At 38.9% G+C, this 72,089-nt stretch overlaps 1 protein-coding gene and 3 long non-coding RNA genes across 4 annotated transcripts; 1 reads left to right on the forward strand and 3 right to left on the reverse strand.

Moving 5' to 3' along the window:
• Positions 1-3,926: 3,926 nt before the first annotated feature.
• On the reverse strand, positions 3,927-7,799 carry LOC140017016 (uncharacterized). Its single transcript, XR_011823309.1, has 2 exons — positions 7,601-7,799; positions 3,927-4,110 (listed from the first exon to the last, which is right to left on the reverse strand). It is a non-coding gene; the product is annotated as an uncharacterized lncRNA (long non-coding RNA).
• A 2,933-nt stretch (positions 7,800-10,732) lies between these two features.
• Positions 10,733-14,605, reverse strand: LOC140016964 (uncharacterized). The gene is made up of 2 exons (XR_011823247.1): positions 14,407-14,605; positions 10,733-10,916 (listed from the first exon to the last, which is right to left on the reverse strand). It is a non-coding gene; the product is annotated as an uncharacterized lncRNA (long non-coding RNA).
• A 2,933-nt stretch (positions 14,606-17,538) lies between these two features.
• Positions 17,539-21,411, reverse strand: LOC140016966 (uncharacterized). Its single transcript, XR_011823249.1, has 2 exons — positions 21,213-21,411; positions 17,539-17,722 (listed from the first exon to the last, which is right to left on the reverse strand). It is a non-coding gene; the product is annotated as an uncharacterized lncRNA (long non-coding RNA).
• A 6,275-nt stretch (positions 21,412-27,686) lies between these two features.
• On the forward strand, positions 27,687-44,641 carry LOC140016485 (uncharacterized). Its single transcript, XM_072070013.1, has 2 exons — positions 27,687-29,239; positions 44,623-44,641. The coding sequence occupies exons 1-2, from the start codon at positions 27,687-27,689 to the stop codon at positions 44,639-44,641; spliced, it is 1,572 nt and encodes a 523-aa protein (XP_071926114.1).
• The last annotated feature ends 27,448 nt before the right edge of the window (positions 44,642-72,089 follow it).

Raw genomic sequence — 72,089 nt, forward strand, 5'->3', positions numbered from 1 at the left:
TGTATGTTGCATCTAATTCATGATTTGGTTTTAGATTGTCTGCATTTTAGTTGTTACCTTTTTATTTATCTTTTATTTGCTAATTATTTGTCATATTAATTTTGTTCACGTTTTAGTTTTAGTTTTAGTTTTAAGTTTTAACGTAAAATTTGTGAAAAAAAAAGAGGAAATTGATGAAAAATGGAAAATTGTGTTTTGTTGATTCTAGTTTATTTAGTTTCTACCCAATGTTAATTAAATTACTTTTTTTGTTGTTTTTGTTGTTTGTTATCTATTTTTATTATCAGTTTTATTCAATTAATTTCAAAAAGAAAAAAAAAGAAAAAATCAAAAAAAATCAAAAAAAATCACAATTCTATTTCTGCCGGTTCCATTTCCACTTCTCAACCTAGCATTTTTCATTGTTATTGCCGACTCCACTCCACTCCCAATACCTCAATATATACATCCCACTACGCTATACCATTTCCAATTGACCCCAATATCATACTTCCATTTTTCTTTTCTGCCGTGAGTTGCGAGTGGAGTGCAAGAGAGAGCCGAGCTTCCATTCCTTTTCCTTTCTGTCCGTAAGCTAATGTCCGTAAGCTAAAAAAATAGAGAGAAAGACCTGTTGTTATCCTTTCTTCCATCCGTGAGCTGGTGTAGTCTGAGAATCAAACTTCCTCCATTCTAGTCGCAAGCTTGAGCAAGGGAGAGGAAGAGTTGCGGACTGCATTTCTGGACTGCCGAGAGGAGAGAAATATTTCCGCTGCTGATCGCGTGATTTGAGCCTTAAGCTGAGGTAATTTCTGGACTTAGACTAGTTGATTATTAGTTGATGAAGCTGTTTAGGGGCATGCATGTGAGGGTTGTGCGGTTGGAAGAAGAATTAAGTCACAAGAAAACTGGTTTTGAAAGAATTGGAAATGCCGTGAGTTTGAACTAGAAATTTCAGCTTTAACTTGTTACTTTGTGATGATCTGAGCTTAGTTGTGTGGTTAGTTAGTTAATAGCTGAATGATTATTCTTTGCATGAGGTTAATCAACCTTGTTTAAGCAAGAATAGTGAAGAAATATAGAATCTGTTTACATGCATGTTAACCGAGAGAGAGTTTGGATGAATTTCTGGTAAGATGGTGATTTTGATGACATTCGAACTTGGTTTTGGATCTAATCTGATAGATAACTTGTTATTTGGTGTTGCATGTGAACCTTATGGCCAAGATTTTGATTGCATGGCTGGAAATTTCTACTAGAAGTTGCTGGACTGCTTAATCAATTTTCCAGTTTGCCGATGGAGTTGTTTTGGGAGTTGTATGGATATTTTAGTGTGAATTTACTGGAAAGTGCTTGATCCTCACTTGGTTGTGTGTTTAGCTAACTAAATACTGGATGATTAAGCCCTGCATGAGATTAATTGGCTATGTGTAAACCAGAAATTTGAGTGAAACAAAAATCTGCTGCACGCATGTCATCTGCGAATAGTTGAATTAATTCTGGAATTTTGGGATCAATGTTGCTGGTGTCCGACCCTGTTTTGAACTGGAATTGATAATGACTTCATTTATTAGTCTTGCATGTTAGTTTTTGGGTACATAATTTAGTGTTTCAGCCGAGGAAATTCGGTTTAAAGATGGACTAAAGCTGCTGGAATTTTTCCAGTGTAGCCGAGTGAAGAGGAAAAGAATTTTCCAGTTTGCTTTTGCGAATTCTGGATTCTTATTCATGTTTGGGGGGCAAATTCCTTGCATTTGGTCTGTAAATGACAAATTGGTAGAACTGATTCGAGTGTTTGCATGCAAAGATGGCTGAGCTAAGATAAAAGGAGTAAAAAGCTGCTGCATCTCTTTGTCTTTTTGTTTTCTTTTCCATGGCTGTTTAAGGGACCCTTACGTTTAAATTGCTTGTTAAATCTGGTTTTAAGGAGAAGGAATGGAATGATTTGATGTTAAGTTTACGTTTGAGTCCTTAAAACACTTGAGCTATGATTAAACACCATGCTAAAAAATATTTGATCACGGTTGTGATTAAGAAGCTTGAGCTTGAGAAGGAAGTGCAGCAGTCTTCGGTTGCTAAAGTATGTGAAGTAATTGCAGAAACTTGTTTCATGGCTATTGCATAGAACTTGCATGTTTTTTCCTTCTAAGTTTTCTACCTGTTGAGGCGATGGTAATGACATAGTTTGCAGCTTAGTTAAAGCTATGTATGCGAGCTCGAGATCTGATTTTTTTTGGAAAATAAGATGTGAGTTTGAGTTGGGTTTCGTTTGAGCAAACATGAGAGAAAATATTGCAGAAACTCACTTTGAATTTGATTTACCTGCTTGTTTGGTTGTTAGATTCATGCTTTAATGTGTTGGTTAGAAGATTTTTCGATCAAAATGGTGTTAAGGTTGAGAAAATGAAAATCACGGTTGTCTTCTGGGTTGCCGAAAGCTTTCAGCAGAAATTTCTGCTGCAGAATGTTGTTTCTCATGTTGATTTTCACGTAGCTTGCATGAAAACTGCATGAATTAATCTCTAAAAATTGCACTTTGATCCCCTAAGTTCCCCTTTGTTGCACTGTGACCCAATTATGCTTTAATTTCTTGCAATTGAGTCCTAAAGTATTTGCAATCTGAATCATGACTTGACTTTTTCATCATTCTTGAACCTTTAAAGTTCTTAAATGTTCTAATTGGGCTCACATGATTGATTAATGTTTGCAATTGGATCCCTTTTACATGATAATTCGCTTCGGTATGTTTTTACGTGAATTGTGGACAAATTTCAATGGATAATTCCCAATGTCATGAAAGCTTAATAATCTTGGAAGAATTCATAGTCTTGGTTTCATTTGATTCAGTTTTTCTTAGATAATTTTGTTATTTAATCATAATAAATAATTTCTGTGATAGTTTTTCTCTTTTTGTGATTTTTGCATTTGATTGTGATGGATTCCACCGTAAGCATTTCAATTTAGCACTCCACTTTAAATTCTTGAGACCTTTTATTTGAGACCGAGTTTTGCTTGCACGTGCATGATCTATTCCATATTTAATTTTCGTTCCATGCTTAATTTCCACTTTTGTGTTTAATGGTTGTTTCATGTGATTATTTGATAATTAAAGTGGTACCTTGACATTTTTATTATTTTGGAGGGTAATTTAATAATTTCACTTCATTAGAGCATCGATTCAAGGGAGGTACATTCTATCCCTTATTTGCACTTCATTTGACCCTACGTGCTCCTACGTGTTATGTGAATATGCATGTCTATTTTGCTTTCCTAGCCTTCCTTTAATTTAATTTCTTTTATTTATGTCATTTACTTTTGCTTTTTATTTAAGTTATTCTTTATGGGGTATGTGTACACCTCTTGGCTTGTAATAGATAGGGCTTGAAGGAACATTCAATGAAGACCTATCGAAGACGTGTGCCTAGCTAGCAAATGTAATAGTTAGGGCTTCAATTGCCTATGTGTTATGTGTTACTTGCTTCAATTAGGTTCTTGCATCTAGTTGAGCATGCTAAGTGTTATGTGCTATGTGTTTATAAGTGTTTGGCATGTCTACTCGCTTTCCATAGCCATGAATGAATGTGATGGACGGATGTACGTTTCCACTAGTCCAACGCTAGTCGGAATTCATAGAATGTGCTAGTCCAACGCTAGACCCTTAGGGACTTCCCCTCGTTAGTACATATTTGCGTGTTCATCACATGTCATGCATTTTTCTTAACTTAGCATTTGGCATGCTCCTTGAAACCCTTTTTCCCTTCATTTAGGATTTTTGCATTTCATACTAGTTATAGGGTTCATTTGCTTGAGAGTCCCCTTAAATATGGGATATAGACGAGTGTGTGTAGCGCCCCCACTTCTCCCTAAGGCGAACCAAAGGGTATCCGCGGGACGCCTGCCCAGCTCTCGCCAGGACTCACTACAATCCATCATTCAAAAGCTCGAAATACTTTAAGTAACTTCAATACATAATTAAAGTACTCCAAATATCTCACACTTACAATTATGCAGCTTCCAAGCTTAAATACAACCCAACGGAAAAGGGTACAATAGCCATCCGTTATAATATAACTTAAAGTTTTCAAAAGAAAACAATCTAGTACTACTCACGAGCACCCTTGGTCTCGAACCCTGTAAAAGAAAACCACAACGTGGGATGAGCTACACAGCCCAGTGAGGTTCCAAGACACTCTAACAGTTCAAATAAATCAAGTAAGTTGGGCATATCATATGCATGATTCAAGGTCACACACTGGCATGTTATCATGAGGTGATAATCATTGTACGAGTAATTTGAGATATTTATCATGGTATGAGACATTTATCATGAGACAGGTATCATGATATAAGTACATTGGTCAGGTAACAGGTATGGAGCATATCACAGGCATAGTTCAGGATTTCATGTTGACATTTTAGCATGAAACAATTATCATGATACAAGGTAAACATATACGGTAGGATACGGTGTTCCAGTGGAACTCTGTCGGTCATCTGCACCTTATGACTTCTGATCCCCACGGTACGGTCTGGCCATCGCCTTATCCCTCCAGTGGTAATACTCGAGTATACCGAAACGGTGGCCCAGGGTTCCAACCTACCCGACCGAGCCCAGTCCTGGCTCGAGTAGGTCAGTAACCAAGGGCAGGGCCCAAGTTCAGCTTAGAGCTTACAACATGCACAAGTAACCAAGTAATTCGACAAAAGGTAAAATTCATCATTTGAGTAGGTCGAGTGAGGTAAAGTACACACTCGCCTAATAATGATGGTCAGCTTCATATAACATGTGATTCATGATAATCAAGTAATCAGGTGGTCAAGTAACCAAGTAAGTTGGTGATCACGTAAGCAGATAACCAAGTAAGCAAGTAACCAAATAGATTAGAAAACGGTAAGTAAACACGGTTAACGGTAAACGGTAAACGGTTAACGGTAGTAATTACGGTTAATTGGTAGACATATGTCATTTCAATAGGCCGCCATTGGCCGTTTTTCACTTTCACCACGTAAGAGTCGAGGAGATTCACTCCAACCGACTTATGCTTCCATAGCATAATTAATCATTTAAACACATCATGTAAATATGCTCTCCAAACATTTCATATCTAGTATTTCAAGTAATCACATAAGTATGCTCTTTAAGCATTTCATATCGAATAGTTCAAGTAGTCACGTAAATATGCTCTTCAAGGGTTTCATATCGAATAGTTCAAATATACATACTTCAGGTGTTTCATGTCGAGTAATTCAAGTATACACTATTCAAATATGCATGAGTGTGGTAAATACTTAACATATAGCACTTAACACCTAATGACCAGGAGTTAAGCATGTCATAGACTTATTCCAATTACGTATTCCTATATGGAACACTCACCTATTGCAACAAGAGAGTAAATACTCAAACAAGTGTCTAGGCGTCCACTTCGAGTTCCTCTTGAAGGTCCCCTTGAGCGCCTGAGCAAATAACCATTAACTATTATGCACTATCACTTAGAACTCCTACTTATCAAAGAAGGTTGTACAATCTAAGGGGAATTCATAAATTGGGCCTTAATTATTAATAATCGAGGCTCAAGAGTAGAGCTTGAAAGTCTAAAGAGAGAGACTAACATTTTTCATGAAATCGAGTTCAAAATGTTCAATCGGTATCGAGAAAAGAAGGCAAGTTTCCAAAATCTCATTTTCTAAGAAATTGCCAAATTTCAGCTTTGGGTGTCAATTTTAGAAAAATCGTATCTTGCACTACGTAGGTCCAAAATTGGAACGCTTGATACCATTGGAAACTACATTCCGAGTACTACAAGTTTCTAGAAGACACTTTTCCATGATCCCAAATGGAAGGTATTCAAAAGTTGGATCAAAGTTACTGCTGTAGAATACTAAGACAGTTTCAAGGTTGGTTTTTGGCCAATTTTGGAAATTCGGTAAAATTCACTTGTTTTGAACTAACCTTTGAAATTTGGAAATCAATTAGTGTTGCAATCCATGAGTATAACAAAACAAGCGGAATGAGAAACGGAGTTTCGAGCACCAAGATATAGTAGCTCCAAGTTGCTGAAAAAGTTAAGACGGTTGGGCTATTTTCCAGGTTTAAAAACTAAATTCGAAGCATCATTTGGTCACCGAGTTGGCAGTGGAAATACATAAAACTTGGTACACTAAATCTTCCATATGTGAACAACGTTTCTACCAAGTTTCATACGAAAACTCACACGGTAAGGTAGTCATTAAAACAACCAAAGTTTATGAAGAGTTTCAAGGCTAAACTACCTTCTCACTTTTTCTTTTGTTTACAAACTTTTGTACCATGAAATCAGTTTCAAATCTCTCCATTATTGAAACCAAGAGTTCATAAACATCCACTGAGCAATTTAAAGACCATTGACATCCAAATTCTAGAAATAAAACTCTCCAAATCAGATTTGACCATTTGGCTAAGAGAAAACGAAAAGTTTTCCAGATTCGATGAGCGAATTTTGTGACATCATTTGCATATCAAAATGGTCTTAGAATATTACCAAATTTTGTACAATTAAACCTCCATATGAGGATTACTCTTCTATCAAATTTCATTTGAAAATTCACACGGGAAGGTAGTTAACTAAACCATCAAAGTTCAGGAAATTTCCCAAGGTAAAACTGTCTTCTAGCTCTTCTTTCCTTTTTAAATATTTTGTCCAAAGCAACCAACCCAAATCTGGTTTATTTGTAACACAAAGTCCAAGGAACATCTAATCTAAAGTTTGGTAGGTGTTGGACATCAAATATTCCAAAACAACAAGTCCCAAATCATTGTTAGTTACAAATCTGTCCAAGTGGAAAATTCTATCACTGTAGCAGTTTCAAACTTTGGCCACAACTCACTCAATTCAACTTGGAATTGGACGTGGTTGATGGCGTTGGAAAGCTCTCTTATAAAGCTGAATTTTCTCAGAAGAAACCATTTTCAAATTCTATCTACAAACAGCTCGTTTTTGAGCATCAAGAAGCAATTTCTGTCCTGTCTCCTGGAGAGCAACGAAACAGGGCAGTGATTTTCAAACGAATGGTGTGGCTCACTCAAGTGGAACCAGAACGTGAATTTGGTACCAATGGAAAGCTGAGAATGTCTAGTTTCCAATGCCGCAAACGGCACTTGATTTCGACATCGGAGTAAAGAGTTATAGCCGATACAAAATGACTGCCTGGGCAATACGGGAATCATTTTCCAGATTTGCTAACTTTCGAAATCAATTCATTTGACCAACCAAATCATGTTATTTTTCAATGAAATTTTGTACACACTCACAATAACATGTAAAAAACATAATCAAGTCATTAGAACCTCAAAATTTTGCACAAAAGTGGTCGGACAAGGCAGGGGTAAAATCGGAAACTTTTGCCTCTTGCACCCAATGAAATTTCTATCAATTACACACCATTAATCCATCATTTTAACCACTAAACCAACAATATATCCACCATCAATCATCAAATCAGCAACAACCCAAGTGTGGGAATCCATAGAGCCCACTTTCACATTTTTCCAACAATATCAAGATACCCATACACATGCAATAGCTTAAGGATGCATTTCTACCATCATAAACCAAGCTTAAGGTGTAGGATGAGGTTATACCTCCTTGTTGCTTTAAACCAGAAATTTCGGTCCTCAAGATGCTCCAAGAAACCGTGAGAAACTCCTCCTTTTTCTAGCTAGATGATCTCTCCACGTGACAAGCTAAGTGTAGTTCAAATTTGGTGTGAATCCATGAAGTTTTTGTGCAAGAATTGAAGATGAAAATGGCAACTTTGTGTTGTGTTTTTGCTGCAGAGAATTCGGCCAAGAGAGAGACTAAGAGAGAGAGTGTTTGGTCTAAATTTAGCTTCTTAAGGAAGACACAATGTGTGGTGCAAAAATCATCCCCAAAGTCAACTCTCACTAGGGTGCGTTTGGGCGCGTTTCGGCTCGATTTCTCGCGCGTTTGGTTCACTAGTGCACTAAACCTCTAATGCCCTTATATTCATGTAGATAATATTCACTCTTAATTATCCCGAAATAAGGGTCTAAGGTCCCTCAAATAAAGTCACGCGTGTGGAAACGTGTACCGTCAATTTTATCGCTATAACGCGAAACCTCCGAGAAATTCTTATAACGTCCGTACTACTAACCATCACTTGAGTATTTAAACATTAAAATTCCTATTTTAAGACTAAGGCACGTATCTCCAATTTTTCTGAGCTCAGTGTATCCTCAAATCGGCTATCGTTCCAAATGCACGTGCACTATTTCACTTATCGGGCTTTCGGAAATTAATTTTTGAAACAAGTCATTTTAAAAATATAATGAAACTATATTTCCATGTAATTAGGTCTCAAGAGCTTAGAAAATAATATTCGGAGTAAAAGACCAAATAAATAATTAAATAAGCTAGAAATAGGAGATTAAATAAGTAAATTTTGCGAGTCCTCACAACCTCCCCTCCTTAAAAGAATTTCGTCCTCGAAATTCATACCTTCTGTAATCTCAGACAATTCTGAACCGTGTGATGTGTTCATGTCAAGCGTTCTTTCAGATGTCACTAGTCGGTTTCTCCTTCCATTGACTTGTCGAGGGGCAGTTCCATTTCCTTGTTGAGCAGTAGTTTCTCGTGGATACCTCCTTGGACAGTCATGAACTTTATGATTGGTACTCCCACATCCCATACACTTTCGTCCCTTTAGCCAACAGTTTTCTTCAGTGTGATTCGTCCTTCCACAATATCCACAAGTCGGACGAGGTGTTGTGACCTGACTTGCTTGCGAGGTTTTCTTTGATCGTGTTTGTCCTACTGAAGTCCCTCGTGACATAGTTCCTTTTGGTTCCTTTATCATGAGTGGTGCAGGAAGTGACAGTCCTACTTCATCCACTTCTTTTCTAACTTTGGGCGGTGGTCCATTTTTTCCTAGTGTACTGTCAGATGTATCTCTTTTCCTTTTTTGAAAAGCTCTCAGTTGAGATTTTGTGCTTTCTACCCTTTGCGCTTTTTCAAGAGCGTCACTAAATGTTTCAACCTGTGCTGCAGCAAGGGCATCTTGGATTTCCAAATCTAATCCTTGGATAAACCGTCTTATTCTCTTCCGTTCAGTAGCCACCAATTCTGGGGCATATGTAGATAACTTCGTAAAGCGTGTTTCATACTCAGCTACGCTTAAAGTTCCTTGACGAAGCTTTATAAAATCATCTTCTCTCTTTTCTTGGACAAGTGGAGGAAGAAATTTCTCATTAAATTCACGCACGAAGTTTATCCAAATTCTCGGAGTTTGATCTCTTTCCCACTTGTTTCTTATAACATTCCACCAGGCTCGGGCTGCTCCTTCAAGTTGAAATACAGCAAAGGTGACTTGTCTCTCCTCTGTGTAATCCAAGGCATCGAATATATTTCTTATATTCTCTAACCAATTTTCAGCCACCTCTGGATCAGGTCCTCCAGCAAACTTAGGTGGGGAAAATTTCTGAAACCGCTCTAAAGCTCGATCCTCCCCTATCTCTTGGTTTCCACGTTGGTTCCCTTGTCCAACACCTTGACCTTGTTGAGCTACCAAGAGCTCTAGGATATCCGTCATGCGAGTTAAAACTTGTCCTATCTGGTCATTTCCTCTCCCAGCACTTAGCTCAACGTTTTGATCGATATCGGACCCATTAGCTACTCTTTCATTTCGGGGTTGTCTAGGTTGACGTCCCTTTCGTTGTCCTCTAGTTTCCATGTCCACAACTAATCTATACGCACATGCATAACCCTTACACTTAGTTAAAATTGAACTACACTCATATACCAGTAGCAACATTTAAAGAGGATGAAGATACTTTCACAAATAACATTATCACTATGCAAGTAAACACAAACTAGAGTTCATTAAATCATAACACAAATTATGGCCAGGTAAAGTTCATACCAAGTCAAAGTCAATAACAAAAATAAACAAGTGATTATCACAAGTACATTCATCTCCAACGCGCAAACTCTTAAGTTCTACTCCCATCGTCTCACTATGAAAGATCACCAGTAGAGATTCACTAGATTAATTGGAACTAGACGATTCTCGTTCCCTAACATGCTCGATTTCAATCCCAACACAAGGATCTTTTGGGTTACGATATTTTCCATCTTCCACTCTTAATTATTGTACCATCTTAACCAAACAATTATTGGTTTCCTGTAACCATTCACATGAAATATCGATTCATTCTTATTCCCCACAAATGGAGATATAAAGTCCCTATGGTTGCTTTCCACTCCCAAGTACTCGGGTTCAAGAATCCAAAATAGGATAATTCACATCTCGAGCCGGCCGGTCCCAAGAGTAAATCACCACATTCGAGATTCCTACCCAACATACATATCAAATTCCCTCCAATCATCAAGATAAAGGTTTTACAACCTATAACATTCATGATTCACAACTTACATTTCTAGAAGGGCACTTAAGTCTTTACTCAATCACATAGTAAGGACCATAACACTACTTGGCCCTATCTTGCTCCTTTGTAGAGACCACGTGAAGTGGCTCTAAATTCATCATTACAAGCAATCATTTAACTTTCAGAATAGTCCCACAGTCCGGCATCCTAAACATTTAAGCCTAGGATACACTACAAAATCTGAAGCCTAAGCTCTGATACCAATTGTAGCGCCCCCACTTCTCCCTAAGGCGAACCAAAGGGTATCCGCGGGACGCCTGCCCAGCTCTCGCCAGGACTCACTACAATCCATCATTCAAAAGCTCGAAATACTTTAAGTAACTTCAATACATAATTAAAGTACTCCAAATATCTCACACTTACAATTATGCAGCTTCCAAGCTTAAATACAACCCAACGGAAAAGGGTACAATAGCCATCCGTTATAATATAACTTAAAGTTTTCAAAAGAAAACAATCTAGTACTACTCACGAGCACCCTTGGTCTCGAACCCTGTAAAAGAAAACCACAACGTGGGATGAGCTACACAGCCCAGTGAGGTTCCAAGACACTCTAACAGTTCAAATAAATCAAGTAAGTTGGGCATATCATATGCATGATTCAAGGTCACACACTGGCATGTTATCATGAGGTGATAATCATTGTACGAGTAATTTGAGATATTTATCATGGTATGAGACATTTATCATGAGACAGGTATCATGATATAAGTACATTGGTCAGGTAACAGGTATGGAGCATATCACAGGCATAGTTCAGGATTTCATGTTGACATTTTAGCATGAAACAATTATCATGATACAAGGTAAACATATACGGTAGGATACGGTGTTCCAGTGGAACTCTGTCGGTCATCTGCACCTTATGACTTCTGATCCCCACGGTACGGTCTGGCCATCGCCTTATCCCTCCAGTGGTAATACTCGAGTATACCGAAACGGTGGCCCAGGGTTCCAACCTACCCGACCGAGCCCAGTCCTGGCTCGAGTAGGTCAGTAACCAAGGGCAGGGCCCAAGTTCAGCTTAGAGCTTACAACATGCACAAGTAACCAAGTAATTCGACAAAAGGTAAAATTCATCATTTGAGTAGGTCGAGTGAGGTAAAGTACACACTCGCCTAATAATGATGGACAGCTTCATATAACATGTGATTCATGATAATCAAGTAATCAGGTGGTCAAGTAACCAAGTAAGTTGGTGATCACGTAAGCAGATAACCAAGTAAGCAAGTAACCAAATAGATTAGAAAACGGTAAGTAAACACGGTTAACGGTAAACGGTAAACGGTTAACGGTAGTAATTACGGTTAATTGGTAGACATATGTCATTTCAATAGGCCGCCATTGGCCGTTTTTCACTTTCACCACGTAAGAGTCGAGGAGATTCACTCCAACCGACTTATGCTTCCATAGCATAATTAATCATTTAAACACATCATGTAAATATGCTCTCCAAACATTTCATATCTAGTATTTCAAGTAATCACATAAGTATGCTCTTTAAGCATTTCATATCGAATAGTTCAAGTAGTCACGTAAATATGCTCTTCAAGGGTTTCATATCGAATAGTTCAAATATACATACTTCAGGTGTTTCATGTCGAGTAATTCAAGTATACACTATTCAAATATGCATGAGTGTGGTAAATACTTAACATATAGCACTTAACACCTAATGACCAGGAGTTAAGCATGTCATAGACTTATTCCAATTACGTATTCCTATATGGAACACTCACCTATTGCAACAAGAGAGTAAATACTCAAACAAGTGTCTAGGCGTCCACTTCGAGTTCCTCTTGAAGGTCCCCTTGAGCGCCTGAGCAAATAACCATTAACTATTATGCACTATCACTTAGAACTCCTACTTATCAAAGAAGGTTGTACAATCTAAGGGGAATTCATAAATTGGGCCTTAATTATTAATAATCGAGGCTCAAGAGTAGAGCTTGAAAGTCTAAAGAGAGAGACTAACATTTTTCATGAAATCGAGTTCAAAATGTTCAATCGGTATCGAGAAAAGAAGGCAAGTTTCCAAAATCTCATTTTCTAAGAAATTGCCAAATTTCAGCTTTGGGTGTCAATTTTAGAAAAATCGTATCTTGCACTACGTAGGTCCAAAATTGGAACGCTTGATACCATTGGAAACTACATTCCGAGTACTACAAGTTTCTAGAAGACACTTTTCCATGATCCCAAATGGAAGGTATTCAAAAGTTGGATCAAAGTTACTGCTGTAGAATACTAAGACAGTTTCAAGGTTGGTTTTTGGCCAATTTTGGAAATTCGGCAAAATTCACTTGTTTTGAACTAACCTTTGAAATTTGGAAATCAATTAGTGTTGCAATCCATGAGTATAACAAAACAAGCGGAATGAGAAACGGAGTTTCGAGCACCAAGATATAGTAGCTCCAAGTTGCTGAAAAAGTTAAGACGGTTGGGCTATTTTCCAGGTTTAAAAACTAAATTCGAAGCATCATTTGGTCACCGAGTTGGCAGTGGAAATACATAAAACTTGGTACACTAAATCTTCCATATGTGAACAACGTTTCTACCAAGTTTCATACGAAAACTCACACGGTAAGGTAGTCATTAAAACAACCAAAGTTTATGAAGAGTTTCAAGGCTAAACTACCTTCTCACTTTTTCTTTTGTTTACAAACTTTTGTACCATGAAATCAGTTTCAAATCTCTCCATTATTGAAACCAAGAGTTCATAAACATCCACTGAGCAATTTAAAGACCATTGACATCCAAATTCTAGAAATAAAACTCTCCAAATCAGATTTGACCATTTGGCTAAGAGAAAACGAAAAGTTTTCCAGATTCGATGAGCGAATTTTGTGACATCATTTGCATATCAAAATGGTCTTAGAATATTACCAAATTTTGTACAATTAAACCTCCATATGAGGATTACTCTTCTATCAAATTTCATTTGAAAATTCACACGGGAAGGTAGTTAACTAAACCATCAAAGTTCAGGAAATTTCCCAAGGTAAAACTGTCTTCTAGCTCTTCTTTCCTTTTTAAATATTTTGTCCAAAGCAACCAACCCAAATCTGGTTTATTTGTAACACAAAGTCCAAGGAACATCTAATCTAAAGTTTGGTAGGTGTTGGACATCAAATTTTCCAAAACAACAAGTCCCAAATCATTGTTAGTTACAAATCTGTCCAAGTGGAAAATTCTATCACTGTAGCAGTTTCAAACTTTGGCCACAACTCACTCAATTCAACTTGGAATTGGACGTGGTTGATGGCGTTGGAAAGCTCTCTTATAAAGCTGAATTTTCTCAGAAGAAACCATTTTCAAATTCTATCTACAAACAGCTCGTTTTTGAGCATCAAGAAGCAATTTCTGTCCTGTCTCCTGGAGAGCAACGAAACAGGGCAGTGATTTTCAAACGAATGGTGTGGCTCACTCAAGTGGAACCAGAACGTGAATTTGGTACCAATGGAAAGCTGAGAATGTCTAGTTTCCAATGCCGCAAACGGCACTTGATTTCGACATCGGAGTAAAGAGTTATAGCCGATACAAAATGACTGCCTGGGCAATACGGGAATCATTTTCCAGATTTGCTAACTTTCGAAATCAATTCATTTGACCAACCAAATCATGTTATTTTTCAATGAAATTTTGTACACACTCACAATAACATGTAAACAACATAATCAAGTCATTAGAACCTCAAAATTTTGCACAAAAGTGGTCGGACAAGGCAGGGGTAAAATCGGAAACTTTTGCCTCTTGCACCCAATGAAATTTCTATCAATTACACACCATTAATCCATCATTTTAACCACTAAACCAACAATATATCCACCATCAATCATCAAATCAGCAACAACCCAAGTGTGGGAATCCATAGAGCCCACTTTCACATTTTTCCAACAATATCAAGATACCCATACACATGCAATAGCTTAAGGATGCATTTCTACCATCATAAACCAAGCTTAAGGTGTAGGATGAGGTTATACCTCCTTGTTGCTTTAAACCAGAAATTTCGGTCCTCAAGATGCTCCAAGAAACCGTGAGAAACTCCTCCTTTTTCTAGCTAGATGATCTCTCCACGTGACAAGCTAAGTGTAGTTCAAATTTGGTGTGAATCCATGAAGTTTTTGTGCAAGAATTGAAGATGAAAATGGCAACTTTGTGTTGTGTTTTTGCTGCAGAGAATTCGGCCAAGAGAGAGACTAAGAGAGAGAGTGTTTGGTCTAAATTTAGCTTCTTAAGGAAGACACAATGTGTGGTGCAAAAATCATCCCCAAAGTCAACTCTCACTAGGGTGCGTTTGGGCGCGTTTCGGCTCGATTTCTCGCGCGTTTGGTTCACTAGTGCACTAAACCTCTAATGCACTTATATTCATGTAGATAATATTCACTCTTAATTATCCCGAAATAAGGGTCTAAGGTCCCTCAAATAAAGTCACGCGTGTGGAAACGTGTACCGTCAATTTTATCGCTATAACGCGAAACCTCCGAGAAATTCTTATAACGTCCGTACTACTAACCATCACTTGAGTATTTAAACATTAAAATTCCTATTTTAAGACTAAGGCACGTATCTCCAATTTTTCTGAGCTCAGTGTATCCTCAAATCGGCTATCGTTCCAAATGCACGTGCACTATTTCACTTATCGGGCTTTCGGAAATTAATTTTTGAAACAAGTCATTTTAAAAATATAATGAAACTATATTTCCATGTAATTAGGTCTCAAGAGCTTAGAAAATAATATTCGGAGTAAAAGACCAAATAAATAATTAAATAAGCTAGAAATAGGAGATTAAATAAGTAAATTTTGCGAGTCCTCACAACCTCCCCTCCTTAAAAGAATTTCGTCCTCGAAATTCATACCTTCTGTAATCTCAGACAATTCTGAACCGTGTGATGTGTTCATGTCAAGCGTTCTTTCAGATGTCACTAGTCGGTTTCTCCTTCCATTGACTTGTCGAGGGGCAGTTCCATTTCCTTGTTGAGCAGTAGTTTCTCGTGGATACCTCCTTGGACAGTCATGAACTTTATGATTGGTACTCCCACATCCCATACACTTTCGTCCCTTTAGCCAACAGTTTTCTTCAGTGTGATTCGTCCTTCCACAATATCCACAAGTCGGACGAGGTGTTGTGACCTGACTTGCTTGCGAGGTTTTCTTTGATCGTGTTTGTCCTACTGAAGTCCCTCGTGACATAGTTCCTTTTGGTTCCTTTATCATGAGTGGTGCAGGAAGTGACAGTCCTACTTCATCCACTTCTTTTCTAACTTTGGGCGGTGGTCCATTTTTTCCTAGTGTACTGTCAGATGTATCTCTTTTCCTTTTTTGAAAAGCTCTCAGTTGAGATTTTGTGCTTTCTACCCTTTGCGCTTTTTCAAGAGCGTCACTAAATGTTTCAACCTGTGCTGCAGCAAGGGCATCTTGGATTTCCAAATCTAATCCTTGGATAAACCGTCTTATTCTCTTCCGTTCAGTAGCCACCAATTCTGGGGCATATGTAGATAACTTCGTAAAGCGTGTTTCATACTCAGCTACGCTTAAAGTTCCTTGACGAAGCTTTATAAAATCATCTTCTCTCTTTTCTTGGACAAGTGGAGGAAGAAATTTCTCATTAAATTCACGCACGAAGTTTATCCAAATTCTCGGAGTTTGATCTCTTTCCCACTTGTTTCTTATAACATTCCACCAGGCTCGGGCTGCTCCTTCAAGTTGAAATACAGCAAAGGTGACTTGTCTCTCCTCTGTGTAATCCAAGGCATCGAATATATTTCTTATATTCTCTAACCAATTTTCAGCCACCTCTGGATCAGGTCCTCCAGCAAACTTAGGTGGGGAAAATTTCTGAAACCGCTCTAAAGCTCGATCCTCCCCTATCTCTTGGTTTCCACGTTGGTTCCCTTGTCCAACACCTTGACCTTGTTGAGCTACCAAGAGCTCTAGGATATCCGTCATGCGAGTTAAAACTTGTCCTATCTGGTCATTTCCTCTCCCAGCACTTAGCTCAACGTTTTGATCGATATCGGACCCATTAGCTACTCTTTCATTTCGGGGTTGTCTAGGTTGACGTCCCTTTCGTTGTCCTCTAGTTTCCATGTCCACAACTAATCTATACGCACATGCATAACCCTTACACTTAGTTAAAATTGAACTACACTCATATACCAGTAGCAACATTTAAAGAGGATGAAGATACTTTCACAAATAACATTATCACTATGCAAGTAAACACAAACTAGAGTTCATTAAATCATAACACAAATTATGGCCAGGTAAAGTTCATACCAAGTCAAAGTCAATAACAAAAATAAACAAGTGATTATCACAAGTACATTCATCTCCAACGCGCAAACTCTTAAGTTCTACTCCCATCGTCTCACTATGAAAGATCACCAGTAGAGATTCACTAGATTAATTGGAACTAGACGATTCTCGTTCCCTAACATGCTCGATTTCAATCCCAACACAAGGATCTTTTGGGTTACGATATTTTCCATCTTCCACTCTTAATTATTGTACCATCTTAACCAAACAATTATTGGTTTCCTGTAACCATTCACATGAAATATCGATTCATTCTTATTCCCCACAAATGGAGATATAAAGTCCCTATGGTTGCTTTCCACTCCCAAGTACTCGGGTTCAAGAATCCAAAATAGGATAATTCACATCTCGAGCCGGCCGGTCCCAAGAGTAAATCACCACATTCGAGATTCCTACCCAACATACATATCAAATTCCCTCCAATCATCAAGATAAAGGTTTTACAACCTATAACATTCATGATTCACAACTTACATTTCTAGAAGGGCACTTAAGTCTTTACTCAATCACATAGTAAGGACCATAACACTACTTGGCCCTATCTTGCTCCTTTGTAGAGACCACGTGAAGTGGCTCTAAATTCATCATTACAAGCAATCATTTAACTTTCAGAATAGTCCCACAGTCCGGCATCCTAAACATTTAAGCCTAGGATACACTACAAAATCTGAAGCCTAAGCTCTGATACCAATTGTAGCGCCCCCACTTCTCCCTAAGGCGAACCAAAGGGTATCCGCGGGACGCCTGCCCAGCTCTCGCCAGGACTCACTACAATCCATCATTCAAAAGCTCGAAATACTTTAAGTAACTTCAATACATAATTAAAGTACTCCAAATATCTCACACTTACAATTATGCAGCTTCCAAGCTTAAATACAACCCAACGGAAAAGGGTACAATAGCCATCCGTTATAATATAACTTAAAGTTTTCAAAAGAAAACAATCTAGTACTACTCACGAGCACCCTTGGTCTCGAACCCTGTAAAAGAAAACCACAACGTGGGATGAGCTACACAGCCCAGTGAGGTTCCAAGACACTCTAACAGTTCAAATAAATCAAGTAAGTTGGGCATATCATATGCATGATTCAAGGTCACACACTGGCATGTTATCATGAGGTGATAATCATTGTACGAGTAATTTGAGATATTTATCATGGTATGAGACATTTATCATGAGACAGGTATCATGATATAAGTACATTGGTCAGGTAACAGGTATGGAGCATATCACAGGCATAGTTCAGGATTTCATGTTGACATTTTAGCATGAAACAATTATCATGATACAAGGTAAACATATACGGTAGGATACGGTGTTCCAGTGGAACTCTGTCGGTCATCTGCACCTTATGACTTCTGATCCCCACGGTACGGTCTGGCCATCGCCTTATCCCTCCAGTGGTAATACTCGAGTATACCGAAACGGTGGCCCAGGGTTCCAACCTACCCGACCGAGCCCAGTCCTGGCTCGAGTAGGTCAGTAACCAAGGGCAGGGCCCAAGTTCAGCTTAGAGCTTACAACATGCACAAGTAACCAAGTAATTCGACAAAAGGTAAAATTCATCATTTGAGTAGGTCGAGTGAGGTAAAGTACACACTCGCCTAATAATGATGGACAGCTTCATATAACATGTGATTCATGATAATCAAGTAATCAGGTGGTCAAGTAACCAAGTAAGTTGGTGATCACGTAAGCAGATAACCAAGTAAGCAAGTAACCAAATAGATTAGAAAACGGTAAGTAAACACGGTTAACGGTAAACGGTAAACGGTTAACGGTAGTAATTACGGTTAATTGGTAGACATATGTCATTTCAATAGGCCGCCATTGGCCGTTTTTCACTTTCACCACGTAAGAGTCGAGGAGATTCACTCCAACCGACTTATGCTTCCATAGCATAATTAATCATTTAAACACATCATGTAAATATGCTCTCCAAACATTTCATATCTAGTATTTCAAGTAATCACATAAGTATGCTCTTTAAGCATTTCATATCGAATAGTTCAAGTAGTCACGTAAATATGCTCTTCAAGGGTTTCATATCGAATAGTTCAAATATACATACTTCAGGTGTTTCATGTCGAGTAATTCAAGTATACACTATTCAAATATGCATGAGTGTGGTAAATACTTAACATATAGCACTTAACACCTAATGACCAGGAGTTAAGCATGTCATAGACTTATTCCAATTACGTATTCCTATATGGAACACTCACCTATTGCAACAAGAGAGTAAATACTCAAACAAGTGTCTAGGCGTCCACTTCGAGTTCCTCTTGAAGGTCCCCTTGAGCGCCTGAGCAAATAACCATTAACTATTATGCACTATCACTTAGAACTCCTACTTATCAAAGAAGGTTGTACAATCTAAGGGGAATTCATAAATTGGGCCTTAATTATTAATAATCGAGGCTCAAGAGTAGAGCTTGAAAGTCTAAAGAGAGAGACTAACATTTTTCATGAAATCGAGTTCAAAATGTTCAATCGGTATCGAGAAAAGAAGGCAAGTTTCCAAAATCTCATTTTCTAAGAAATTGCCAAATTTCAGCTTTGGGTGTCAATTTTAGAAAAATCGTATCTTGCACTACGTAGGTCCAAAATTGGAACGCTTGATACCATTGGAAACTACATTCCGAGTACTACAAGTTTCTAGAAGACACTTTTCCATGATCCCAAATGGAAGGTATTCAAAAGTTGGATCAAAGTTACTGCTGTAGAATACTAAGACAGTTTCAAGGTTGGTTTTTGGCCAATTTTGGAAATTCGGCAAAATTCACTTGTTTTGAACTAACCTTTGAAATTTGGAAATAAATTAGTGTTGCAATCCATGAGTATAACAAAACAAGCGGAATGAGAAACGGAGTTTCGAGCACCAAGATATAGTAGCTCCAAGTTGCTGAAAAAGTTAAGACGGTTGGGCTATTTTCCAGGTTTAAAAACTAAATTCGAAGCATCATTTGGTCACCGAGTTGGCAGTGGAAATACATAAAACTTGGTACACTAAATCTTCCATATGTGAACAACGTTTCTACCAAGTTTCATACGAAAACTCACACGGTAAGGTAGTCATTAAAACAACCAAAGTTTATGAAGAGTTTCAAGGCTAAACTACCTTCTCACTTTTTCTTTTGTTTACAAACTTTTGTACCATGAAATCAGTTTCAAATCTCTCCATTATTGAAACCAAGAGTTCATAAACATCCACTGAGCAATTTAAAGACCATTGACATCCAAATTCTAGAAATAAAACTCTCCAAATCAGATTTGACCATTTGGCTAAGAGAAAACGAAAAGTTTTCCAGATTCGATGAGCGAATTTTGTGACATCATTTGCATATCAAAATGGTCTTAGAATATTACCAAATTTTGTACAATTAAACCTCCATATGAGGATTACTCTTCTATCAAATTTCATTTGAAAATTCACACGGGAAGGTAGTTAACTAAACCATCAAAGTTCAGGAAATTTCCCAAGGTAAAACTGTCTTCTAGCTCTTCTTTCCTTTTTAAATATTTTGTCCAAAGCAACCAACCCAAATCTGGTTTATTTGTAACACAAAGTCCAAGGAACATCTAATCTAAAGTTTGGTAGGTGTTGGACATCAAATATTCCAAAACAACAAGTCCCAAATCATTGTTAGTTACAAATCTGTCCAAGTGGAAAATTCTATCACTGTAGCAGTTTCAAACTTTGGCCACAACTCACTCAATTCAACTTGGAATTGGACGTGGTTGATGGCGTTGGAAAGCTCTCTTATAAAGCTGAATTTTCTCAGAAGAAACCATTTTCAAATTCTATCTACAAACAGCTCGTTTTTGAGCATCAAGAAGCAATTTCTGTCCTGTCTCCTGGAGAGCAACGAAACAGGGCAGTGATTTTCAAACGAATGGTGTGGCTCACTCAAGTGGAACCAGAACGTGAATTTGGTACCAATGGAAAGCTGAGAATGTCTAGTTTCCAATGCCGCAAACGGCACTTGATTTCGACATCGGAGTAAAGAGTTATAGCCGATACAAAATGACTGCCTGGGCAATACGGGAATCATTTTCCAGATTTGCTAACTTTCGAAATCAATTCATTTGACCAACCAAATCATGTTATTTTTCAATGAAATTTTGTACACACTCACAATAACATGTAAAAAACATAATCAAGTCATTAGAACCTCAAAATTTTGCACAAAAGTGGTCGGACAAGGCAGGGGTAAAATCGGAAACTTTTGCCTCTTGCACCCAATGAAATTTCTATCAATTACACACCATTAATCCATCATTTTAACCACTAAACCAACAATATATCCACCATCAATCATCAAATCAGCAACAACCCAAGTGTGGGAATCCATAGAGCCCACTTTCACATTTTTCCAACAATATCAAGATACCCATACACATGCAATAGCTTAAGGATGCATTTCTACCATCATAAACCAAGCTTAAGGTGTAGGATGAGGTTATACCTCCTTGTTGCTTTAAACCAGAAATTTCGGTCCTCAAGATGCTCCAAGAAACCGTGAGAAACTCCTCCTTTTTCTAGCTAGATGATCTCTCCACGTGACAAGCTAAGTGTAGTTCAAATTTGGTGTGAATCCATGAAGTTTTTGTGCAAGAATTGAAGATGAAAATGGCAACTTTGTGTTGTGTTTTTGCTGCAGAGAATTCGGCCAAGAGAGAGACTAAGAGAGAGAGTGTTTGGTCTAAATTTAGCTTCTTAAGGAAGACACAATGTGTGGTGCAAAAATCATCCCCAAAGTCAACTCTCACTAGGGTGCGTTTGGGCGCGTTTCGGCTCGATTTCTCGCGCGTTTGGTTCACTAGTGCACTAAACCTCTAATGCCCTTATATTCATGTAGATAATATTCACTCTTAATTATCCCGAAATAAGGGTCTAAGGTCCCTCAAATAAAGTCACGCGTGTGGAAACGTGTACCGTCAATTTTATCGCTATAACGCGAAACCTCCGAGAAATTCTTATAACGTCCGTACTACTAACCATCACTAGAGTATTTAAACATTAAAATTCCTATTTTAAGACTAAGGCACGTATCTCCAATTTTTCTGAGCTCAGTGTATCCTCAAATCGGCTATCGTTCCAAATGCACGTGCACTATTTCACTTATCGGGCTTTCGGAAATTAATTTTTGAAACAAGTCATTTTAAAAATATAATGAAACTATATTTCCATGTAATTAGGTCTCAAGAGCTTAGAAAATAATATTCGGAGTAAAAGACCAAATAAATAATTAAATAAGCTAGAAATAGGAGATTAAATAAGTAAATTTTGCGAGTCCTCACAGTGTGGCTTTTTATAAGCCTTAGCACGCTTGTATTCCCTCTATAAAAGGGCAAATTGAGTCACGATTTAGGTCTCCCCGTACTCAGTATGCATGAATTCCCTAGGTCCATGCATCCATTATCCCATTTTTACCCTCATTACACTTTCACTTTGCACACGTGCACTTTTATAATCCTCACTTGCACACGAACGCTTTTATCATTACTTGCACACATGCACTTTATATTATCATTTCACATATCATACCTTGCTCACTCACGTGCACATTTTTACTTACACATTCTTGTCTTTTATTACTTTTTTTTCAAACTCATGTCCTCACATTGCATACATGCATTTCATTCATTTGCATCCCACTCGCATTATTCGTGACCTCTCCAAAGGGTCATTATTGGGCTTCACAATTAATGTGATTGGCACCATTCAACCTTTGAAGAGAAATTTCCCCCAATACCCCTAGGTCTAGGGTTTGCATTCATATAGTACATCCAAATGTAATAAATTTTTTGGTTAAAACAAGAAAATATTTGATTAAATCACGCAACTAGCCTTGGCTAGGTCAAAGGGGTGCCTTGGATTTTTATCCTTGCCTTCCCCTTCGTCAAATGTGACTCCCGAACCTTTTTCGTTGGTTTACGTGGATTAGGAGTCGTTTAAAAGGGGTTTCTTAATACTTTTTCCTATTTTTCTTTAAAAATTCATTTTTAGGTGACTTGGTACACCTTAACTCATTACCAAGTGGCGACTCCGATTTTTTTTATTTCAAAAACCCTTTTTAAACTATAATTTTGGGTCAAATCGTCGCATTTTCAAAAGTCCCATTTAGACCCATTTTTATTTTTATCAAAAAATTCACTTTTTCCAAACCAATAAAATCCCAAAAGCAATCATTTTATTTTTCCAAAAAAAATGGGGCGCGACAGTTGGCGACTCCACTGGGGACTTTCGAGAGTCCGAGCAAATTTGATTTAATCAACCTTTTTCTTCTTTTAACCTTTTCATATATCACATTTGGGTGTTTTAGGGTTGCATTTTTTTCCTTTTTTAGGATTTTTTGCATTTCACGCGTATCCAACTACTCCCTCGCTCGTGAATGTATGATTGGTTAATTGGATGTATGTGTACTTGTTTATCTCGCGCTTGCATTGCATCTGGGTGGGGGACATCACCCTAGAGCCTCGTGTTGGGTTCTTGATCCCTCCCCTCCAAACGAGCACTAGCATACGAGCATACGCTTTAATTTTTTTCACCCTTCATTTATTTTTCTTTTAGTGGCTTGTCACGCCACTTCACCCTATTAGGATTTTAGGAGACCCACTTGGACGTGTGATCGTAACACGACGTGTGCGTAGCACGATCCAATGGGTCACTCGATCTTCCGCTTTAAACTTTGGGTTAATAGCCTTTAGTTTTTAGTCGAAGGTTGAGGATTTTTATAGATTCACTCAAACATGCAGCCGTAACACGACGTGTGCGTAGCGGTGTTTGGGGAATCGCTCGAGCCACCGACAAAGGGCCTTGGGAGTGATGACCCTTGGCCACGAGTCTGAAGGCTTGGGGGCCTGAACCTATCGAGTCTAGATGCATTAGTGAGCCCAAACCTCATGCATCCATTTTAGAATTACCTAGGGTAGAGTCGACCTTACCTTATTAGGTACACCATTCACGAGGAGAGGGGTCCAACCCCTTTCTTCTTTTTATTGCTTTATTTCCTTGTGTTGATTCCGTTGTTACAATGTGTTATGTGTATTTATCGGATTGAGCTAACTTTTCTTGGTTTTGTGCCCCATTGCATTCACAAACCCTAGCAAATAAGAGGTCTGGCATGACTTTTTAGAAACCTACCCTTGTAGATAGGCTATTGCACATGTGAAAATTGTGATATATCTTGTTCATAAATTAATGCCATACCATTTTTAGGCTTACCCTGGCAAACAAAGGGCTCCTTAGGTCACGTCTCATTTCAAATTGCATTTTTCCCTGCTTTGATAAGAATGGCATCATGCATAAGCCTTAGAAAGGGAATGCCACTTAGGGAATCCCGTATTAGGGACAAGCCAACCTAAATCCCATGGGTATTTAACCCAATTTTTGGGATTTGCACGTTTAAATTCCTGTTAACCAGAGAAATGGGACCTGTAGGTAAGGTATTTAACTCCGGTTTTGGTTTCTAGATGGAAAGCCCTCGCCGAGTGCAACAGATGTTAGTAGTGCCGCCGGAGGTACAAAGATGGCCCACGTTACTCTCACCCAATGAGATTAACCAAATAGCTGATCGATTAGGACACATCGGGGATTTCAAGGACGTTAAGTCCGATGGATATTTGGTAGAAGCTTTAGTGCATCTATGGGACCCCACTTGTTCTGCTTTTAGACTTGGAAAAAGGGAGATGACCATAACGATTGAGGAAGTCGCCGGATTTCTCAATTTGCCGATTCAAGGAACTGCCGTGGTATTGCCGCTAGTATCTAACAAAGCTGAATTTTGCCGTTTCACTGGGTTAAAGGAATCAGTACTACAAGGGGCAGACCAAAATATAGAGGTGAAGTTCTTATTTGATCGATTTGCGCTAAGAGATGGTTTTGAGAGGCATCGAGGGGATTTCTCGTTTACTTCCAAGGAAACGTGGGATCGAAAGAGAGTCTGGGTATACGGTTTAGTCATGACGGGAACCTACTTTTTCCCTAGGAAAGACAAAAAGATAGCCTTCAAGCTCACTAGGATCCTGTATGACTTGTTTCTCGGAATTAATGATAGGCCGTGTTCCATTATTCCTACCATTTTGGCCGACATCTTCATAGCCTGCACTACCTGTCAGAAAGGGAAAAAGTTCTTTTGTGGTTCAAATTTGATCTTACATATATGGGGAATGGAGCATTTCATGAGACGACCGGCTATTTCATCGAGTCTACCAATGTTCACATACAACTGGATAACCACACATCACAAGAGAATTAACAGAGACAGTCTGCCATGTAATGCATCTGAGTTTGTGGATTTCTTGAAGAACGTGACCGATCAAAATATTAGATGGGTATTGGATTGGACCGATTGTACTAAACCCATTCTTCGCACTCAGGCATCCGAATTCATTCTCCTACTGGGTACTCAAGGGATTACCGCGTACGCCCCAAAAAGGTTTCTCAGACAATTAGGGCGTGTCCAAGAAATACCACCCGTGCTTGACATGAGCGAAGTCACCATTATTTTTAACTGGGGAATGTGCCCAAATCAAATCCCTATGAAAGATCGGATTATTGACGCCTGGGTGACGCTATCTAATGACGTGAGTTTTAGATACATCCCGGAGCTTAAGCAGAAGGGTTTGACGACTTCACAATACGAAGACTGGGTAGGAGGATCCGCTGCGCAAGAAATTCAAGACGAGCCAGCTGAGGAGGTGAAAAGGTTAAAGACCATTGTCGAAGCAAAAGATAGGGAAATTCTGCAGTTAAGTAAGTCTGCCGAAGCATACAAAGGGATGGCCGAGCAAAACAAGCAATTATATGAAAATGAACGAGGAAAGCGTCAAGAGCTGAAAAGGAAATGTGCAGAATTATATGACCAAACTGAATGTGTTAGAATTTCATATGCTAGGGAAACAAAGGACTCCGTATTAGATAGGTTCAGAAGTTTTGGTAATCTTGTACGGAATCGTCTTCGTGACATGATGTAAATATTGGCAAGTTTATCAATGAAAATGGTTTTTCTTTTGCTCTTATTTTGGATTATTGTCAAAAACAGGTTTGTATTACGGGTCCCATTTCGAAGGTGTTGCATCATGCTAGGCCCACCCTTGGCACAAAAAGGGCCCCCCAAATAGGACATGCATCCGAATTGTTTGAATAATTACTAACTCATGTCTTTTTCTTTTTTTTTCTCTTTTTGAATAAATTGCAGAAATTCAGTAATCATTGGTTTATCTAATGAAGTCTTTTGCATTCCCAGGTAAATTTCAAAATAGCTTTTCGGAAAAACCCCATTATTACGCGATCCCGAAGTAAAGCCCAAAGAAATCGTGTAGACATGAGTACTCAACCAGAATCATCCGATAAGGCCGTTGCCACTACCCAGCCGGAAGCTGCAAGTCCTGGGGTTCAGTTGACTGAATTACTCGCAAAATTTGGGCAAATGGCATCCGAAATGGCAGCTCAAAAGAGGTTGATCGACGAACTCGTTAGTAGCGGAGTGCAACCTGAGCCTGTGCCCGCCACACAACCACAATCTGAACCATTTGTTATTCCTCCCAGCCAGACCACGTTACCATTTGTTATTCCTCCCAGCCAGACCACGTTACCATTTGTTATTCCTCCATTTCAAACCACCTGTGAGGGAACTTTTAACCCGCAATATGCTTTTACTCAAAATCCGCCTTTCTACCCTCCTTATGGTCAAGGATTTCAGCCTCAAAGCGACCCAAACATGCATCAGAACCCACCAGCTTTTTATCAAACCACCGCAGAACCCGTGATACCGGAGCACACTTTTCAAAATAAGCCAGAAATGGGAGAGTCGTCTACCCAGATTGATATGAAGCTACTTAAACGCTTGGATCGTTTTGATGAATTCATCCGAAAAAGCCAAGGTTTAAGCAAACAAGGGGTGTTGGATTATGATGATTTGTGCCTGTTTCCGAACGTGCAATTGCCGGTGGGGTTCAAGACCCCTAAATTCAACAAATATGATGGAACAAGCAACCCTAAAACGCACCTGCGCTTGTTTGCTAACAAGTTGGGCAAGCCAGTGGATGACGAGAATTTGCCGTTGAGATTATTTCCAGAAAGCTTAGAAGGGGATGCGCTTGACTGGTATTCCAACCTAAAGCCGGAGGAAGTGAAGACCTGGCTCGATCTGTCCAATGCCTTCATTAGACAATATGAGTATAACTGTGAGCTAGCGCCAACTCGGACTACTCTGGAAGGAACGAAAAGGCGACCATCTGAAGATCATAAGACATATGCCAAGAGATGGAGAAAGATAGCTGCGAAGGTGGAGCCACCGATGACTGAGGATGAAATTATTCGCACATTCATAAAGGCGCATGATCCTCCATATTTCGAAGAAATTTTCCGTATGACTGGTTGTTCTTTTGCTGCAATTGTGAATAAATTGGAAGAGTTTGACGACTTTGTGAGAGCCGGGAAGATTGTCAATGTCTCTGCCCTGAAATCTCAGTTGGATGCTTTACAAGGTCAAGGAAGCAATGTGAAAAAGCCGCCGTTCAAAAAGAAAGAGGGGGATGCAACATTTATTTGGAATCAAAACCCTTCACCCAGACCCCGATACCAACACAGCCCAATCTACCAACCCCATTACCCTTACTACTCAAATCCGCATCCTGTATATACTACCAACATCCACCACCCTCGACCTCGCCCAAGCTATCCAAACCCACCTTCAGCCCCTTTTCAAATTTCCCAACCAAATCCACCTCAAAACCGACCTCGCCCTCCATATAACCTAAGATTTCCTCCACCAAATAGACCTGTTTACAACCATCCTCAACCTCCTGAACCTTACAACCGACCACCTAGCCGTACATTCACCAATTTAGGCAGGCCTCTGGACCAATTGTATGACCAGTTGAAGGCCGCCGGGAAAATTGGTACAGTACCCCCTCCTACCTACCCATATGGCATGCCCGCGTGGTATAATCCACAAGCTGTCTGTGCTTATCATTCTGGGGCCCCCGGACATGCCACCTTTGATTGCAAGGCGCTTAAGCATAAAATCCAAGATATGGTTGAAGCCGGGGAGATTGTAATCCGGAAAAGGGAGGCGCAAGGGCCGAACGTAAATAGGAACCCTTTACCGGAACACGCCAATATCATTGGAATTATTCTGGATGATACGGAGTATGTGGAACCGGTCAAAGAATTGACAAGGGAAGCTGAAGTGTTTGGGGTCACAGACCAACCCTTTGTCATAGAATTGCCATTTGAAGAGGACGAAAAGCCCTTTATTTTGGATCTCACGCCAGCCGAAAGTGAGGCTTTGGAGCCAGTGGTTATTGAATTCCCGAAGCAAGAGCCTGTTTTAAGCCTGCAACAAGTGCCATGGAATTATGATGAACCTGACGTACAGATTGGGGAAAAGTCAATTGCAAAAAAGGAAGTGTCAGTGGTCACCAGATCAGGAAAGGTTGCGAGTCCATTTGAAAATACCATTCCGATTCAAGCAAATAACTCCGAGCCGCTCGTCAAACCAACAATCACCGAGAAAGAAGCCTTGGATTTCCTTAAGAGACTTCAGAGAAGTGAGTACAATGTAGTTGAGAAGCTGAGTAAGTCGCCTGCCCAGATATCCATGTTGGATCTACTCTTCTCTTCAGACATGCATAGGGACGCGCTGATCGAGGTGTTGACCAAAGCTCAAATCCCTAAGGACATTTCAGTTGATAATTTTTCTCATGTAGTTGGAAATGTGTTATTTACCAAGCAAATCACTTTCTCTGACGAGGAATTGCCGGCGGAGGGCATTGGACATAATAAGGCCCTGTACATAGTTGTAAGGTGCAACGGAAAAATGCTGCCGAAGGTGTTGATTGACAATGGATCTGCGCTTAATATCTGTCCTTGGAGCACCTTGGAGAAGCTAGGATTGCAAGACATCAAGCTGAGGCCTTCAGGGACCGTAGTCCGAGGTTTTGATGGAGCACAAAGAGAGCCAATAGGAGAAGTAGACTTAGTGGTCGAGATGGGACCCGCACAATTTCAAATAACCTGCCAAGTCATGCACTTTCCTAGTGTTTACAACGTTTTGCTTGGAAGGCCCTGGATTCATAAGTCCGGAGCTGTGCCGTCTTCATTGCATCAGTTGCTGAAATTTGTAGTAAATGACAAGCTGATAACTATATTTGCCGAAGAGGATTGCCTTGTAATCACCGATTCTGGGTCAAAAGAGGATGGAAGCCGAAACGTCACCATGACTCCTCATAGCACGGCTGATATCGTCTCTGTAAGTTGGATCACAAACGAGGAGCGAGCTCTATCAAAGGCCAGTGTCATGATGGCTAAAGAAATGATCCGTGGAGGCTATGAATTTGACAAAGGGCTGGGACGAGATCTGCAAGGAATTTTGAAGCCAGTGGAGATTATTGAGAAAAAGGATTCGTTTGGTTTAGGCTTCCGACCGACTGCTAAGGATATCAGAGAAATGAAGGAGCGCAAGAAAGCGGAGAAAGAAGGAAGGCAAAGGGCTCTTGACATTCCACCCCTGCATTATACTTTCCCACGACCAGCCGAGGTGATCATGTCAGAAATCAACCCAGTTGACGAAATTGAAGCTAGTTTGGCCCAATTGTTCGTTGGGGCAACATTTGAAGATAGTGTTCCAGGCGAAGCTGAATTTCTTGACATCCCCGAAGGATCAATTCCCAATTGGACAGCCGAGTTCCTGCCCGTTCGGAAGGAGTTTCGGTAAACTGAAAGGGGTTTATCATTCATGTGAATTCATGAAAAGTTGCATCTGTAAATAGCCAATGAAAACAATTTTACTTTTTGACTAACATTTTCGCATGTAAATATTGTTAAGTTTTCATTTCCATTTGCTTTCAATCAAAGGTTTTATGAAAATGTACAAGTTGTTCTTGTCATGTTGTTTTGTTTATTCATTTGTTTATATTTTCGTTGTATTGCTTGACCATCTGTTTGTTGTATGCTTATTTGCTTATTATCCCACATTCGTTAATTCTTTCAGATGGCCAAAAATAAAATTATTTGACCCTTTGGATATCACAATTCTGGAATTCGATAATGGCAATCTCTATATCACTCACGACTTGGAGGTCTGTGAATCCGAGCTCCAAAGCGAGAGTGATAATGAGGAGGTATTCGATTCTTTTGCAAAGGACCTTGAACAATATGAGGAAAAACCAAAACCGAACCTGGAAGAAACAGAAAAGGTTAACATTGGCACTGAGGATGAGGTTAAGGAGGTGCAAATTAGTATTCATTTGAATGAAAGGCAGAAAAAGGAGATGCTTGAATTCTTGACCATGTTCCAGGATGTATTTGCGTGGTCCTATGATGATATGACTGGTATTTCAACTGATGTGGTGGTGCATAGGTTACCCACAGACCCTTCTTTTCCACCCATAAAACAAAAACCCAGAAAATTCAAACCAGATATAAGCCTCAAAATAAAAGAGCAGATTGAAAAACAACTCAAAACCAACATTATCATTGTTTCCCATTACCCAATTTGGCTTTCAAATCCTGTCCCTGTTCCAAAAAAGAGTGGAGAGGTAAGAGTTTGTATTGACTATAGAGACCTTAATAAAGCCAGTCCTAAAAATGATTTCCCTCTACCAAACATTCACATTCTCTTAGACAATACTGCCGGACATGAGATTGAATCCTTTTGCGATTGTTTTGCTGGCTACCACCAAATTTTGATGGCAGAAGAGGATAGGGAGAAAACTGCTTTCATTACCCCTTGGGGTACCTTTTGCTACCGAGTCATGCCTTTCGGTTTAAAGAATGCTGGAGCAACGTATCAGAGGACCATGACAACCCTATTTCATGATATGATCCACCGGGAGATGGAGGTCTACGTGGATGATATTATAATCAAGTCTAAAAGGGCAGAGGACCATTTGGTTGATTTGAAGAAGTTATTCGAAAGATTGCGGAAGTACAATTTGAAGTTAAATCCTGCGAAATGCGCCTTTGGAGCACCTGCGGGTAAGCTGTTGGGATTCATTGTTAGCAAGAAGGGCATAGAAATAGATCCGGCGAAAATCAAAGCAATTCGAGATATGCCAGTGCCGAAAACTCAGAAGGACGTGAAAAGCTTCTTAGGGAAGATCAATTTCATCGGGAGGTTCATCGGCCAATTAACTGCCACATGCGAGCCATTGTTCAAATTATTAAGAAAGAATGTACCGTTGTATTGGAATGAGGAGTGCCAGCAGGCTTTCGACAAGATTAAAGATTATTTGTTGCATCCACCAGTCTTAGTGCCGCCCAAACCAGGCCAACCTTTGATTATGTATTTATCTGTACTCGATGGAGCAGTAGGGTGTGTTCTAGGTCAGCACGATGAATCCGGAAGGAAAGAACAAGCCATTTACTATCTAAGCAAGAAGTTCACGCAGTACGAGGCTAATTATTCATTCATTGAGAAAAGCTGCTGTGCATTGGCCTGGGCAGCCCAGAAGTTGAGACACTATCTGTTGAGTCATACCACGTATCTTATTTCCCGGTCTGATCCTTTGAAGTATCTTTTGGAGAAACCGATGCTAACTGGGCGTTTGGCGAAATGGCAGATAATTCTCTCAGAATTCGATATTGTTTTCACCTCACAAAAGGCGGTCAAGGGGCAAGCTATAGCTGATCATTTGGCGGAAAATCCAAGGGATGATGATTATCAACCACTCCGTACTTATTTCCCTGACGAGAGGGTCCTATTTGTAAGCGCTGCAGATGATATAAGTGAACAAAGTCCTGAATGGAGGCTTTTCTTCGATGGAGCTTCAAATTCTCTCGGAGCTGGAATTGGAGCTGTTTTGGTGTCACCCGAAGGGAAGCACTACCCTGCCGCTGCCAAATTGCAATTCGCTTGCACGAATAACATGGCTGAATATGAAGCCTGCATTTTTGGTCTCAAAATGGCTTTGGAAATGGAAATCAAGGAGTTGATAGCTTTTAGTGATTCAGATTTGCTCGTGAACCAAACTTTGAAGCAGTGGATAACCAAAGATTCAAAAATTCTACCCTACCATTGTAGTCTGCTCACTCTGGCCAAGCAATTTCAAAATTTGGAATTCAGACATCTCCCTCGAGCCAGGAATGCATTCGCCGATGCTTTGGCCACCTTGGCTTCCATGATCCAGTATCCAGATGAATTAAAGATCGAACCAATCCAAATTCAACTTCAAAACAAGCCCGCCCACTGCTGGGTTGCAGACGAGTCCTCGGATACTACTCCTTGGTTTAATGATCTTAAAGAGTTTCTCAAAACTGGGTCCTACCCTCAGCATGCTGGTATAAAAGACAAGAATTTTCTGCGTAGAATGGCTTCAAAATTCTTCTTAAATGGAGAAGTGTTATACAAAAGAACCTCGGATTTGAACCTTTTAAGGTGCATTGATGAGGATGAGGCTCAATATATGATGAAGGAAGTGCATAGTGGCGTTTGTGGACCTCACATGAATGGCCATTTGCTAGCGAAGAAAATCATGAGAACCGGATATTTCTGGCTTACTATGGAGCATGATTGTATAGATTTTGTCCGGAGATGTATAAAATGCCAAATGCACGGTGACATTATACGCGCTCCACCCACTGAGTTGCATAGCATGACCGCCCCGTGGCCTTGTTCAATGTGGGGTATGGACATGATTGGTACAATCGATCCTCCTGCTTCAAATGGACATCGATTTATATTGGTGGCGATCGAGTACTTTACCAAATGGGTTGAAGCAGAGTCATTCAAACATGTCACGAAGAAGGTAGTGGCCAATTTCCTGAGAGATCACATCATCTGTCGCTTTGGAGTACCCGAAACGCTTATCACGGACAATGCCAAGAATCTGAACAATGACATGGTAGATGGACTATGTGAGCAGTTCAAAATCAAACACCGCAATTCTGCCATTTATAGGCCTCAGATGAATGGAGCTGTAGAAGCCGCAAATAAGAATCTGAAGAAAATTATCCGCAAAATGACAGAAAAGCATCGCGATTGGCATGAAAAGTTGCCTTATGCATTGATGGCGTACCGGACTTCTATTCGGACATCGACTGGGGCAACGCCATATTCACTTATGTATGGGATGGAAGCTGTATTACCAGCTGAGGTTGAAATTCCGTCGCTACGAATCCTTATGGAAGCTAAATTGGAGGAGGCCGATTGGATCAAGCAGCGCCATGAGCAATTGACTTTGATAGATGAGAAGCGATTCAATGCTATCTGTCATGGGCAATGCTATCAAAAACGTGTGGCCCGAGCTTACAACAAAAAAGTTCATCGGCGGGCATTTGAAGAAGGTGATAAGGTACTGAAGCGAATTTTGTCAATGCAAGATGAAGCTAAAGGCAAGTTCGCTCCAAATTGGCAAGGGCCGTTCATTATCCAAAAGGTATTACCTGGCGGAGCTCTTATTTTGGCGGAAATGGATGGACGGGTTTTCCCTCAACCCATCAACTCAGATATGTGCAAAAAGTTTTTCATTTGATCATGCGAATTTTCTTTAGAAATTCATGCAAATGGCGAAATGCAAGTCAGGCCATTTTCTTTTACACTAAAAAATATTTTATCTCTACTTGTCCCCTTTGAGCCATTAGAATTGACAAATTTCATTTGATAACCCTTGAGAATTGCAAACCCCACACTGGGGCAAATTTGTTTCGAAAAAAGAAAAAAAAAAAAAAAACCCTATACTGGGGCAAATTTAGTTTTCAAAGAAAAATGCAAAAAGTGAGGAAAATACAATGAAAAACGCAAAGCGAGAAAAACTGATCAAACTGGGGCAAATTTTCCTCAGTTTCGGAGTTGTTTTCAAAAGGGTGCAATCTCAAGTTATTTCACCCCTCGTATCAAATCTGCTTTCAAGCCTCAACCTTTCTTGAAAAACACCCCACCGGACCTCATTACAAAAGCCCAAAGTCCTGATTTTCGTCACTTGCTGCATCTCTATTAGGAAATTTGTTAATCAACTGGCAGGTGATGTCTATAATGCTTTCGCCTAATCTCACAAGGGAAATGCATTCTACTGATGCCAGAAATCTTCAATTCATATTTCTGAGTCGATAATGGTCGAGATATTTCATGGTTCTCTAGGTGAAAACCCGAAAGGGCGCCTCGAAAAGAAAAAAAAGAAGAAAAAAAAGAAGAAGAAAAGAAAAAAAAAAGAAAAAAGAAAAAAAAAAAAAAAGAAAAAACAACAAAAAGGGTGGGGGCAACCTTGGTGAAAACCCGAAAGGGCGCCAAGGTAGGTTTTCTCAACAGACAAGCTCAAGAAGGAACAGCTGGTGACCTGGTGCATTTAGGGTTTTCCTCATATTTGTGATACTTCTGCCAATATCGGGTTCCAAAGAGAAAATATCCAAAGTCTTCAATATGATATTCATCGGCTAAATTTGTATTATTCTTTACAAATATTCTTTTGCAAAATGTATCTTTATAAACCTCTTGGTTGTTCTCAATTATTTGTGTATGAATGCTTATGATTGTATACATTCTTTTGCATGCTCATTTTTGCTTAACATAGGAAATCATCTTGCATATACGTTGATTTTATATGACTAATTTTCATGCATCATTCTTGCACCATTGAATTCAAATGAATGATAAACCCTAAGGTTTGTGCAAAGATAGGGGATTCAATCATCAGTTACAGGGAGTAACATACAACAAAGCTACCACCTGGATTGGGTGACGTGGTAAATCCGTATTTTATCAGTCTCAGAAATTGAAAGGTTTCAAGTTCGACTAAGGCAGACGCCGCCGAGCCGAAATAAAAGCATCACAAGACTCATGTTTACACGACTCTCAAGGCAAACCGGATCAAACAATGGTGGCAAGTCCATTATTTCTTCTTTTCTTGCAGGAATGTTGCATTCACAAACAAAAGCAGTCACTCTCTTTTTGGCACCTAAACTGATGTCAGACAAAGCTTCCCAGTAAACAAGGATAGATGTTATTTGCAAGACTCGATCATAAGAAACAGCATCAGCTATCGTTTCAGTCACAGAAATCCAAATTTCCCTCTTGGTACAAAAGTTGAACTATTCTCAGGTAAAAAAAAAAAAAAAAAAAAAAAACTCAATTCATTGTTTAAACTTCCCCAGTGAAGTCCCGTTTTAAATTCCTGTTCGGGCCAGTCCCGTTTTAAATTTCCAATCCCGTTTTAAATTCCTGTTCGGGCCAGTCCCGTTTTAAATTCCTGTTCGGGCCAGTCCCGTTTTAAATTTCCAATCCCGTTTTAAATTTCCTGTTCGGGCCAGTTTTAAATTCCTGTTCGGGTCAGTCCCGTTTTAAATTCCTGTTCGGGCCAGTCCCGTTTTAAATTCCTGTTCGGGCCAGTCCCGTTTTAAATTCCTGTTTGGGTCAGTCCCGTTTTAAATTCCTGTTCGGGCCAATCCCGTTTTAAATTCCGGTTCGGGTCAGTCCCGTTTTTAAATTTTTATTTGGGTCAGTCCCGTTTAGTTTCATGTTCGGGTCAGTCCCGTTTTTAGAATTCCTGTCCGTTCAAATCATTTTGCAGCCGAATAACACAGGTAAGTATTTGGTGTCTACTTCTTTGTCTCAAGTTTTTTCAAAACTCAAACAAAGAGGGGCAAACTGTAGACACCAAAGTTTTAAATAATTTGTATGTTGCATCTAATTCATGATTTGGTTTTAGATTGTCTGCATTTTAGTTGTTACCTTTTTATTTATCTTTTATTTGCTAATTATTTGTCATATTAATTTTGTTCACGTTTTAGTTTTAGTTTTAGTTTTAAGTTTTAACGTAAAATTTGTGAAAAAAAAAAGAGGAAATTGATGAAAAATGGAAAATTGTGTTTTGTTGATTCTAGTTTATTTAGTTTCTACCCAATGTTAATTAAATTACTTTTTTTGTTGTTTTTGTTGTTTGTTATCTATTTTTATTATCAGTTTTATTCAATTAATTTCAAAAAGAAAAAAAAAAGAAAAAATAAAAAAAAATCACAATTCTATTTCTGCCGGTTCCATTTCCACTTCTCAACCTAGCATTTTTCATTGTTATTGCCGACTCCACTCCACTCCCAATACCTCAATATATACATCCCACTACGCTATACCATTTCCAATTGACCCCAATATCATACTTCCATTTTTCTTTTCTGCCGTGAGTTGCGAGTGGAGTGCAAGAGAGAGCCGAGCTTCCATTCCTTTTCCTTTCTGTCCGTAAGCTAATGTCCGTAAGCTAAAAAAATAGAGAGAAAGACCTGTTGTTATCCTTTCTTCCATCCGTGAGCTGGTGTAGTCTGAGAATCAAACTTCCTCCATTCTAGTCGCAAGCTTGAGCAAGGGAGAGGAAGAGTTGCGGACTGCATTTCTGGACTGCCGAGAGGAGAGAAATATTTCCGCTGCTGATCGCGTGATTTGAGCCTTAAGCTGAGGTAATTTCTGGACTTAGACTAGTTGATTATTAGTTGATGAAGCTGTTTAGGGGCATGCATGTGAGGGTTGTGCGGTTGGAAGAAGAATTAAGTCACAAGAAAACTGGTTTTGAAAGAATTGGAAATGCCGTGAGTTTGAACTAGAAATTTCAGCTTTAACTTGTTACTTTGTGATGATCTGAGCTTAGTTGTGTGGTTAGTTAGTTAATAGCTGAATGATTATTCTTTGCATGAGGTTAATCAACCTTGTTTAAGCAAGAATAGTGAAGAAATATAGAATCTGTTTACATGCATGTTAACCGAGAGAGAGTTTGGATGAATTTCTGGTAAGATGGTGATTTTGATGACATTCGAACTTGGTTTTGGATCTAATCTGATAGATAACTTGTTATTTGGTGTTGCATGTGAACCTTATGGCCAAGATTTTGATTGCATGGCTGGAAATTTCTACTAGAAGTTGCTGGACTGCTTAATCAATTTTCCAGTTTGCCGATGGAGTTGTTTTGGGAGTTGTATGGATATTTTAGTGTGAATTTACTGGAAAGTGCTTGATCCTCACTTGGTTGTGTGTTTAGCTAACTAAATACTGGATGATTAAGCCCTGCATGAGATTAATTGGCTATGTGTAAACCAGAAATTTGAGTGAAACAAAAATCTGCTGCACGCATGTCATCTGCGAATAGTTGAATTAATTCTGGAATTTTGGGATCAATGTTGCTGGTGTCCGACCCTGTTTTGAACTGGAATTGATAATGACTTCATTTATTAGTCTTGCATGTTAGTTTTTGGGTACATAATTTAGTGTTTCAGCCGAGGAAATTCGGTTTAAAGATGGACTAAAGCTGCTGGAATTTTTCCAGTGTAGCCGAGTGAAGAGGAAAAGAATTTTCCAGTTTGCTTTTGCGAATTCTGGATTCTTATTCATGTTTGGGGGGCAAATTCCTTGCATTTGGTCTGTAAATGACAAATTGGTAGAACTGATTCGAGTGTTTGCATGCAAAGATGGCTGAGCTAAGATAAAAGGAGTAAAAAGCTGCTGCATCTCTTTGTCTTTTTGTTTTCTTTTCCATGGCTGTTTAAGGGACCCTTACGTTTAAATTGCTTGTTAAATCTGGTTTTAAGGAGAAGGAATGGAATGATTTGATGTTAAGTTTACGTTTGAGTCCTTAAAACACTTGAGCTATGATTAAACACCATGCTAAAAAATATTTGGTCACGGTTGTGATTAAGAAGCTTGAGCTTGAGAAGGAAGTGCAGCAGTCTTCGGTTGCTAAAGTATGTGAAGTAATTGCAGAAACTTGTTTCATGGCTATTGCATAGAACTTGCATGTTTTTTCCTTCTAAGTTTTCTACCTGTTGAGGCGATGGTAATGACATAGTTTGCAGCTTAGTTAAAGCTATGTATGTGAGCTCGAGATCTGATTTTTTTTGGAAAATAAGATGTGAGTTTGAGTTAGGTTTCGTTTGAGCAAACATGAGAGAAAATATTGCAGAAACTCACTTTGAATTTGATTTACCTGCTTGTTTGGTTGTTAGATTCATGCTTTAATGTGTTGGTTAGAAGATTTTTCGATCAAAATGGTGTTAAGGTTGAGAAAATGAAAATCACGGTTGTCTTCTGGGTTGCCGAAAGCTTTCAGCAGAAATTTCTGCTGCAGAATGTTGTTTCTCATGTTGATTTTCACGTAGCTTGCATGAAAACTGCATGAATTAATCTCTAAAAATTGCACTTTGATCCCCTAAGTTCCCCTTTGTTGCACTGTGACCCAATTATGCTTTAATTTCTTGCAATTGAGTCCTAAAGTATTTGCAATCTGAATCATGACTTGACTTTTTCATCATTCTTGAACCTTTAAAGTTCTTAAATGTTCTAATTGGGCTCACATGATTGATTAATGTTTGCAATTGGATCCCTTTTACATGATAATTCGCTTCGGTATGTTTTTACGTGAATTGTGGACAAATTTCAATGGATAATTCCCAATGTCATGAAAGCTTAATAATCTTGGAAGAATTCATAGTCTTGGTTTCATTTGATTCAGTTTTTCTTAGATAATTTTGTTATTTAATCATAATAAATAATTTCTGTGATAGTTTTTCTCTTTTTGTGATTTTTGCATTTGATTGTGATGGATTCCACCGTAAGCATTTCAATTTAGCACTCCACTTTAAATTCTTGAGACCTTTTATTTGAGACCGAGTTTTGCTTGCACGTGCATGATCTATTCCATATTTAATTTTCGTTCCATGCTTAATTTCCACTTTTGTGTTTAATGGTTGTTTCATGTGATTATTTGATAATTAAAGTGGTACCTTGACATTTTTATTATTTTGGAGGGTAATTTAATAATTTCACTTCATTAGAGCATCGATTCAAGGGAGGTACATTCTATCCCTTATTTGCACTTCATTTGACCCTACGTGCTCCTACGTGTTATGTGAATATGCATGTCTATTTTGCTTTCCTAGCCTTCCTTTAATTTAATTTCTTTTATTTATGTCATTTACTTTTGCTTTTTATTTAAGTTATTCTTTATGGGGTATGTGTACACCTCTTGGCTTGTAATAGATAGGGCTTGAAGGAACATTCAATGAAGACCTATCGAAGACGTGTGCCTAGCTAGCAAATGTAATAGTTAGGGCTTCAATTGCCTATGTGTTATGTGTTACTTGCTTCAATTAGGTTCTTGCATCTAGTTGAGCATGCTAAGTGTTATGTGCTATGTGTTTATAAGTGTTTGGCATGTCTACTCGCTTTCCATAGCCATGAATGAATGTGATGGACGGATGTACGTTTCCACTAGTCCAACGCTAGTCGGAATTCATAGAATGGGCTAGTCCAACGCTAGACCCTTAGGGACTTCCCCTCGTTAGTACATATTTGCGTGTTCATCACATGTCATGCATTTTTCTTAACTTAGCATTTGGCATGCTCCTTGAAACCCTTTTTCCCTTCATTTAGGATTTTTGCATTTCATACTAGTTATAGGGTTCATTTGCTTGAGAGTCCCCTTAAATATGGGATATAAACGAGTGTGGCTTTTTATAAGCCTTAGCACGCTTGTATTCCCTCTATAAAAGGGCAAATTGAGTCACGATTTAGGTCTCCCCGTACTCAGTATGCATGAATTCCCTAGGTCCATGCATCCATTATCCCATTTTTACCCTCATTACACTTTCACTTTGCACACGTGCACTTTTATAATCCTCACTTGCACACGAACGCTTTTATCATTACTTGCACACATGCACTTTATATTATCATTTCACATATCATACCTTGCTCACTCACGTGCACATTTTTACTTACACATTCTTGTCTTTTATTACTTTTTTTTCAAACTCATGTCCTCACATTGCATACATGCATTTCATTCATTTGCATCCCACTCGCATTATTCGTGACCTCTCCAAAGGGTCATTATTGGGCTTCACAATTAATGTGATTGGCACCATTCAACCTTTGAAGAGAAATTTCCCCCAATACCCCTAGGTCTAGGGTTTGCATTCATATAGTACATCCAAATGTAATAAATTTTTTGGTTAAAACAAGAAAATATTTGATTAAATCACGCAACTAGCCTTGGCTAGGTCAAAGGGGTGCCTTGGATTTTTATCCTTGCCTTCCCCTTCGTCAAATGTGACTCCCGAACCTTTTTCGTTGGTTTACGTGGATTAGGAGTCGTTTAAAAGGGGTTTCTTAATACTTTTTCCTATTTTTCTTTAAAAATTTATTTTTAGGTGACTTGGTACACCTTAACTCATTACCAAGTGGCGACTCCGATTTTTTTTATTTCAAAAACCCTTTTTAAACTATAATTTTGGGTCAAATCGTCGCATTTTCAAAAGTCCCATTTAGACCCATTTTTATTTTTATCAAAAAATTCACTTTTTCCAAACCAATAAAATCCCAAAAGCAATCATTTTATTTTTCCAAAAAAAATGGGGCGCGACACGAAGCACTTTGTGGTCGGAAGTGTAGATCCCCAATTTGTTGGAATGAAGTAGGAGAACGGAAAATTTTAGACCCGACTACCGTATATTGGATTGAGGAGGCTAATGAAAAGGTAAAATTGGAACGGCAAAGAATTCAAACCGCTCAAAGTAGACAAAAAGTTATGCCGACAATCGGAGAAAGGATTTGGAGTTCACTGTTGGAGATATGGTATTTCTCAAGATTACGCCTTTAAAAGCAAGTTTGATGTCCGGAAAAGGGAAGAAACTACAACCAAGGTTTGTAGGGCCTTATAGGATTATTCAACGAGTTGGGAAGGTAGCCTATAAGCTGGAATTACCACCGAGCTTATCTCGTATTCATAACGTGTTTCATGTGTCCATGCTTAAGAAATATCATCCAGACTCCTCTCATGTTTTACAACTGGAGAATATTGAGATCGATGAAACCCTGACCTATGAGGAGAGACCGGTAAAACTTCTGGATCGAAAAGTGAAGGAATTGAGGAACAAGCAGATACCACTAGTGAAAGTTCTATGGAAGAACCATGGAGTAGAGGAGGCAACATGGGAAGTTGAAGAGACAATCAGAGAGAAGTACCCAGACTAGTTCATCAACCAAGGTAAATTTCGAGGACGAAATTTACTTAAGGGGGAGAGGATGTGAGGACTCGCAAAAACTATTATTTTATGCCTAATTTATGGCTTAATAAATTATTTAATTGGATTTTATTTCCAAGGAATATTTTCTAGTCTTATTAGACCTAAATACATGGTAAAATAATTTCGTTATATTTTTAAAATGATTCGTTTCGAAAATTAATTACCTGGAGCGCGTTTAGTAAAAATAGTGAATAGTGCTTGAAGATTTTATCCGCGTAGTAGCACAATAAACTTGGAATATTGGAGACTTATACAATGGTCCTAAAATAGGTAATCTTATGAATAAATACTCAAGTGATAGTTAGTAGTGTAATCGTTATAAGAAATTCTCGGAAGTTTTGCGTTATAACGTTAAATTTGACAGTACGCGTTTTCACACGCGCGACTTTAATTGAGGGACTTTAGACCCTTATTTCGGGACAATTAAGAGTGAATAATACTCACATGAATATTAATGCATTGGAGGTTTAGTGCACTAGTGAATCAAACGCGCGAGAAAAATCGAGCCGTAATCGCACCAAACGGCCCCTAATGAGAGTTGACTTTTGGGTGAATTTCCACCACTTATTTCACCTTCTCTTGGAAGCTAAAGGAAATCAGATTTCTCTCCATCTTCTCTCTCCTCATTGCCGACCAGCTCTCTTCTCTCTCTAACTCATTTGCTTCAAAATTTCTGCTCACAAATCTCACTCAAAACCACCCCAAATCATCTCCAAATTCAACCAAACTTGCACCACACCTAGCTTGACACTTGAGGATCATTTTGAGCTGAAAACAAGGGCTGGAAATCACGGTTTTTTTGGGGTAATAGAGGGCCAAAAATTCTGCTGAACATCAACCCAAAGTAAGTGATGATCCACTCTTGGAAACTTGAAGTTTGGAAGCTATCTTACCTTGTTAAGTTCATGCATGCATTTGGTTAGCTTGTGTATGGTGTAAAAATGTGATTGTGGGCTCTTTGAATTCCCACACTTGGGTTGTTGTTGCTGATTTGATGATTGATGGTGGTTATATTGTTGGTTTAGTGGTTAAAATGATGCATTAGTGGTGGGTAATTAGTAGAAACTTCACTGGGTGTAAGAAGCAAAAACTTCCGATTTTGCCCCTGCCATGTTCGGCCATTTCGAGGCCAATTTTTAATGGTCTAATAGCTTGAATTGGATGCTTATAGGATGTATTAGATGTGTGAAAAATTTCATCAGAAAATATTGAGGTTTGATTGAGCAAATGAATTTTTCTTGAGAAACTTTCCACTTCGATTCATGGAAAAGTGTCTTCTAGGAACTTATAGTACTTTCTAAGAGGTTTCCAACGGTATAAAGTTTTCCAATTCTCGACTTATATCGAGCGAGTTACGATTTTTCAAAGATTCATATTAAAACTGAAAATTTTCCAATTTCAAAGAAATAGGGTTTTTCAAGAACTCTTTATTCTTTTGATATTCTTAAACATTTTGCTCACGATTTTCATGATAAAAACTCAAATAATATTGTACATAATAAAAGGCGAGTTGAACCTCGATTTACGTGTAATTGAGGTTCCTTTTTGCGAAATAATCCTTAGATTGTACTAGTGTACAATCTTCTTGATAAGTGGGTTAATTGTGTGATTATCCACTGTTAATTGCCAGGTGCACAAGGAGACCTTCAAGAGGATCTCACAGTGGACACTTGAACTCCCACAAAATAATTCTTATTGAATTGCTCGGCGAGTGTCAAGTGTGTGCATCTTTGATACATGTTTGTTTCTGGTAATTGTTGGAATTTTAAGAAAATAAGGGCGGGTGCGTACTTTATCGCACTTGTTCTAATTTCAAATGAATTATTGAAATGTATTGAATGATTGTAATGTATTGAATGAATGACTGAAATGCAATGGTATGTTATGAATACATACGTCGATGGAGGGAACCTCCTCGACTTTCAAATGAATGGGGGACGCCCAAACTCATAGGCCGTCCTTAGACTCAAGCCGGCAATGGGCTTGGTCGGGGACTTGGGCGAGCCATGAGATACATATAAGCTCGACCTAATGAGAGGTCTTGCTTGGCATACTCACAGAGTATCGCCTTATAATAGACTTGTGGGCCCTTGGGGTGTACGGTGGACGGAGGGAAGTAAGTGGTGATCTACGGAAATGGAAATACCGACCCGGTTGACAGGAGGGTCAACGCGGGGAGGTATACGAATGACATCGACAGAGCAAGTGGAACTTAGCTCCTGAGAGCTACTATATCCTTGAATTGTTTCTGATTACTTTCCTGCTTGAATGGTCGATTATTGAGATAACGTGGTTTATTTATTAAATTTGGGATTGTTATTTGACTAAGTGCTTGCATGTGTGTTCTTGGCCTCACGAGCGTTTAGCTCACCCTATAGTTTTGTTTTCCTTAACAGGACCGAATCTTGGAGAAATATGGAGAAACCATCCGTTGTACTTTTGTTAAGACTCCTGTTATATATTTTGACTAGGCCCTGGTTTGGGTTGTACTTTTGAAAATTGTAAACTTGAAAAGTTTGGGCCCTGACGTGTACTTTGAATTTAAGTCGTTTTATGATTACCCGATGTACTGGTTATACATTAAGTGACTTGTTAAGCTTGAACGCTTCCGCATTATTGTATTCATGTTGCTCTCATCGAAGTGTTTAGTTCGGTTTTAAATTGAATGGAATTGCTTGAGTCCTGGCGAGAGCTGGGCAGGCGTCCGCGGATACCCTTTGGTCCGCCTTAGGGAGATGTGGGGCGTCACACTTTGCTTCACCATTTTCAACCAAGTTATCAATTGTATCAAAAGTTTCACATCTACGCAGCTTACTAGGCTTAAAAACGCACATTTCTCATGCATTTCTAAACCATTTAGTTCCAAGGAAGAATTTCCAGAAGCAAGTGAAAATTTCCAGCTCCTCCTCCCTGTTTCCAAAATTTTCCAACAACTCATTAATCTTATGTCCAATTTTCCTTCGGCTAAAACAGGGTATTAGGTACTCAAATTTGACATGTAAATTCTTAACTAACCAATTAACATTTCTAGTTCAAAATCATATGCAAACAACAACTATAAACATCTAAAATTTCCAACTCAGGTCTCTCGGATTACCAAAGAAAATTTCCAGCAGCTCATTAGTCTTAGGTCCAATTTTTCCTCGGCTAAATTAGCGTGTTAAGTACTTAAATCTGACATGCAAACATTTAGCTAGCTAGTTAACATTTTTAGCTCAAAATCGGATTCGATTACCAACTACAAATATGCCCAAAAATCCAGAAATTTGTCCAACTAGCCTCGGATGAACATGCATGTAGCAGATTTCTGTTTCATTTTATTTTTCTGATTTAAACCAATTAATTAACTACATGCAGAGCTTAATTATCTTGTTATTAACTAGCTAATCATGGTTATAAGCTGAGAACAACAAAATTAAACCAAGTAAAGTTGCATTATTCAAATCAAGTTCTCGGCAAATCCTATTTCCTTCCGAATCAAATTTCCTTAAGTTTTTAATCTCTTGATCCGAACGTATAACTCAACATGCAATTCTTAATCATCTTATTATTAGCTTAGCTAATCACGATTTCATGCTCATATTATCGAAATTTAGTAAAGTACAACTGAAATTTCTAATCAAACTCTCGGCAGAACCATTTCCTGCGCACAACAGATTTTTCCCTTCCTAAATTCATCATCCGAATACTTAAGCATCACATGCAAGCTCCTTAACATCTTCACCTACTTATATTTAGTCATTCTAAGACCAAGATTTACCTCGGTTTGTAGCTTAGCTCACGCACGAGAAAAACTGAAAATTTTCTCCCTCTCTTGCTCTCGGCTTGCTATCGCGCTTGCTGGTTGGTTCTGGTTGGTGTTGCAGCTGCGGGGTGTTGAAGTAGATGGATGATCGTTGCTGGTGGGGGTTGAAGGTGCAGTATGAAATGGTCAACTCATGGTTGGGATGAGGGAAGTGGTGCAGCTCACTCCCTCGGTCAGAACTGAAATGTTGCAGCTCGCGGATTGCAGCTCTCTTTTCTTGCTCAAGCGTCTGATCAGGAAAGCAAATGGAAGCTCAGCTCTCTCTCTCACTTGGTCGATGATCACGAGGTGAGATGGTGGAGTGTTTGTGGTGCGGGGTAGTGGTGAGATAATGGAGAGAAAATGGGGCGCGGTTGAGATGGAGTGTTTGTGAGGAGAAGAGGAAATGTGCTTCGGCAGAAATGGAAGTGTTAGTGTTTTATAGAGTTGGCCGAGAGTGTTTTGGGTGGTTGCATGGTAATTTTCTGAAATAGTGGAGGGTATTTCGGTCTTTTCACATCTCCTCCTAATTTCTTACTCAAGCCCTCAATTCTAACTTAATTCCAAAAATTATCCCAAATGTGATTTTGAACGCCTAATTATATACTAACCTTGCGAAAATTTAATCATTGGGAATTTTCACGTCCTAAGTGTACTTAGTATACTTGTATCGGTTTTGTCTAAAATTTTATTGGCTCTATCTTAATGCTAAGGTTCCTATTAACACTTAACATTATTAATGATTAAAACTAGTTATCGAGATTCAAAGGTTTAATATTGAGGCAATAAAATTAATCTAACTCAAGCAACATTAATTTATCTTGACAAGAACCAAGTAATTTAATATTTTAGCACAATTAAGTTGTTTGTAACATAAAACTACTTTTACATACTTATTTAAGAACAAGTAAAAATAAAAAAATTGAAGTTTATTAACAATCTAAAATGCAGGTGCAATACATATATTTTATATTATATATATATATATATATATATATATATTTTCCCATGCTTGTTTGAGAATGAATAAGGTTAAGAGTAGAATTTATTACAAGTCCAAGATGCAAAGGCAATACATAAGTACACCTTTATATTTTATACGTATATAAATATATGTAGGCATTTTTTCGAGGTTCTCACATCGGCAGGATCGGGTTTTATCTCGCTGACTGTTTATATCTCGTTGGGATAGGGTTTTATCCCACCAATCTCGGCAGGATCGGATTTTATCCCACTGACCGTTTATATCTCGTTGGGATTAGGTTTTATCCCACCAACTTCGGTAGGACCGGATTTTATTCCGCTAACCGTTTATATCTCGTTGGTATCGGGTTTTATCCCACTGACCATTTATATCTCTTTGGAATTGGGATAAGTCTCTTTGGAATCGGGTTTATCCCACCAACCTCAGCAGGACCGAGTTTTATCCCGTTGACCGTTTATATCTCGTTGGGATCGGATTTTATCCCACCAACATCGGCAGGACCGGATTTTATCCCACTGACCGTTTATATCTCGTTGGGATCAGGTTTTATCCCACCAACATCGGCAGGACCGGATTTTATCCCACTGACCGTTTATATCTCGTTGGGATCAGGTTTTATCCCACCAACTTCGGCAGGACCGGGTTTTATCTCGCTGACCGTTTTATCTTGTTGGACTTGGGTTTTATCCCACCAACCTTGGCACTGACTGATGTTATGGCAGGCTAGGGTTTTATCCCACTAACCTTTTCTTTTTTATGTTTACATGTTTCAGTTGAAGGCAGAATAACTACAGGTAAGTATTTGCCGTCTACGTCTTTGTCTCGAGTCTCTTCGAGACTCAGACAAAGAGGGGCAAGTTATAGATACCAAAATTTCACTTATTTTATCCAATTTTAACTTTATTCTTGTTTTATTTTATTTTATTTTTTTATTGGTTAAATGATAGTTAATGTTCATTTTGTTTATTTTTATAAATTAGGTTTAGCATTTTCATTTTTAAGGTATGTTTGCATTAAATTTTTAAAAAAGGAAAATTTCTCACGAAAATTCAAAATTTGTCTTTAAACCTTTTAGATTCATTTTTTTAAGATAAATAAAAAATTGCGCAATGCATTTACAATTAGGAGTTAACATTTTTTGTTATTTACCTAAATTGATTTTGGAAAAAATATATAATGAATAAATATAAATAAGAAGATAATTGTATTAGGGGATTATTAGGCAAGTGTATTAAGGGATCATTAGACAAATGTATTAGGGGGATATTAGACAAGTAGAGTGCATGCAATTAGGACAAGTGTCCTCATTCTTGGTTGACAATACATGCAAGGGGGGGTTAGGTGGCTAGACACTTGGAAGTCTAGAATAATTTGGAAATTTTGGGAACAACAAATAAAACAAAAAGGAAGAAAGAAAGAGAGCTACGGGCTGGTGAAAGAAAAGGGTGAAGGCAAAAAACTGGAAAAAAAAAAGAGAAAGGGAGACTAAGGGAAGCTACGGAACAAGGTGGTTGGAGGAAAAACAAGAAAACCAGAGAGAAATAGGGAGATCGAGTGAGATTAACGGGAAACAAAAGAAAGAAAAAGGCAAGAAAGGGGCTACGGGGGAAGAAGCCACAAGGAGGGGAAGATTCTGGGAAGGAAAAAAGGAGAGAAACAAAAAAAGCCAAGCGAGAGAGAGAGAGAGAGCTGGGGGTGACGGGCTGGAGGAAAAAAAAAGAATTGCAAAAGAGAGAGTAACGGCTGAGAAAGGAGGAGAGGGGAAAGACTAAGAAAGGAAACTGGGGAAGGGCTTCGTGGGAGCTGGGCTGGAGGAAGAAGGAAAAACCAGAAAAGAGGGTTGCGGGGGAGAGCTGTGGACAGGAGAAAGAGATAATGGGAAAGAGAAACAGAAAACCAAAGAAATCAGAAGCTTGAGTTCCGGTACTTTCTAGGTCTGCTCAAAGAAATCTTTCCGTAGCTCGTTCGATTGTTGGAAGATCCTGATCATCCAGATCAAATTGTGACGTGACAGTGAGCTCTTTTCTCTCTTAATTAGGATACTAGCATGCATAAATTTCTGCCTTTTCATCCTGCCACTGTTGGGTTCTGCGTGATGTTTTCTTGCTGTTTGTCATTTCATCATTTGATTCCCTTGCGTTGTGGTTGAGTTTGACTATCGCCAAACACCTGGAAGCTGGTTGATAGGCTGATAAGTCCAGATCATTGGGAAATAAGTTGCATTTTGTTTAAACCTTGAAAAATTTAGCCTATCCTCTGTGATGCATCAGAAAGTTTCGCATGGTTAAGCTTGTCCCTATCTTTTCCTTGATTCACTGTCTTGGTTATGGTTGTTTAGTTTAGAAAGTGTCCAGTCAAAGTTTTTCTAGAAGGATGGAGTTTCGCTTAAACCTATTTTTCGAAGCTGTGGGTTGCTCGTGGAAATAGACAGCAAACCATTCAATAGTTCTTATGCGCTGCTTTATCTTGTTCGTTTCTTTCGCTTCATGGGTTCCCTTGTTGCATGTCTTTCTTCGACTAACTTGTTGGGATGTTGGGATTCTTTTTGATGAGTGTGAGTCATGCCCAGAATGCACGCAGTGAAAGTTTGCTGGTTTTGCAGTTGCTGATGTGTGTCTCCATTTCTTCATTGGTTACTTGCATATCCTTGTTCCAGAAATTCTGTTTACAAAAACTAGGTGGCTTAGTTGATGTTTTTGGCAATTTTGTTAGAGGGTTGGGATGGTATTGCTTGTTGAAATCGCAAGCCGCGAATAGTTGAAAGTTGCAGAAACATTTGCGGGCGTGAAAATTGCAGAAAAGAAAGCTTCTGCCTTAAAACTTGTATGAAGTTTTTTATTATTTATGTTTTGACCCAAAATTTTGAATAATTATGATATGGCCCAGAAAATTGAAAAAATTAATCAATTTTGTCCTTTTAAAATGTTATTTTTCTTTGACATGTTTTTATGTGATTTTTGGATAGATTATTGGTGAAATTTAGGATGAATTTTGAAGTTTAATAATTTTTGCTAGATTTATAGTTTTTGTTTGGATTTTAGTAAACAATTAAATAATTGGGTCTTGGGGTTTGATGAGAGGATTTGGTTTTATTTGTGAACTTTAGCATTTAGTTTTGGTAGGCTCCATCTTCAATCCTTAACTTTATTGTATTTTAATTTTGCCCCCTTAATATTTATAATAATAATAATTTGACCCCTTAAACTTCTTTAATTATTTCAATTGGGTCCTTGTTTGTTTTAATTTGTTGAATATGGTTTGTTTACTTTTATTTGAATGCTTTGATTGATTCAATTTCGTGTTTATTTCCATTTCTTGTGATTATTTGTTAATTAAAGTGATGTCTTGACCTTTTTCTTTGTTTTGGAGGGTAAATAAGAAAATTTCATTTCATTAGGTCACCAATTCAAGGGAGGTACACTCTACTCCTTATTTTGATTCTACTTGATCTTATGTGCTACTTTGTGATTTTATGTGTGAAAATTGCATGCCTTTTTTGAATGTTTTTATTATTTCACTTAGTTCTTTATTCACTTTATTTATTTTAATTTTGTATATTTATCTTGATTTAATTTTGCTCATTTGAAAGGCATTTAAATGGAAAGATGTAATAGTTAGGTATTTATGTTATCATTTATTTTATTACTTCCCCCCTTTAGATTGTAGTTAGGGCTCCCAAATGTAATAGTTAGGTTTTTATTTGCTTTATTTGCTTTGTGTGTTTTGCGTGCTTGTGTATTTACGTGTTACTCGCTTTCTTAGGGTTTTGCATCTAGATATCATGGTTATGTGCTATGTGTTTTATGTGATATTATGTGTTTATTTGCTTCATCATGTTTTGTATGATTTATTTTACTGTAATGAATGCATGACGCTACCACTCTAGTCCAATGCTAGTTGTGGCCCCTTTTTCGATTCCACACTAGTCCAACGCTAATTGTGGCCTTGTAGACATCAAATTTTTAGTGTATTTTTATTTACTATTATTTATTTGTCATGTTAGTTTTTATTTGCTTTTAGTCTTTTATTTTTGTTTTAAGTCATTTTAGCACAGAATTTTTTTGAAAAAAGAAACAAAGAAAAGAAGAAAAATTATTAGCATTTTGTTGTTATCTTTTATTCATAGTTTTGTTCATTTTATCTGAATTTATTTTAAATTGTTATTTTTCTTTATTTATTTAGTTCATTGTTAAAAAAAAAAAAAACCAACTAAGCTCATGCACCCGGAGCTGCACAGGATCCTAGCCCATTTTCTCCGTATCACATTTCAACCACAAACATGCACACGAGTATAGAAAAATTGGCAGCGGCATAAATGATATCATCTTCATACGATTTTTGTGGATCGGATGGCTGACATATTTGGAGGAAAACAACCCTTCATCATCCTCACCTTTGAGGTGAGGGTTTAGGAGTTGTAGGTTCCTATAAAAAGGAAAGAAACAGCAGAGGAGGGGGGGAGAGAGTTGAGGGCCGCGAGGTTTGAGAGCTTGGCCGAACAGAGAGAGGAGCGATGGCGGCTGGGTTGGTTAGAAAGGGGCAAAAATCTGAAAATTGGGGGAAATGGGCGAGAGGCGGTAGATTGAGAGAGAGTGAGAAGAGAAAGGCCGAGAGGGGTTTCGGCTGAGCAAAACAGAGGATAGGGAAAAGAGACGGCGGACAAGCAAGAGGGAAGCTGTCGGGTTTGAGGCGGAGCAAAGCGGTGATGGCCATACCAAGACCGTCGATGCTGCTAGCCCAGATGGGGAACCTGTTCAGGGAAGAAAAGCGGGTGGCGGACAGAGGAGCTTCGGCTACGAGAAAGGGAGGTCTGAGAGCTTGAGAGGAAAAACAGAGAACTAAGGGAGGTTGGCGGCTGAGTCAAAAGGGCTGCGAAAAGAAAAGAAAAACCGTGAAAACAGAGAGAAATTGGGGGAGTCTTCGGGCAGAGGAAGGACCTGGGAGTGAGAGATAGAGCAAGAGAAACTTCGGCAAAGGGAAGGACAAATCTGGAAAACAGAGCAACTGGAATCCACCGCAATCCACCGCCGGAATCCACTGCAACTCACCGCCTTTTCCGCCACTACCCTTTCCCGGTATGCCACTACTCAGGAGCCCGTCTCCAAAACGTGTTCCGTGGCCACCACAACCACCCCTCTTCCAATTACCCCGTCGGCCTCCTCCTCTGTCGCAACCGCTGCAGCGATTGCTAAGAAGTAGCCTCCAACTGATGAGCTGCTGATTCTCGTTCCAAGGCAACCATTGCAGCGCCAAGAACCAGAGCCACCACCACCACTGGAACCCACCGTCATCGTTTGCAGAACTTCACTAAACAAGAGCACTGTAAGTTTCCTCCTTAAGTTTCAGCCCTTTTCAAACTTGTGAAGCATGTCTGCCGTGACTTTACTCGTGGCTATGTTTCTGAATTTGAAGTATCCGTTCCTTATGATTTGATTGGGTTAAATTTTCTTGGGTTGCTGATAAAATTCTGGGCTAGTTATAGTTTCAATTTGAGCAAAAATCTAGTGAAATGTTAATGCCCGTTTGTTGCTCGATAAAATGCCTAACCGAAAGTCTTGCTTGAAGATGTTTTTGTTTGCATCTTGCGTGTTCTTACCCCAGACAATTTGTTTACCCGAGTTGGTTAGTTGATTGTTTCTTGGTAATTATGCTAGAGGTTGGATTTTGTTCTTGCATAGATAGCATGTTGTAGCTCCTCGCTGCTCCTTTGTGTTTGCGCAGACGATTTGAGATGATGAATTAGAAAGCCACGGTTGAGAATAGAATTTTGCAGAGAATATTTATTGTTGCACCTCATTTGCATTTTCGTAGTCCGAATCTATTTTGTTTTGTAATGCTCCATCATGATTGTAATCGGCTTCATGATTGTTTCTGCATTTGGAGAGGGTTGAATTTCATTTCTGGTGGGCTGAGTTATTGCAGCAATATGTACAGAACCTTTTCTTTTCCTTGTTTTTCTGGTCGAGTCTTGGTAGATGTTCAAGTCACATTGGCTGCGTTTGTGACTGGAAGTTGTGGAATTCCAAAGCTTCATGAGTTATCACTCTTGCTGTGACCTGTTGTCTCTTGGTGTTTGAATTGTGTTGTCCATATGCCGGTTAAGAGCATAATAAAATTTGAATTGCTGCAACACCGTGAATCCATTGTAACTTTTTACGGTAAAAGGAAAAGGATTCCAGTTATTCTAAATGAAGTTTCGACTGAATTTTTTGCTCATTTTGCTGCTTTGTCCTTGTTTTCCTGGCTCGGGTTCTATCTGAGGGATTTATTTAAGCTGGGCAAACCATGTTTGAAGTTATGTTAAAACTGATTATGTGAGTTTTGGGGCTGGTGAGATAACAGCTTTGGTTAGAGTTTCTTTACGAATAGAACCACACGGAATGAGCTATAAAATTTGCAGCAGAAATCTGATCTTATGGCCACCCTTTGCCTTGATTCCTCTCGTTTGGCATAGTTAGTTTTCGTGTGTATGATGATGATTTTATGGGAGCTGGAATGTTGGGTTTGTTTAAGTTAGCTTGATTAGCTAATAAGAAGCATCGGCAGAAACTTAGCAACCAGAAATGAAGAAGGCTTCATTCGTAGCTTGCATGAAAAGTGCATGAAATAACTCTCTAAAAATTTCCCTTTGGCCCCCAAGTTTCCTTTGTTTCACTATGGCCCTAACAACTTATAATTTCCTTCAATTGGATCCTTATTTGCATTGCTTTGAAACCCCTCAAGTCCTCTCTTGTTCTGATATGACCTGTGTAGTTAAGAATCTGGTCATGAAATTTACAAATCAGCCCTGGTTTTTTCCTTAACTATATTGTGGTCCTAGGAACTTTCTTTTTCCTTTCAATCGGATCATAATCTTGTGAATATGGGCTGTTTAGGCATCTGAATGCATTTAATGATTCAATTTCGTATTAATGTGATTATTTGAGATGCCTTGACCTTTTCTCTTATTTTGGAGGGTAAATAAGTGATTTCATTCAATTAGGGCCCCAACTCAAGGGAGGTACACTCTTTCCCTCATTTCTTACTTTATTTGACTCTACGTGCCTTATGTTCCTTTACATGTTTAATTGCTTGCCTTTTGAATTATTTATTTATTTATTTATTCGCTTTACTTATTTTTTAATCTGGCATATTTATTTTAATTCAATTTTGGTTATTTGAAAGGCACTTGAATGCCAAGTTTGTAATAGTTAGGTATTTATTTTAATTATTTATTTATTTCCCCTTTAGATTGTAGTAGGGCCTCCCCAAATGTAATAGTTAGGGCTTATTTGCTTTTTATGTGATTTGCATGCTTACGTGCTATGTGTTACCGCTTTCTTAGGTTTTTGCATCTAGATACCATGCTTATGTGTTATGTGCTATATGTGATTTATGTGTTTATTTGCTTTATTCGCCTTTATATAATTTATTTGATTTGTAATGAATGTGTGACGTCACCGTGGCTAGTCCAACGCTGGTCATGGTCTTTCCCCTCGAGCTCTCGCAAGTCCAATGCTTGTGAAAGAATTTTAGAAAAGGGCTAGTCCAATGCTAGACCCAATAGGGATTTCCCTCGCTAGTTCATAATCGCATGTTTCACTACATTTCATGCATTTTTCTTAGTTTTTTAGCATTTGGCATGCCCCTCCAACCCTTTCCCCTTCATTTTAGGCTTTTACATTCTCATGCTAGTCATAGGGTACATTTGCTTGAGGGTCCCCTTTCGATAAGGGAAACGAGCGAGTGTGGCTACAAAATAGCCTTAGCACGCTAGTTCTTCCTTCTAATCAAAGGGAAAATTAAAGTCGTGAAGTTAGGAGTCATTCCCGTACCCGACTTGATGCATTCATCTAGGTTCATACACTCTCATTTTTATCATATCACTTCCTCACTTTCTTTATCCACATTCTCTCACTACTTATATTTTTCTCACTCCACATGCCATGTTCACATGTTTCTCTTCTTTCCCTATCACTTATTTATTTTCTACCTCACAAATTGCACCCAATTGCACTTATATGTATCTACTATCATATTTTCATCCATTTGCACACAAACACCTTTATTTTCTCAATTTGCACACATGCACTTGTCTTACATTTGCACACATGCACGTTTTCTTACATTTCACACTTGCACTCATACTTGAGTCTTCATTTGCATCATTTGCGACCTCTATGAGGACTTTCCTTATTGGCCACCACAACTCATGTGGTTGGGACCAAAAAGCCTCATAAGAGACATTTTAGATTTAGGATTGCATTTTTCTTTCTTTTTTCATATCCATTAGTCACGTCCAACACGCAACGCATATTTTGGGTAGAAGACGTAGGAAATGTAGGGCTAAGTCACGCAACTAGCTTTGGTTAGGGTAAGGGAGTGTCTTAGGCCTTGCCTTTGCCTTCTTCCTTATCAAATGTGACCCCCGATCCCTTTCTTTGGTTACGTAGACCTAAAAGTTCTTTAAAAGGGTTTGTTTACTTTTTCGTTCAAAAAACAAAAAATCATTTTTGGGTGACTTGGTACACCCTAACTCTATACCAAGTGGCGACTCCATTTTTTTATCCAAAAAACCCTTTTTGAACTTTATTTGGCCAAACCGTCGCATTTCACAATCCCACGGCCTTCTATTTTCACTTTCACACACGTTCACATACATATGTCACACACTACTTTCTCACACTATCAAAAAGTGGGGCGCGACAACTTGGCGACTCCACTGGGGAACTCCTAAGTGGGTCCAAGCATTTGATTTAGCCATTCTTTTCTGTTTTCTACCCTTGTTATGCATAGCATCTGGATATTAAGGTTGCATTTTCCATTTTAGGACCTTTTGCCCCGCGCGCGTATCAAACTACTCCCTCACTCACTTATGTATGATTGGTTGCTTGAATGTATGTTTTACTTGTTTTATCTCGCGCTTTGCATTGCATTTGGGGGGGTGTGTCACCTTTAGAGCCTCGCGTTGGATCTCAACCCTTTCCCTCAAAATAGGGAACACTTCATACGTGCAGATTTATTTACTGTTATCCCATTTTATTTTATTTTCGTGGGCGCCATCCCACACCTCCTTGTAGGACTAGGATCGATTGCCTTGGGTAGGCGGATGGTGTGCTCTGCGCCCATAGCGCTACCTAAGGGATCACTCGAGCCGCCGACTGAAGGCCCTTGGAATGATGACCCTTCGCCTTTAGGTCTGAAGGCTTGGGAGCCGAAACCTTATCGAGTCTAGTCACATTAGTGAGCCCCAACCTCATGCATCCATGTTAGAGATTTCCTATGTTAGAGTCAGCCTCACCCTTTTTAAGCACATTAGGCACGAGGGAAGGGGTTCCACCCCTTTTACTTGCTTTTATTGTATTTCTTTTCTTAATTGCTCCCAATATGTTATGTGTACTATCAATTGCACTATTCATTTCTTTGTTTTCTTGGCTTGCATTCATGTGCCTTAGCAATAAGAGGCCTCTTTGGCACTCTTTTAGTGACTTACCCACTAGATAACTCACATGTTTAAATTTCAGTCATTACACTTAGTTTTCAATAAGTACATTTCATTTTAGACATTTTCCCCCGATGCATTATTTATGTCCTTTAGGCCATATTTGTCACATATTTACATCGTTTTAATAAATGGCATCATGCATAAACCCTAGAAAGGGAATGCCATTTAGGGGATCCCGTGTTAGGAATAAACCACCTTGTATCTCGGATACTTAATCCAAGGAGACTTGCACGTTTACATTTTGTACCATCCAAAGGGGTAGTGCACAAGGTAAGGTAGGATCCGATCATTTTCATAGAGCAATTTTTGGAATATGAGCGTTTAATAATCACTTTTTGGCCATTTTATCAAATTGGTAAAAATTCCTTTCAAAAAGGACATTAATTTGAAGAAATTCACAAATCATTCCTCGCTATTGAGACGATAAATAAACTGAGGCCAAAATTTGATTTTAGAAGGCTCATCATAGACTAATGCATCGCAATAAGCCGTCAATTCCATTCATTCCATTGGATCATTTTATTCGTCAATTTCATCCAGTCCATTTTATCAATTTGTTCATTTTTAGGGCAACCTAGTCGATTTTGAATTCATTTGACTAGTTTATCCATTTTAGGGCAATCTAATCGATTTTGAATAAACCATCAATTTCAATTCATTTGACCAATTTACCTATTTTAGGGCAATTCGGTCGATTTTGAATAAATCATCCTTTCACTCGATCGGTTTGATCAATTGATTTCATTCAATTCATTTGATTAGTTTAATTCATTTTTAGGGTTATCCATTCACTTTTCAATAAATAATCAAATTTCATTCAATGAATTTGACCATTTTACCCCTTTTGATACATCATGCGTCGATCAAAATAAGCAATTCATTCGGACTTTGTCCTCATTTTTTAGGACGAATGTTTCTTCTCACTCCAAATTGGCCAAATTTTTCAAATCATTTTTCACTTAATCAATTGATCGGATTCATCAGGTATGGTATAGTGCCTACCTTAGAGGATTGCATTTTCATGCTAGGCCTACCCTTGGCATAAAAAGGGTTCCCCCATAGGACATGCATACCGATTTTTTTATTCTTGCTTACTGATTCTAGGTATTTTTCCATTTATTTTTCCCCCTTCCCCCAACATTCATAAAAATATTTCAATAAGGAGAAAATATCTTTCTATATCTGATAACAATTTTGATCTGGCAAAGTTTGAAAATTACTTGATTCTTAGGCAGGCCCTACAACGTGAATTCGAAAATTCATCTGAAAGCGCTCGTGCAAAACATCTAAGGGATTTCATTGCTCAAAGGAAAAGGATTAAGAGAGAAAAGTGTGTATACATGTGTAAAGGAGTTCTTTAGAATTTTTCTCATATGTATTGCTTTTAAAATTTTTCAAACATTGGCAATAATGAAGCTTTTGTTCATACAATTATTTGTTTTGTATAATACTCGTGTACATTTCATTCTTTTTTGAGCTCATTAAGAGATTTCATGATGAATTTTAAGAAATAAGACTGAATTGGGATTTTTCAACCTCCAGCCTGAAAACTCACAAATGTATACACTAGATTGGTGATCCGAGCTATACAATAAGAGTGCTCAAGATTGAAAGAGGTCGCTCAAAAGGCCCCATGAGATACCTTTTCTCTTTCGCTGTACAATTCATATTTTTGCTCACTTTACTTCCAAAATAAAATCAGTCACATTGATTGATAAATTGGGGCAACTTTTGCTTGAAAATGTTCAAGGTGTCTAATCCGGTTCAATCACATCTAAGTGAAAGCAAAAATGTGCATTATTCTTGTTTGTTTTGAAAATTTGGAATGATACTTTGAGCATTCGTTTCTCTACCTATACACATTTTATCATTTGCTCTCCCATTTGAGTCTTGGAAAGAATAATTTCGTTTCAAATAAGAGCCTTAATGATCACTACCCTACATTGGAAAATTTTCAAATATCAAAAGGGAGTGGATTCTTAATGAGTACTTCGTTATTTTGGTTGTCATGAAGTGTAAGAATGATGCTTTGGCCATCGTTTCTACAACCTAAATACTATTTATCCTTTGCATCCTTATTTGAGCTAAAATAGGTGGTTCTTTTCAAAAGCACCTACGATCGCACCCCACCTTGGGGAAGGAGATTGGAGAGTTTTCGAAAAGAAAAAGGGAAAGACAAAATGCTGAAACCAAAAGAGAAAACCCTAAATGGGGAAAAGTTGATTCTACCTGGGTTTCAATTTTGAAAAAGAAAAGGAAAAAGAAGAGTGTCTGCAAATCACCTCTGTTTCACAGATATGGATGAACAGGAGTCTTCCTCAGTCAGTTAATTCAGATACATGCCAGAAATTTCCCATTAATGAAAGTTTCCTTTCAGAGTTATTGTAAGGAACAGAATAAAAGTCAAGCCCTCTTCTTTTCCGATCAAGCATTCTATCCCTAGTTATCCCTTTTGAGCCTTCAGAATAAAATAATTCATTTGGCAACCCCTGAGAATCGCAAACCCCACACTGGGGCAAGTTTGAGTTGAAAAGGAAAATTTCAAGAATTGAAAAAGTGAAAAGCCACAAAATCAAAAGACAAAAGAAGAAAAGAGAACCTCAGTTCACAAATAAACTGGGACAAATTTTGAAAATTTCAAAGAATGGTAAAAGGCCAAAAAATCAAAAGAAGAAAGAAAATGAAAGAGAAAAAGTCTCAATTGAGCATAAACTCTGGGGCAAGTCTTGATTTAACCCTAAAATAGGGTTGGCACAACAATGCGATCTCAAATTACTTAAACCACTCTTGAAATCTGCCTTCAAGCCTTAACTTTTCTAAACACCCTACCAGACCCCATTACAAAAGTCGAAAGTCCTGACTTCTGTTCTTTGCAATGGCCCTGTCAAGAAAATTTCTGATGCCGGAAAATTTTAGCTGTATTGCTTGGGTATGGGGTTGACGCTACTCACCATGTGAAAAACCACCAAGTTGAGGGAAAGGAAAAAGAGGCAAAAAGCAAAGCAAGAAAAGTAAATGCAAGAAAATGCAGAAAAATTCGACGCTGAAGTCCCTGGTGAATGATGAGAAGAATACAAACAAATTCTGAGATCTTTGAGTTCAGAATAGGGGCAATTTTGGAAAAATACGATCTTCGGTGCAATGTCCTTGAAAGACTTATCCTTCAACTATCGTTTCAAGCCACAGTACAATCTAATAGAGTCCATCGTTGACTTATTCCTTCATGACAATCCAAAGTGAGGATTATGCTCGTAAGAAAATCCATCAATCATTTGTGATCATAAGGGTATAACCAGTTTCGCATGCTTAGCTATAGTTTCTATCCATATTGTTGCAAGCCTATAAAGCTCATATGTGGACTACGTTTTCTTAGAAAATAAGGGTGACAAACTCTTTGCTTTCACTGAGATGTGGTATTGAAGGGATTACATACCATTTGGGCACAAGAATAAGACAAATCTTGACCTCCCATTTCCAAATCAGAAATAACACCCCACTCAATTGGCCCTGAAAGATGAGCCAACAAGAAATGGTGATCCGTTACCCTTAGCACCGATTCTAAAAGTGAGGAAGAAATCTTCTGTAATTTGGTGTTATTCTGAGAGATTCATCATGAAATTTCTGCATGAACTCAACATTCAAATTTCTTCACGTCGTATATATGATTACTTTCTAAATTTTGAAAAGTGCGATTTCTCTTGGTTCAAATAAATGGATAGTCATCCAAACAAGTTTTTTGCAATTAAATGGCCCATACTGGGGCAAATTTTTTGTTCATGAGATTTCGTGAGAATAAGCCCACACAGGGGCAAATATTTTTATAGTCCATTTGAGGATTTCATCAAAGAGTCAAGTAAGACTTTCAAATCAATCACACTGCTCTTTCCATAAGTAGTAGTTGCAATATTTTAAAATAAAGTGCATATTGTACTTTGGCATGCCCCTGTGCAGGTATCCATGGCTGAAATCGACCAATCAAGGCCTCAAGGAGGAGCAACCATGCCGTAATGCAAATCAATTGATTGGTTGCACAATAATTGGTGGAAACTGGGGCAAATTATCTTGAAAAGATTCTCTCGAAAAATCAGAAAAATTCAAAAGTCAAAAATCAAAAAATCAAGTTCAAATTCTTGTTTCTTGGAAAATCAAATTTAATTTCTGGTTTTTTGACAAATCAAATTCAATTTCTTAACCAATTGGATGGCAGGACTGGGTCTTATCCCACTGACCATTCACAAAAATCACGTTCGAACAGGGTTTTATCCCGCCAACCTCAGCAGAACTGGGTTCTATCCCGCTGACCGCTTATATCACGTTGGAACTGGGTTTTATCCCGCCAACCTCAGCAGAACTGGGTTCTATCCCGCTGACCGCTTATACCACGTTGGGCCTGGATTTTGTGCTGCCAACTCTACAAAAATCACGTTGGGCCTGGATTCTGTGCCGCCAACTTCACAAAAATCACGTTGGGCTTGGTTTTCGTGCCACCAACATCACAAACATCACGTTGGGCCTAGATTTTGTGCCACCAACTTCACGAACATCACATTGGGTTTGAATTTTGTACTACCAATCATCAAGGCAAGCTCGGGTTTAATCCCACTGACCGATTCATCACACTGGGGCAAATTTTCGAACAATATTTTCGAGCAAGTCTTACACAGTCTCTTCATACATACCAGCATTTCATTTACACTGCTACTAGCCGTTGGTTCAGTCCCACTAGTGCGCATTTCTTTTATTCTGCCGCAAGCCGTTGGGTCAGTCCCACTAGTGCGCATTCCTTTTATTCTGCCACTAGCCGTTGGGTCAGTCCCACTAGTGCGCATTCCTTTTATTCTGCCGCTAGCCGTTGGGTCAGTCCCACTAGTGCGCCTTTCATTTACACTGTCGCTAGCCGTTGGATCAGTCCCACTAGTGCGCATTCCTTTTATTCTGCCACTAGCCGTTGGGTCAGCCCCATTAGTGCGCCTTTCATTTACACTGCCGCTAACCGTTGGGTCAGTCCCACTAGTGCGCATTCCCTTTATTCTGCCGCTAGCCGTTGGGTCAGTCCCACTAGCGTGTCTTTCATTTGCACTGCCACTAGCCGTTGGGTCAGTCCCACTAGTGAGCATTTCATTTTGCGTAGCCACTGAATATGGGTCAGTCCCACCGGTGTGCACTTCATTCGGGTCAGTCCCACCGGTGTGCACTTCATTCGGGTCAGTCCCATGATTTAATTTTATTCGGGTCAGTCCCATGATTTTAATTTTGTTCGGGCCAGTCCCACGATTTTAAATCTTGTCCGGGTCTATCCCATTTATATTTCTGTCCGGGTCTATCCCGTGGGTTTATCCCATTTACATTTCCGTTCGGGTCTATCCGGTGACGACCCCACTTCTCCCAAGGGCGAACCCAAGGGTATCGGCGAGCCGCATGCCTAGCTCGCGCCAGGACTCAAAACTTAAAACAATAAAAGCCAGAAAATTCAAAAGAGTTCTATATACAATCCCAAAAGAGTTATAATTACATTCTCCAAAAGTACCTGCTCACACTATTACAACCTTATAATTACCACCAAAATCAAAATGTAGACCCTAAGGAGGGTCCTCATACAAACCACCAAAACTAAAACAAAAACAAACATACTATAAGTCCAACTATTACAATCAAACATAACTATGCTAGTGCGTGTGACAAAAGTCCCCGCGTCAGCCCCTGCTAAGGAAACAGGTGGCTCCAAAGCCAATTCACATGCCATGCGTGATCTCCTGCCGACACTCCGTCGACCACACTTATTGGTCCGTAGAACTTCACTTATACACCCACCGACACCTTATCACCCTCACTGGCCAGTCACCTCACAAACTTGCCCGGGCGAACGAAATCACAAACTTGAGCTTGAGTCACAAGTTCGGGTCACAAACTTGGTCCACATACTCGGTGAACCGGATTCACAAACTTGGTGACCTCCAACCAGGTTGGACTGATTTCGACCAAGCCCTAACCGGCTCGAATAGTCCATCTAGGTCAAGAGCTCGCCCCAAACTCATAAACTTCACAAAATTATTCAAAATCACCCCGAGCCACAAGCTCAAGGGTTTTAGTTCCAAAATAATTCACATACATATGTCATGTACAAATATGTGCGTAAATTCGGGTTTAGAGCGAGTGCGATAAAGTACACCCTCACCTAAGTACCCTCGTCATACATATCGAAACACATAAGCAACTAACACATAAGAGCGGCCTGAATACTTACACAACGAACAAAAGAGCAAAATACGAAATTCGTGCCGCGAGGAGTAGCTAGTAGGCCCCACCGGCTCCACCTAGCTCACCAACGTCTGAAATAGAAGATTGTGCCACAATATATCACAAACGGCTACTAACATACTTAAAACAAGCAAAACGATAAAATCGGCACATACGAGTGCGGAAACGGCACACGGAAACGGGAATGGCGGCCTAGCCATTTTGCCGTCAAAACTGTTTTGAGGCTAATCGAAGCTATGAGTGTTGGATCAAGGTACATGAGATACTGTTGCGAAGATAAGAGAAAAGTCTATAACTTTCATGAAGACTCCTAACTCCGGATCTGAACAGAGATGGGTCGAAAGTGCAGAAAACCGTTCCAGGAATTCGCACTCCAAAGTAACGGACAGGGTATGTTTCCTGGACTATAACTCCCAGCTCACAAATCCAAATTAGGAAATTCCAAAGGCATTAGAAAGCTGAGACATAAGGCTAAAACTTTGATGTTTTGGCCAAGACCTGAATCCACTCAGAACAGAAAGAAATTTGAGTGTCAAAGTACCTGTCAGAACTGTCCAGATTCAAAGGCAGTTCTGACGATTGATGTTGTTTGGGTCATAACGGAAGATACGGAACTCGGATTTTGACGCACTTTATACCGTTTCGAAGCCAAAACCAAGATCTACATTTCTTATGAAGGAGTGACCACCCAGATTGTATGGTATCAAAACCAAAAAAGTCACGGGCAGAAGCTAAACTAAAAACGCACAGAACCTGATGTTCAAAACAGGCTTGAGTATTTCATCTATAACTCATGATACCCTAATCCGTTTGACCTGAAATTTTACAGGAATATTCAGGACCTAAGGGGCTACAATATTTCAGAAGGTCACTCAGCCCAGTTTCGAGTGTAACAAGGTCAAAAATACCATAGACTACACCAGAATCGCAAAAACAGGTTTACAAACCGTATTCTGGTTCAAACATCATAAGTTAGGCTACCTAAGTCCAAATCAAGTGATTCCAAAGCCATACAAAAGCTAAGATACAAGGCTACAATTCCTCAGAAGACATAAACAACCAAATCAGAAGCATTCCTGGTCAAATTAGCCAATTACAGAAGCAATACTCAAGTTCGGGTAGAAACAGGGTAGCAGGGGTATTTCGGTCTTTTCATAGGCTACATTGTTCCAATTGAGCTGAAATTTTGTAGACACCTATAAAATATCATTCTCTACAACTTTCATGTTTTGACCTAAGATCAATTCGGCCTCTAACATAGGGCTACAAAACCGGACAGAAAAGAGGGAAAAATTTTCCAGATTCTGGAATTTTCAATTTTCAATGCAACCTTCCTTGATTTCTTACTTCTAACACTACCAAAACCCCTTATATAACCTTAATTACAACATATATTAACCATACACCAAGTTGGGCAGTAAATCATCAAACCCTAGTTCATATAACCTAAAGGGGAAAACCCCTAAAACATGATAGCATCCATTATTCACCACCAAATTTGAGTTCCTAAGCTAATTTACACAAGATTCAAAAGATCAAAGACCATGATCAGATTTCATACCTCAAAGACAAGCTTGGATGAGTGATAATCAACCCCCTTGGAAAATTTCTAGTTCCCCTAGCTTCCCAACTCACAATTAGCACTTTGATCGGTTTGGAAATTTGATTTGTCATTTGGATTGCTAAGATTCAAGAAAAAGAAAGTTGTTCTTGTTCTCTCTTTTCTCTCTCTCTTTGGTCAGCTATGGAGCAGAAATAATGAAGGAAAAGTGCAGAAAATTGGTTTAAGAAGGTTAGTTACTCACTTGGCCAAGAAACTCTAGGATGGCGACAAGTGTCGCCACCTCCACCTTTCATTTTTCTCTTTCTTTCCTTGCTATTTCTAGCCTCTAATTTTCGGTCAAACAAGCTGACAATTAAGAGGATACTTTGCTCAAATATCAATAAACTTGTATGGCAAGAAAGTGGTGGTCAATTGGTGTGTTCAATCGGTAATGCGCGGGACCCGCCGGTTCGCGCCGTTTTTCTTAAAAACACACGTACTAGGGTTTTTACTTCCTATTCACTAACCTTATCTCATTACTCCTAATCACATATTATTTCTCACTTAAAAGTCACTTTTCATCACCAAATTGAACCTTGGTCAGTACCGAAAATTCATCCGGCGAAAAATCGCGAAAACCCTAATTTGCCCCAATCTTGAAAACGAAGAATGAAACCCTACTTTCTAGGCTCATTTGCACTTATTATGGAATAATTGGATAGTAAGGCTTTAATAAATAATAATTTTCAAATAAAAGGAAATTTTTAAGAAAACGTGAGGAATTTTCCAATTCCAGTGATTAAAATTAGGGTTTCAATTAAAATGTGAGAGATTTAAGAAAACCGGTTAGTCACAAGTAAACTAGGGCTTTTGACTAAAATATTAGGGTTTCTAGTCTTTTAAAACAAAATAAGATTTTAATCAAACCCAAAGAAATACACTTTTATTATTTTAATCAATCTTCTTTACCAACAACCTCCTTATTATTCTTATTATTATTTTTTCGGGGTGTTACAATCTCCCCTCCTTAAAAGAATTTCGTCCTCGAAATTCATTTATTTATTCGTAATTATTCATAAATAAGTATAAACAAAATCAAATAGCTATACGGTTCAATAAAAGCATTTTCAAATCATAAAACGAAAATTAATAAAAGGGCAAATAAAAGGCAGATAATCATATACACGAATATACCAACTAATGTCATGTCATAACGATATAAGGCAAATCAAAAGAAAAGGTGATATCGTCCCGGTCTCAGTTAAGATAACCCCGTCCGGTCTCTCACGTCACTTTTTATCCAAACTAAGCATCTGTCGACCTCTTGTACTCATTCTAGCCAAACGAAGCCTATTCATGTTCCCAAAATGCAAGTCTCAAGTACTTAACGCCGCCTCAACTTTGGAGTACTCGGGCACGAGAATCCGAAATAAAACAGTTCACATCTCGAGCAGGCCAGTCCCAAGAGTAAACTATCTACAATCGAAATTCTTGCCCGACGTACATATCTATGATCCTCAAATACCACGGAAAAGATTAAAAGCCCATAACATTCGCAATTCATAGCTTATGCTCGAACGAGCACTTAGTCCCTCATACTTATTCACCACTTAGTCCAGGGTCACTCCGCGCAGAAACCACGCAAAGCAGGCTCTAGGTTTTATCCCTCAATTGCTTAACTTTCAAATCAAATCGAATCCCACAGTCCGTCATCCTAAACTTCAAGCCTAGGATACACTACAGGAATCTGAAGCCTAAGCTCTGATACCAACTGTGACGACCCCACTTCTCCCAAGGGTATCGGCGAGCCGCCTGCCTAGCTCGCGCCAGGACTCAAAACTTAAAACAATAAAAGCCAGAAAATTCAAAAGAGTTCTATATACAATCCCAAAAGAGTTATAATTACATTCTCCAAAAGTACCTGCTCACACTATTACAACCTTATAATTACCACCAAAACCAAAATGTAGACCCTAAGGAGGGTCCTCATACAAACCACCAAAACTAAAACAAAAACAAACATACTACAAGTCCAACTATTACAATCAAACATAACTATGCTAGTGTGTGTGACAAAAGTCCCCGCGTCGGCCCTTGCTAAGGAAACAGGTGGCTCCAAAGCCAATTCATATGCCATGCGTGATTTCCTGCCGACACTCCGTCGACCACACTTAATGGTCCGTAGAACTTCACTTATACACCCACCGACACCTTATCACCCTCACTGGCCAGTCACCTCACAAACTTGCCCGGGCGAACGAAATCACAAACTTGAGCTTGAGTCACAAGCTCGGGTCACAAACTTGGTCCACATACTCGGTGAACCGGATTCACAAACTTGGTGACCTCCAACCAGGTTGGACTGACTTCGACCAAGCCCTAACCGGCTCGAATAGTCCATCTAGGTCAAGAGCTCGCCCCAAACTCATAAACTTCACAAAATTATTCAAAATCACCCCGAGCCACAAGCTCAAGGGTTTTAGTTCCAAAATAATTCACATACATATGCCATGTACAAATATGTGCGTAAATTCGGGTTTAGAGCGAGTGCGATAAAGTACACCCTCACCTAAGTACCCTCGTCATGCATATCGAAACACATAAGCAACTAACACATAAGAGTGGCCTGAATACTTACACAACGAACAAAAGAGCAAAATACGAAATTCTTGCCGCGAGGAGTAGCTAGTAGGCCCCACCGGCTCCACCTAGCTCACCAACGTCTGAAATAGAAGATTGTACCACAATATATCACAAACGGCTACTAACATACTTAAAACAAGCAAAACGATAAAATCGACACATACGAGTGCGGAAACGGCACACGGAAACGGGAATGGCGGCCTAGCCATTTTGCCGTCAAAACAGTTTTGAGCCTAATCGAAGCTATGAGTGTCGGATCAAGGTACATGAGATACTGTTACGAAGCTAAGAGAAAAGTCTATAACTTTCATGAAGACTCCTAACTCCGGATCTGTGACGCCCCACATCTCCCTAAGGCGGACCAAAGGGTATCCGCGGACGCCTGCCCAGCTCACGCCAGGACTCAAGCAATTCCATTCAATTTAAAATCGAACTAAACACTTCTATGAGAGCAACACGAATACAATAATGCAGAAGCGTTCAAGCTTAACAAGTCACTTAATGTATCACCAGTACATCGGGTAATCATGAAACGACTTAAATTCAAAGTACACATCAAGGCCCCAAACTTTTCAAGTTTACAATTTCCAAAAGTACAACCCAAACCAGGGCCTAGTCAAAATATATAACAGGAGTCTTAACAAAAGTACAACGGATGGTTCCTTCATATTTCTCCAAGATTCGGTCCTGTTAAGGAAAACAAAACTATAGGGTGAGCTAACGCTCGTGAGGCCAAGAACACACATGCAAGCACTTAGTCAAATAACAATCCCAAATTTAATAAATAAAGCCATGTCTTTTCAATAATCAATCAATCAAGCAGGAAAAGTAATCAGAAACAATTCAAGGATATAGTAGCTCTCAGGAGCTAAGTTCCACTCGATCTGCCGTTGTCATTCGTATACCTTCCCGCATTGACCCTCCTGTCAACCGGGTCGGTATTTCCATTTCCGTAGATCACCACTTACTTCCCTCCGTCCACCGTACACCCCAAGGGCCCACAATGGCCAATATTGGGCGATACTCAACGAGTATGCCAAGCAAGACCTCTTATTAGGTCGAGCTTATTTGTATCTCATGGCTCGTCCAAATCCCCGACCAAGCCCATTGCTGGCTCGAGTCTAAGGACGGCCTATGAGTTTGGGCGTCCCCCATTCATTTGAAAGTCGAGGAGGTTCACTCCAACGACATAAGCATTCATGACATAACATTGCATTTCATTCATTCATTCAATACATTTCATTCATTCATTTGAAATTAGAACGAGTGCGATAAAGTACGCACCCGCCCTTGTTTTTTAAAACTTTCAACAAATCCCACAAATAAGCAAGTATCAAAATTCACACACTTGACACTCACCGAGCAATTCAATAAGAATTATTTTCCGGAAGTTCAAGTGTCCACGGTGAGATCCTCTTGAAGGTCTCCTTGCGCGCCTGGCAATTTAATAGTGGATAATCACACAATTAACCCACTTATCAAGAAAGATTGTACACTAGTACAATTTAAGAATTATTTTGTAAAAAAGGAACCTCAATTACACGTAAATCGAGGTTCAACTTGCCTTTTATTAGGTACAATATTATTTGAGTTTTTATCTTGAAAATCGTAAGCAAAACGTTTAAGAATATCAAAAGAATAAAGAGTTCTTGAAAAACTCTATTTCTTTGAAGTTGGAAAATTTTTCAGTTTTACGATAAATCTTTGAAAAATCATAACTCGCTCGGCATAAGTCGAGAATTGGAAAACTTTATACCGTTGGAAACCTCTTAGAGAGTACTATAAGTTCCTAGAAGACACTTTTCCATGAATCAAAGTGAAATGTGGTCAAAAATGAGCTTGAAGATGCAGGGTTGGTTCACAAGGCAGAATGAAGTTGGATTTTGGCCAACTTTGAAAATTCGGCACGATTCGCACGTTGCAAACCGGCCTCTGAAATTTTCAGCTCAATTAGTGTTGCAAGTGAAGTGTAGGACAAAACAAGCGGATAAAAAATCGGAGTTTCGAGCACCGAGATACGGTAGCCCGAAGTTGAGCAAATTCAAGACTGGATGAGAATTTTCCAGATTTGAACCTCTAACTTTAGTAATTCAATTGGGTATCGAAACGAACTTGAATCGGCACCAAAATTGGCAGTATTTCAATACTATATGGAAGGTATCTCTCTATCGAATTTCGGGGAAAAATACCTTCGGCAAGGTCGTTAATTAGCCAACCAAAGTTCAAGAAAAATCCTAAGGCAATCTGCCTTGGACTTTCATTTTCCAAATTTCCAACCGTTTAACCAAGAAAGTTATCCAACCATGGTTCATTTGTGAAATAAGGGTCTAAGATATACCCATGATACCTTTGGTAAGTGTTTAATATCAAGAACATCAACTAACAAGTTCACTCCAAGGTTTGGTTCCAAACCAGTCCAAACATTAGGGTTTTCCAAAACAGAGCAGTCCACTTGTTTCAGTCACAACTCAGTCAATATAGCTCGAAATCGAGCATGGCTTACGCCGTTGGAAAATTCATTCATAGAGTTAAAATATCACAGAAGAAATCGTTGCCAAATTCGGCACCCATCTGGTTCAAATTCGGCCATCAAGTTGCTGCCTGAACACTTCATTCCAGATGAACAGAGTAACAGGACAGAGAACTTAAAACATTTGGTTCGGCTTGCTCACAAAGAATCAGAAAGTACATTATATACCAAATTAAAGCTAGGAATGTCTAGTTTCAAACGCCACCGACGGCACATGATTTCGACATCCGAGGACAGAGTTATAGCCAAAATACTACTGCTGGTCAGAGCATACGCGAATCAGTTTTCCAGATTTGCTGGTTTCTAAAAAAAATTCATTTGCCCATTCAAACCTCATTATTTTTCAATGAAATTTTTCACACATCTAATACATCCTACAAACATCCAATTCAAGCCATTAAACCATTAAAAATTGGCCTGGAAATGGCCGAACATGGCAGGGGCAAAATCGGAAAGTTTAGCTTCTTACACCCAATGAAGTTCCTACTAATTACCCACCACTAATGCATCATTATAACCACTAAACCAACAATATAATCACCATCAATCATCAAATCAGCAACAACAACCCAAGTGTGGGAATTCCAAGAGCCCACAATCACATTTTTACACCATAATCAAGTAACTAGTGCATGCATGAGCTTAATCTTGTCATATAATCTCCAAAAGATAAGAATCCAAGGGTTGATCATTACCTACTCCTTTGGTTTGCAAGGTCAGAATTTTCGGCCCTCTTGAAGCTCCAAGAAACCGTGAAAGCTCCCCTCTTCCTTAGCTAGATATAATCTCCAAGGGGTTTGCTAAGTGGTCTCCAAGTTTGGTGTGATTTGGAGGTGATTTGGGGTGGTTTTGGGTGAGATTAGTGTGCAGAAATTTTAGAACAAGGAGTTAGAGAGAGGGAGTGTTTTGGCCGGCCATGAGGAGAGAGAAGAGAGAGTGTGTTTGATCTAAGTTAGCTTCCAAGAGAAGGTGCAATGTGTGGTGCAAAATCACCCAAAAGTCAACTCTCATTAGGGGCCGTTTGGTGCGATTACGGCTCGATTTTTCGCGCGTTTGGTTCACTAGTGCACTAAACCTCCAATGCATATATATTCATGTAAATATTATTCAATCTTAATTGTCTCGAAATAAGGGTCTAAAGTCTCCCAAATAAATTCGCGCGTGTGAAAACGCGTACCGTCAGTCTTACCGCTATAACGCGAAACTTTCGAAAAATTCTTATAACGATTGCACTACTAACTATCACTTGAATATTTATTCATAAGATTACCTATTTTAGGACCATAGTACAAGTCTCCAATATTCCAAGCTTATTGTGCTACTACGCGGATAAAATCTCCAAGCGCTATTCGCTATTTTTACTAAACACGCTCTAGGAAATTAATTTTTGAAACGAATCATTTTAAAAATATAACGAAGATATACTACCACTTATATAGGTCTAACAAGACTAGAAAATATTCCTTGGAAATGAAATCCAATTAAATAATTTATTAAGCCATAAATTAGGCATAAAATAATAGTTTTTGCGAGTTCTCACATCCTCTCCCCCTTAAGAAAATTTCGTCCTCGAAATTTACCTTGGTCGGTGAACAAGTCTGGATACTTCTCTCTGATTGTCTCTTCAACTTCCCATGTTGCTTCCTCTACTCCATGGTTCTTCCATAAAACTTTCACTAGTGGTATCTGCTTGTTCCTCAATTCCTTCACCTTTCGATCCAGAAGTTTTACCGGTCTCTCCTCATAGGTTAGGGTTTCATCGATCTCAATATTCTCCGGTTGTAAAACATGAGAGGGGTCTGGATGATACTTCTTAAGCATGGACACATGAAACACATTATGAATACGAGATAAGCTCGGTGGTAATTCCAGCTTATAGGCTACATTCCCAACTCGCTGAATAATCTTATAAGGCCCTACAAACCTTGGTTGTAGTTTCTTCCCTTTTCCGGACATCAAACTTGCTTTTAAAGGCGTAATCTTGAGAAATACCATATCTCCAATAGTGAACTCCAAATCCTTCCTCCGATTGTCGGCATAACTTTTTTGTCTACTCTGAGCGGTTTGAATTCTTTGCCGTACCAATTTCACCTTTTCATTAGCCTCCTCAATCCAAGATACAGTAGTCGTGTCTAAGATTTTCCGTTCACCTACTTCATATTTTTCCACCAATATAGACTCTTCAAGTCTTGGTACATTTTATTCCCTCCTGGATGTACTGTAAACTTTGATCGGTGTGCCTCTTCCAAAATTTCTTTTCTAAGCCCTTCATCCTTTGGCATAACCACCCGATTTCGAAATCTTAATATTCCATCTGATCCCAAAGTGAAATCGGTCTGGTCTCCCATCTTGACTTTCTCCACCAACTTTTGCATTTCAGGGTCCTTTTCCTGAGATTCCTTAATACGTCCCAATAAAGTGGAGGTTATCACAATATTCCCCAAAATCACTTTCCTTGGTTCTAATCGAGGATTCCAATAGCTAACTTCCTCCAACAATCGAAATTCCTTAACCATCAATCCAGCCATTTGTACCTGACGGCTCAAAGCATCGGCCACTACATTGGCCTTCCCAGGATGGTACTTAATAATGCAGTCATAATCTTCCAGAAATTCCATCCATCTACGTTGCCTCAAATTCAGTTCCTTCTGAGAAAATAAGTACTTAAGGCTTTTGTGATCTGTAAAAACCTCAAATGTCACTCCGTATAAATAGTGTCTCCATTTCTTCAAAGCAAAGACCACAGCCGCTAACTCCAAATCATGGGTCGGATAGTTCCCTTCATGCGGCTTCAATTTTCTAGAGGCATAAGCTATCACCTTATCATTTTGCATCAAAACACATCTCAAACCTTCCTTAGATGCATCTGTGTAAACCACAAAACTATCATGTCCATTTGGTAGAGCTAGAACAGGCGCTCTAGTCAACCGTCTTTTCAACTCCTGAAAACTTCCTTCACACTTAGAACTCCAAATAAATTTTCCATTTTTCTTGGTCAACTCAGTCATAGGTCCAGCGATTTTCGAAAAATCCTGGATGAATCTCCGGTAATACCCTGCCAATCCTATAAAACTCCGAACTTCCGTTGGATTTTCCGGTCGTTTCCATTTCGAAACAGCTTCCACTTTAGCTGGATCCACTTTAATCCCATCCTTAGAAATTATATGCCCTAGGAAAGTCACTTCCTTCAGCCAGAATTCGCACTTGCTAAACTTAGCATATAGCTGATGTTCCCTCAAGATTTGTAAAACCATTCTCAAATGTTTCTCATGATCTTTCACATTCTTAGAATACACCAAAATGTCATCAATGAAGATCACCACAAATTGATCCAAGTAAGGCTTAAAAACCCTATGCATTAAATCCATGAAAGCGGCAGGTGCATTGGTTAACCCAAAAGGCATTACTGCAAACTCGAAGTGCCCATACCTCGAGTTAAAAGCAGTCTTAGGTATGTCCTTCTCCAAAATCCTCAATTGATAGTAACCTTGCCTTAGATCCAACTTTGAAAACACTACCGCCCCTTGCAGTTGGTCAAATAGTTCATCAATGTGGGGTAGTGGGTATTTATTCTTAACCGTAATATCATTTAAACCTCGATAATCTATACATAACCTCAGACTCCCATCTTTCTTCTTTACAAACAAAACTGGGGCTCCCCACGGGGAATCACTCTCTCGTATAAAACCCCGTTCCAACAAATCCTGTAATTGTAACTTCAACTCCTTCAACTCAGCTGGAGCCATCCTGTATGGTGTCCTTGATATAGGTGCTGTTCCCGGAGCTAAATCAATTTTAAAAGTTATTTCCCGTTCCGGGGGTAGAGACTCCAATTCTTCAGGAAACACATCAGAAAATTCTTTTACTACCGGTGTGTCCTCCAGATTCACCTTATCGCTAGGGGTATTAATAAGAAAAGCCAAATACCCTTGAGCTCCTTTACTTAACAACTTTCTAGCCCGAATTCCCGAAATAAGTGCAGACGAGGCTAACTTACCCCTTACATCCAGCAAAGCATGGCTTATTTAATAATCACTTATCAGGTTCAAGTACTACATATCACACCAATCCAACCTATCAAATAGTCATGGTCCAATAGGGAATTA

Source organism: Coffea arabica, chromosome 11c, assembly GCF_036785885.1.
Source record: "Coffea arabica cultivar ET-39 chromosome 11c, Coffea Arabica ET-39 HiFi, whole genome shotgun sequence".
Lineage (NCBI taxonomy): Eukaryota > Viridiplantae > Streptophyta > Magnoliopsida > Gentianales > Rubiaceae > Coffea > Coffea arabica.

Bases quoted from the DNA above. Each gene is read 5' to 3' on its own strand.
- LOC140016485 (XM_072070013.1), top strand. From the start codon at position 27,687: ATGCCCGCGTGGTATAATCCACAAGCTGTCTGTGCTTATCATTCTGGG.